The 72,089-nt window shown below is 43.3% G+C and overlaps 3 long non-coding RNA genes across 4 annotated transcripts in view; 2 read left to right on the top strand and 1 right to left on the bottom strand.

The window, feature by feature from the left end:
• The window catches only part of LOC309348162, a 4,996-nt gene extending 1,937 nt beyond the window's left edge, over positions 1–3,059 (bottom strand). The window contains exons 1-2 of one of the 2 annotated variants that reach the window (XR_014159251.1): positions 2,788–3,059; positions 577–670 (exon numbers count right to left, since the gene is read on the bottom strand). This is a non-coding gene — a long non-coding RNA (uncharacterized lncRNA). The remainder of the gene's footprint in view (positions 1–576; positions 671–2,787) is intronic. The other variant, XR_014159252.1, reaches the window with a different exon arrangement.
• A 27,965-nt stretch (positions 3,060–31,024) lies between these two features.
• On the top strand, positions 31,025–49,932 carry LOC309348150. Its single transcript, XR_014159238.1, has 3 exons — positions 31,025–31,149; positions 48,251–49,364; positions 49,698–49,932. It is a non-coding gene; the product is annotated as an uncharacterized lncRNA (long non-coding RNA).
• Positions 49,933–50,105: 173 nt separating this feature from the next.
• On the top strand, positions 50,106–56,889 carry LOC309348108. Its single transcript, XR_014159155.1, has 3 exons — positions 50,106–50,255; positions 55,431–55,632; positions 56,603–56,889. It is a non-coding gene; the product is annotated as an uncharacterized lncRNA (long non-coding RNA).
• Positions 56,890–72,089: the final 15,200 nt, after the last annotated feature.

Genomic DNA, 72,089 nt, shown 5'->3' with positions numbered 1-72,089 from the left:
GAAGTCTAAAAAGATTATATAAGTGATAAGTTTTGTGGTACATTTTATAATTTATATGTTAAAATTAATTTTAAAAATATTTAAAAAAACACTAAATCACAGTTTAGTATTTCATACCCCATGAGTCCAAACTTACATTGGCTAGAATATACAACCACATTCCTTCTAGATTCTCTCCTATATTAATAGCCCCTGTGGTCGCAGTTATCCATCCTCTGGGCGTATCCCATGTGCGCTGCTGCCTAAATCCAGATGACAAACAGGGCAGAGATGGAACCAGGTGTGTTTATATAGTAAAAAGCATCCTTCAAATAGCCATTTAGCCCTATGACCTGCAGGCTGAATTATTCCTGAAAGAGGAATGGCAGTGTTGTTGTTTAAGCACTGGGAAAATATGTTCGCCATTGCCAGTCTCCAGCCTGGCAGGTGCATTTTGTGCTAATGGAAGCCTCCAAGAGGTCTTCAAGGGTAGTCCCACATGCAAGGCATGGCAGCAGTCATCTTAGGAATCACCAGAATGTGAATAAGAAGGCACAGCTGGTCCAACAGTCTTAGCTGCTGAAAGGTATTACATACCACAGACGCCGCTTGGATATCCAGTGAAAATGTTGGCTCTGTCATCACCCGAGACGCTGAACCTGGTCCTTTAGAGGGAGTGATCTACAATAGACTGAACACCATCTCATTGGTCACACAAATCACCTACCAACAGAACCTGTCAATTTATTTAGACAGAGTTTCATTTCATTGACCCTCATCCAGGTCATTACTGACCTCAGACATTGATTTAGTAGCTCCCCTGCCACACATGCTAATAATTAAACCATTTAGGCTTCATCACACTTTGATTGGGTAGAATATTGCCTGCCTATTTTCCTTCTTGGTTACCCTACTGGCAAGCATCTCCTTGTGTTTATACATTTAAAAATCAGCACATTAGAGAATCTGGAGACCCTTTAAAAACAAAACAAAAACCCCCCTTTCTGTCACTATTGAAGGTGTTCTAATCCATCAAATGATGCAGCGAAGACCCTGTGTACCTCCTGTCACAATTCCTGTTACCTTCCATGGGTGAAAGGGATAGCTTCTGAAGTTGAGAGCCTTTTTCACTCATGTAAACTCCCAGTGTGATTTAGACCCCGGGGAATGAAATCATGTGAGGAGTCAACAGAAATACAGTAATGCTACGGATGTTTAGCTGTCAACGCCTGAAGGGTGGCAGGAATGGTGGTGTTGAGGCAACATAAATATTTTATATATATATGCAATATAAATTCAATAAATAAATAAACGAGGGGGTGGAGCCAGAGAACCCTCTCTGCTCCCTCACAGGATGAGGAGAATGATGGAAAGGGCTTTTTGTCGAACTGGAATATGCAGTGTGAAACTTCACCCATGCTGGGATGTGTTATATATAGCTGAAGGTCAGAGCTTAAGTCACCTTTGATTATACAAACACATTGTTATGAGTGGACGCAACTGTGAACAGATTTACAAAGTTGGGAATCTCAAGAGAGAAAATAAAGCAGTCCTGAAAAGGAAATGTTATCTGCACTTGACATGTTGCTTGTTATCGCTGCAGCCTGCAGAAGCTCTCATGAGAGATAAAGTCTCCTGTTAATGTTATCCCTTATGCTATGAAGATGGTTCTGATAAATTTGACAGTGGCAACACGTACATATATAGTAGCTGCTTGAGACATGAAAGGATGTCCACTCTTACCAGAGCAATAAATTTACTTGATTGGCAGCATCCCAAACAATCCAACATTAACAGTTCCTTTTTAAATCATAATTTGAAATAGATCTGTTCTCAGCCTCACCTAAGCTTTAGTGGAAAGGTTATCCCAGTTCTTAATCAAGAAACATTAATCATGTTCCTTCATAATGAGTTTCCTTAAAACAAATTGGACCTTACTTCAGGCTCAGACCTTACTTTCCCATTCATTCATTCATGATGACTTTCCCCTTTTTTTTTCAGTGATGAGTATTTTTTCAGAACTTGACCCAACACATGGCAATCTGATATTTGGCACATCCTGGAGAGCCAATTCATGCATTTCTAAGGTCACAGTTCTTCCATCAAATTGTAGCACTAGCATCCCACTCTTCACACCTGTCCCCACTTCCTCTTCATTCTAACATCTGCTCCCGCTTTCTTCTGCCCCAACACACTGTGAACATTCATGAGTCCCTACTTACAGCAGCATAGTTTTCAATGAAAAATGCACCAGACTAGACTTGAGCGCATAACTGTCACCATAGCAAGATGTGTGACAGAGCTGCCTCCTCTCTGTGAAATCATAGTGACAGGGAATGGGATGGTGGAGACCTCCTTCCCATCCTGACCCTTCCAGGGAGGAGGAAGAGGAAGACAGTATAGATTTACAACAGGGGTTTGAGGGAGGTCGCAGCTCAGAGGCAGATGAGGGGGAAAGTTGGGAAATCATGGGAGAGCCTTCCAAACCCACCATCTCCCAGAACCTGGCAAGCCTTAAAAGTAGGAGAGCAAAGAGCTTGAAGACAGAGGGCACTTAGTGGCACTTGTAGATGAGGTGATGAGGTTGACGAATGAAGAAGTGGGAGAGACAGGTGGTGGAGATTCACTCAGGACAACACCATTATCCAAGAGGCTGGGTTCTATAGCCTCTCTCTGTAAAGTTTTAAATAAAAAAAGACTGTATGAAACTTTTCCTTGCCTTTATACTCTTCTGGGCAACCAGCCAGGAGCCACTGACAGCATCCTGACAGCAGGGAGCAGAGAGCAATAGACATTCAAACTACCTACCTTCCAACCTTTCTTGAGAAAGGAAATGTGATTGTATGAATCCATCCCAAAGTCACACATAAAGTTGATTATTTGATGGATACAGGGCTGTGAATGCATATCTATTGGCCTCAACTTGAAGGGTTACAAACTGGCAAACCAATCTAAAAAATTTCCGAATGGTATAAGTTAACATGTCCCCCAAATAAAACTATTCATCACCTATTATGGAGATCCATCTTGACAGGGCTGAGATGCAGTCTGACTGTTAACTGTCTCTGGCTTTACCAAGACTTAAAGCAGATCCTCTTTGTGACATCACACATGACATCAGAATGCCATGTTTGCATTCAACCTAGACTATCTCCATGCCAACAGCAATGGCCAGTAAACTTCTGGAACCAAGTAACCATCAGCCTGGCTACCCACTTGCTTCGATCTAGACTATTGGATGGGGGTTTTTTGCTCTCATAATCAAAGCCTGAAGAAGAGCTGTGTATAATCTGAAAACCTGCTTCCACTATTAAAGAAAACTAATTGTCAGAGACTGGGCAGAGCAGGAATGGTGGAGACCTCCTTCCCATCCTGACCCTTCCAGGGAGGAGGAAAAGGAAGAAAGTTTAGATTTGCAACAGGAGTTTGAGGGAGGTAGTAGTTCAGAGGCAGATGGGGAGCGGGGACTGGGAAATCACGGGAGAGTCAGAACAACACCCGGCTGACACTAGAAAGCATTCCAGACCCTCCATCTCCCAGAACCCGGCAAGCCTTAAAAGTAGGAGAGCAAAGAGCTCAAAGACAGAGGGCACATAGCAGCATCCATAGAGGAGGTGATGAGAAAGATGAATGAGGTGGAAATTCCCAGATGTCAAAAAACAGTTAATTATGTATGTCGCTACTGCGGCCTGTGTTTTGTTAGCCCCAAAATGGAAAATGAGGAAGGTCCCAACTAAATAAGAATGGCAACTTAAACTGATGGAATGTGCACCGCTTGCAGACCTAACACACAGAATAAGAGAACAAGAAGAGCCTATGTTTAAAGAAGATTGGAAAATGTTTGTTGAATATATGGGGGGGGGTGTATACTTGAAAACGTTGGCAGCACTAAGATAATTTCAACAGCGTAAATAAGTTTTGGTGGATGTAATAATGGGATACTGAATGGTTTAGTTTATATAAAATATACACAATGTTATGCAAAATGAACCAATGAAAGAGAAGAAAGGAAGTTTTTGATATTTTAAGGTTGTTTAGATGAATATTCTAAATTGGAAAACAGAAAATTTAATAAAAAATGAGAGAGAGAGAGAGAGAGAGAGAGAGAGAGAGAGAGAGAGAGAATGACGAATGAGGAAGTGGGAGAGATGGGGGGGGGGGAGATTCACTTGGGACAATGCCATTATCCAAGAGGCTGAGTTCTATACCCTCTCCCTGTAAAGATTGAAATAGAAAAGGACTGTAAGTAACTTTTCCTTGTCTTTATACTTTCCTGGGCAACCAGCTGGGAGCCGCTGAAAGCATCCTGACACATAGACAACTGTGTCCATGATACTGTATTATGTATGTTCATTATGTGTCCTCTGCTCTGAGCATGAGCCTGAACTAGGATTCCGAGCCCTGATTCAATACATGATATCCAAAAACGTAGCATTGTCAGGGTTTGGGCTACTGGCATGGGCTCTTAAGCTCCGGGTTACGATTCGCAGCTTGTGGGTTTAGACAACCAATCATGTTGAGAGTGGGAGTGGCCCTGGTCTTCAGAAATACATATCAGCAGTTGTTGTTCTCTTCCTGATGCCTCGATATAGCCTGTAAACTGATTCCCTGCCTTGGGTATTGCTCAAATCCATATATACTTCATCCTACACACAGAGTTTATGCACATTTATAGATGGCATCTGCATAGGGTCTTTCTGACATTTTACTAAAGGTACATGAAGGTGCAGCTAGGGGATATGATGTTGCTTCCTTGTCTACAAACATTCAGGATACATTCAGCGGTGGAGAATATTGTGCTAGTTTTCCAGATTAGCCTTGTTCTGTGTCTAAGAAACCCTTATGTTTCCCTCATCTTATGGTTTTGGTTACAGATAGGTAGCCGTGTTGGTCTGATAGGTAGCCGTGTTGGTAGCCGTGTTGACAAAGGTGGAGCTGTCGTCATCATGAACAAAACTGACTACATTCAGGAGGCTCACAGACAACTTTCCAATACCACCTTTTACATAAAATTGGACTCAGACCCCACACAAGAATACAAAAAAGAACTGAACATTGTTTTGACTTATGGTTTTGATGAGGCTGCATTTTAAATTGCATTTTAACCTGTATTTTAAATTGGTTTTCCCACCCTATTATGTTTTTACTGTAATTTTACTGTTGTTAGCCACCCTAAGCCCAGCTCTGGCTGGGGAGTGTGGGGTATAAATAATTTATTATTATTATTATTATTATTATTATTATTATTAAGCACAATAAGCCTTTGCACAACGGTGCTGGGGCTCATAGATTGCAGCAAAATACTGGCTATTTTGTCCGTGCGCTGGGCTCATGGGAAAAAGCTGTCTTGGCTAATTGTCAAAACAGGGGGAACAAAAATAAATGTTTGATGTTTCAGCTATTTGCCTGCATATATTTAATAGCTAAGATTGTTGTAGCATGTAAGTAAAAAATGTGTAATGCTCCCTCTATAATAGATTAGTTGTTAAAGTGGATTAGTTATTAAAATCACTCTGGCTTTTACATACCAACAGAGAAACTGCCCTGAAATCTTTTATAGGCCCTTTTAAAACAGAAGCCTTTATGAAAAAGGGAGAGAGAAATCAAGGCATGCAGTTATCCCTTCATTTAAAAATTAAAGCATTTTCCCCCCATAGCAGAATGGTTTTCTGCCAAAGACGTCAGAAAATTGAAAATCGAAGTAGACACCTTACAAATAAATAAAAAACAGAAGGGATGGTGAAGATATTTATGCCACCACACTTTCTTTTTTAAAAAAAAATAATATTTATTAGCCGTTTAAAGATTACAAAAGAAAAAGAAAAAGAATTAAACAAGACAAGACAATACAATACAATACAATACAATACAAAAACAAAACAAAAACACCACACAACCCCAACCCTAAAACATTAAATCAACCAAACAAAACAAAAACAATTAAAAACACATCCAATAATTTCGATATCATAAAGCGTGTTCTCCCTAACAGAGAGCACGTGTTGCGGTTGGGAAATAGGCCACCCTGCAGTGACTAGGCAAATTTGGTAAGGAACCCAAGCATATAAGTGGTTAAATTGGGTTGCTGGGGAGTTTTGATTGTTGCCAATCTGGAGGAGGGGTCAGAGTCTTTATATACAGGGGCCAGACGTTGGCACGTCCTCTTGGCCGTTTTGCACCGGATCACCCGCCCTCCCTCCCTTTTATTAGGGTGGTTTTTTCTTGATCGCTTGACCTTGCTATGCCTGTCATGGGGTCGTTTGCCTTGGAGCGGGGGCCTGGTAGGAATTTTGCCATCTGGCTGATTGGCTGGTGCCATTTGGTTTTTGCCTACTGCGTAGCAAATCGTCACAACTTGTAAGGTTGGCGGTTAGGCATTGGTTAAATTGGTGCTTGGAGGGGTAAGTGCCTACCCCTCCAAATGATGCGGAAAGGGAATTCCGTTAAAGGAATCCAGGGGCTTGCCATTCTTTTCGTCCTTGTCCCCGGAGTCGGACTTGGGCCGTGCAAGCCCCACAGGAACATGAGGGTGAGAAGTGATGGTCTGATGCCCAGCTTCATTTCTCACCCAATACTTGTTTCCCACGCTGGCTTCCGTTGGTGTCTGGAAGGCCAGCTCTGTCCCTGAGGGCAAGGACAGATAGTCATAACCAATGCCTAAGCAACCACTCACATTTTTTGTATTTGAATAAAGTTGTGGCCAAAATTATGCCAAAAACCTTAAACAAAAATTGATGTGTGAAGTGTGAATTTTTTGGGGGTGGCTACTGGGACTCAACACACAACTTTCATTCACTTGTTTCAGCGACCTCCTCACACCTCCCTTTTCGTAGTCCACTTCAATTAGCTGTTTCAGCAATTCCTTTCCATCTTCCTCTGTTTTCTGTCCTGTAATTTATCTTAACATATTCTAACCTTATTTTTTCCCTTTAATACATTTACAATCTGTCTGTACCTAATTCCTTATAACATTTCTGCTAAAGCCATATAACTTCATTCCATCATTTTTCTAACATTCATTAATTTTACAATATTTCTGTAAATAATCTTTAAACTTTTTCCAGTCTTCTTCCACCGACTCTTCTCCCTGGTCTCGGATTCTGCCAGTCATTTCCGCCAGTTCCATATAGTCCATCAACTTCATCTGCCATTCTTCCCGGGTGGGTAAATCTTGTGTCTTCCAATACTTCGCGATGAGTATTCTTGCTGCTGTTGTTGCATACATAAAGAAAGTTCTGTGCCACCACACTTTCAGCAAGTACTGTTTATGGACTTCTAGTAATAGATGAGAGGTTCCAGTATTTTGATATTTCTTTGTCTAAAGAATTCCAAGGGCAGTGCTGGGAAATAATGAAATAGTGATTCATGAATTGCCAGCCTCTTTTATCAAATATGTTTAGACACTTGTTCTGTTAATAAAACCTAAATGTAAAACAGTCCTGCTATTCATATTTCATATTTATTATTGACGATTCCATTACGGCAAGTGATTTATCCCAGTATTCTTCGGTTATTAGTTGCTTTAAGTCTTTTTGCCATTTACTTATTAAATTCTCTTTTTTGGAGAGGTTTCATTTCATTCATAACATTATAAATCCATATATATATATATATATATATATATATATATATAATATCTCACAGCGGGTAGTTAGTTTCTCCTTGCCTCTCATTATTATCTACCAGAGGTTCCCTTTATCACATACATCATTTACAACTTACTGCAGTGAATCCCTGAAGGCAGCGAGACTTGAGAAGAATAAATACTCTGCCAGTTGCTGGACACACAAGCCCTCCAGTCAATTGGGGATCCTGTTTGATCAAGGTTCCTGACTGCATGGAGGTGGGTGAAGGTAGGAATAGAAAACCAGGTGGAAAGATGACTAGAATGGAATCATCTGACTGACTGCTATTGATTCATTTACTGAATTTATATACTGCTCTATACCTGGAGGTCTCAGGGCGGTTCACAGAACAAAATCAGAATATAAAACCACAAAATATACGATCAAAATAAAAATAACAACCCAATAGCCCCTCCTCACAAAAAAATGTATTTTAAAAGCGTATAGGATGTCAATCAGATCAACCAAAGGCCTGGTTAAAAAGGAATGTTTTTGCCTGGGGCCTAAAGGTGCATAATGAAGGCGCCAGGCGAACTTCCCTGGGGAGAGCATTCCATAGATGGGGGGCCACTGCAGAGAAGGCCCATTGTCATGTTGCTACACTATGGACCTCTCGAGGAGGGGGCAAACGAAGGAGGGCCTCAGAAGATGATCTCATGGTCCGGGTAGGTTCATATGGAAATAGGCGGTCCTTGAGGTATTGTGGTACCGAGCCATTTAAGGCATTAAATATCAAAGCCAGCACTTTGAATTGGGCCCAGAAATTAATTGGTAGCTACTAAGCACTCTAAGAGGGACGCGGGTGGCGCTGTGGGTTCAACCACAGAGCCTAGGGCTTGCCAATCAGAAGGTTGGCAGTTCGAATCCCAGCGGCGGGGCAAGCTCCCATTGCTCGGTCTCTGCTCCTGCCAACCTAGCAATTCAAAAGCACGTCAAAGTGCAAGTAGATAAATAGGTAAACTGGCAGGAAGGTAAACGGCATTTCCGTGTGCTGCTCCGGTTCGCCAGAAGCGGCTTAGTAATGCTGGCCACATGACCCGGAAGCTGTACGCCGGTTCCCTCGGCCAGTAAAGCGAGATGAGCGCCGCAACCCCAGAGTCGGCCACAACTGGACCTAACGGTCAGGGATCCCTTTACTTTTACCTTAAGCACACTAAAGAAAAGCACCCATGCTACAATATTTTGCTGCAGTTCTCATACAGTCTGAATTCTTTCTCATAAACCTCTCATGTTAAATCATATAATTGTTAATCTGATTCCCCCCTTACATATAAGTTGCTGTTAGTCAGAAATACAGAGTGTAAATTCTACTAACAAATTTACTGTAATTTACTAATCTCTTTACTGTAACCTGTGAAAGGATTGTTGGTTTGCAAGCCCCCTCCATAGAGGCTGGCCCCTCTCACTGTCCTCGGAGCTTGCTTACCGGTAACCTCCTCTGGCTGATATCCAGACAGACCAGGGAGATTTTGATAGGCGACATTTTCCCAAGTGTGGGTAAAATGCACAACCCCTCCTCCTGCTTCCACAGGGGAAAGAAAAGTAGTCAGAAAACTATTTACATGATGTTTATTTCTGACATTACAGCACTAAAGGAAAACACGTCCTTTCAGTTCAGTTCTTCCAGCACGTCTCACAAACTTCCTGAACATGTGCAAATGGAAGGTTTCAAATTACACTCTTCACAAAGACTTATCCAGCCTGTGAACGTCCTGGGAAATTCTTCTTTCCCACAGATAGGTGCATCATGTGATGTCAACAATCTGGCAGTCTGCAGCAGTGATGTTTCCATATACTGACAAGGATATCTTGGGTCTTTGAAGCTGCATTTTCCTTGTTTTATTAAGTCATTTGCTGTGGCAAAAATTTGTAAGACCTAGTAAATTGTATGTATGAACAGTATTTCTGTATTGTTGGGGGGGGGTTGTAAGGGAAAGGGTTTACAGACTAGAACCCCACGTGGGGAAGGAAATGGCTTTTCATGGAAAAGATTTTTCAGCAACAGTAGTTCACTGAGCTAGTTTATTACATAGAACGCAGCTGATTCCATAGGATCCAACTCCTAGGGACTGAGGAGGCTTCAACCTTCCCAATAAAATATTTGAGGATTCTGCACCCCCCCCCAGTTGATGGACATTGCCATTCAAATGGTGTGCATGGACTGTGTCATGTGATCAATTATGAAGGATGGGGCTTACCTGCCCACCCCCCAAATTTCTTTATTCAAAATGGCACCCCTGGCTGACTCCAATTTTCATTGGCCCCAGCCAGCATGGCCAATTGTCATGGATAATGGGAGTTGCAGTCCAATAGCATATATTTAAGTAAACCAAAAGCAGTGTTTTTTTAAATTTATTTTGACAATAATAAAAAATAAATGAGAATAAAAATGTGCACTCCACCACCGAGACCTTTCCATTGTAACTATCCAACTTTCCAAAATGTCAACACCTATTGTGATGACCTCTTTTCATTTTAACAGTACAAATTCTACAGTATAAACACGCTCCATTTTCCCTCAAAATCATTTCTCTTGCATATTCCCTGTCTTACCCTAATGACACGTGTTAATTTATCATTAATAGCCATATCCCACACCTCTTTATATTATTATTCCATTTTATATTCTGCTTTTCACTTCCTAGCTTTAATAATTTGTGCAGCTGTCAATAAATTTGTGAGCAAGTCCTTCATAGCCTGTGAACCTTCCATCCCATTGTAAATTGATAATTGATAATTAAGCAGATATGCTCATCCATTTAGATGAGATATTCTTTGAGATATTCTTTTGGTTCATGATTATTTTACATGCCATTGTATGCATGGGTAAAGGTCCTGCTTACTGTAGCTCACTTGCAAAAATTAATACACAATAAAAAGCAGAATTATTGCACCCCCTTTTTCTAGCATTGTGCCAAGACCACCATCTCCAGTAAAATCAATTGCTTTTTAATATCTATATGAAACTGCTGGGAGAGATCATCAGGGGGTTTGGGCTGGGTGTTCATCAGTATGCAGATGATACCCACCTCTACCTCTCTTTTAAATCAGAACTAGTGAAGGCAGTGAAGGTCCTGTGTGATTGCCTGGAGGCGGTTGGAGGATGGATGGCGGCTAACAGATTGAGGTTGAATCCTGACAAGACAGAAGTACTGTTTTGGGGGGGGCAGGGGGCAGGCGGGTGTGGGGAACTCCCTGGTCCTGAATGGGGTAACTGTGCCCCTGAAGGACCAGGTGCGCAGCTTGGGAGTCATCTTAGACTCACAGCTGTCCATGGAGGCGCAGGTTAATTCTGTGTCCAGGGCGGCTGTCTACCCGCTTCATCTGGTACCCAGGCTGAGACCCTACCTGCCTGTGGACTGTCTTGCCAGAGTGGTGCATGCTCTAGTTATCTCCTGCTTGGACTACTGAAATGTGCTCTACTTGGGGCTACCTTTGAAGGTGACCCGGAAACTGCAATTAATCCAGAATGCGGCAGTTAGACTGGTGACTGGGAGTGGCCACCAGGACCATATAACACCGGTCTTGAAAGACCTACAATGGCTCCCAGTACGTTTCCGAGCACAATTCCAAGTGTCGGTGCTGACCTTTAAAGCCCTAAACGGCCTCGGTCCTGTATACCTGAAGGAGCGTCTCCACCCCCATCGTTCTGCCTGGATGCTGAGGTCCAGCTCTGAGGGCCTTCTAGCAGTTCCCTCCCTGCGAGAAGCCAAGTTACAGGGAACCAGGCAGAGGGTCTTCTCAGTAGTGGCACCCACCCTGTGAAACGCCCTCCCATCAGATGTCAAAGCAATAAACTGTTACGATATGGATGCAATGCAGCTGCAAAGTGCTAGCTTGAAAAGTAAACATGATGGGACTGCCCGTGGGAATCAGAGGGGCAGTCAATTCACAGTGCGTAGTACCGGAATTAGCTGAGAGTGTAATATGAGCTCTTCCGTTTGTTCCTATCCAGGAAGTGTTTGTCTCTTCACTGCTGGAGTTTGAAGAGAGCAGTCATGTTTTTTGTAACGCTGCAAAGACAGAAATAAAGGCATGTAAATACGTTTCTGTCTATCTCTTTCCCCTGCCCGGGGGGGGGGGGCAGGAAAGAGGGGTGTGTTCTTCTCACATTTGAGAAGAATCGCCGATCGAGACCTTGCCTGCGCCTGCTGGGGAATGCAGCCAGGGAGGTCAACAGGGAATCAAGCTGGGTGCCTAGGATTGTTGCCAGTTCCTCTGATAAAGGGCTTGATATCCCGACATAAACAACTACCAGACTTTTAAAACACATCTGAAGGCAACCCTGTTTAGGGAAGTTTTTAATATTTAATGCTGTACTGTTTTTAACGCTTGATTGGAAGCCGCCCAGAGTGGCTGGGGAAACTCAGCCAGATGGGCGGGGTATAAATAATTTATTATTATTATTATTATTATTATTATTATTATTATTATTATTACTTTGAACCCTTTGTTGTTCACCCCAATTATTTACTCATCCTGTCTCCCAACTCTTCCTCCCAAAGTTCCCCAGAGCCATCTGCCAAGAGCCCTTGCTATCCAACGATACAGCTGACTACTCCTGAATTTTGATATGTCCTGCTAAATCTAAAAGCAAAATTGGGCACTCAAAAGCATTTTACAAGGATTATTATTATTATTATTTTAAACTATAAGGGAGGTGACATGTGGCCAATCTCTCTTTAAAATCAGTGATATTTAGAAATGTTTCACTTTGGCAGAATTGGCTGAGAAGCAAGGTAAAAATAGAAGGAACAGATGGCCAAATCTAAGCCATATAGACCAGCAAAGGTTAATATTAAAAACATGAGCAGCCATGGAGTCACCAAAAGCTGCCTTAATTAATCCAACTTTCAAATCGCCTTCTCTCCATGATGTCTAAATCCAATCCATAATAATCAACTGCACAGTAAACACCTCATATTTCACGTCGTTAACACACAGTACAATGATGTGCATCTTATGTATTGAACAAATAGAGCTGTTAGAGTCATCAATACACATCTCGGAGAAGAAAAATCTGCAGCAGAAATAATGGTGATGGAAAATGAGCAGAGGGTGCCTTTATTGTTAGTGGAACTGATGCAGTAAAATTCTCCCTTCAGACCTTTATGCTCAATCTGGGAAGGACGGAAGTGGAGCCAATGGCATGTGAGGATGCTGAGAGAGTGACTTGTGAGCTTGACCCTGACTCCCCACTTTAAGCCATCTCAGTGTAGGGCTTTATAACTCACAAGGGGGAACTCATCGCTAGAGATCTATGAAGAAGGGACACTTTGCACAAAGAACCAGTTTCAAGAATACCCTACAATCAATCATTATCTTGATCACCCTATTAGTACCAAACACCTTTCCCACTGCAGAAGAGATGTTCAGCAGCGAGAACATCTCTCTTGCACCTCCCATAGGTCTGTGAAGTGTGATGCAATAGGGTTGCCATATTTTAAAAACTGAAAATCCAGATGCAAAGGTTGTTGAGCTTTCTTGGACAAAGTTCTTGAGCTTTGGGGGCAATTATTATTATTATTATTATTATTATTATTATTATTATTATTAATTTTAGTTTCAATACTGTCAATTATCTGAAATTTTAAAAAACGATAAAAAGAAAGATTTGTGAAGGAGACTTCCAGATTTGAATCCAACTTAGTAAACTCTATGGGACGTGGGTGGCACTGTGGGTTAAACCACAGAGCCTAGGACTTGCCGATCAGAAGGTTGGCGGTTCGAATCCCCACGACGGGGTGAGCTCCCATTGCTCGGTTCCTGCTCCTGCCAACCTAGCAGTTCAAAAGCACATGAAAGTGCAAGTAGATAAACAGGTATCCGGCTGGAAGGTAAATGGCATTTCCGTGCACTGGTTCGCCAGAAGCAGCTTAGTCATGCTGGCCACATGACCCGGAAGCTGTACACCGGCTCCCTTGGCCAATAAAGTGAGATGAGCGCCGCAACCCCAGAGTCGGCCACGACTGGACCTAATGGTCAGGGGTCCCTTTATCTTTACCTTTACCTAGTAAACTCTAAGACCAAAACTCTTTCTAAAACATACCAGCTCCTCCTTGACTGGGAAGTCAAGGAGGAGGAGGTTAAATCGGCAATGATAAAATGGGCCCAAGACATCGGCCATAATATAGAGATGAGACAATGGGAACATCTATGGAAAGTCAATTGGAAATTTACAGCATGTGTTACGTTAAAGGAGAACCTTCAAAAGATGCTATACCGATGGTATTTAACCCCAAGCAAACTCTCCAAAATGTATAAAAGTGTTTCTAATATATGCTGGAGATGTGGAGAATCAGATGGAACACTTTTCCATATGTGGTGGGTATGTAAAAAGATTAAAACCTTTTGGAATGATATATATAGAGAGAGAGCTTAAAACAATGTTAAATGTAACTTTCTTGAAAAAAACTAGACTATTTTTATTAGGTATCACAGGTCCAGATGTCATTAAGAAAATAAGAAAAGTATTTTTGTATGCCACCACTGCCACAAGGATACTCATAGCAAAGTATTAGAAGAGTGATAATGTTCCCACCAGATCAGAATGGTTATCAAAGCTGGTAGAATATGCTGAATTAGACAGTCTATCAGAAAGGATTAAGGATAAGTCAAAACAGGAGTTCATTTCAAACTGGGAACCTCTAAGAAAGTATTTAAGGAACAATTGTTGCAATTTGAATATGGTAGTAGCCTTTGAGTAATCTCTGTGAGTAATCTAAATTAAAAAGAAAAAAATAGGAATATATAGGTATGAATATTATATTTGATTAGTAAGATAAAGATAAGTTGAGGCAATAGGTTTATTAGATTGGGAAAGGACGGGAAATCAAATGAATGTGCCAAAGTGTTGCAGGAATACTTATATTCTTTTGTTGTATTTGTGTTTTGGGGGGGAAAGGATCTATGTAAAATAAGAAAGATTTGTTTTTAATGTACAAATGTGTGTATGGACAATAAAGCATTTTTTTAAAAAAATAATAATATTTATTTTGAAATTTTAGAGTTATTTTTAAAGAAAACTGCCAAAAAAGCCCGGCACTGCCAACATGGGTTGCCATACATTTGGATTTTCCCTGACATTTCACCTATTTCTGCCCAGACACTGTTTCTGACGGCTATGTCTGGGAAATTTCTAGACATATGGCAACCCTATGATAGAGTCCAGTCTTGTCCAAGGTATTTCCTAAACAACCAATCTGTACTCTAAATCCATATCAGTGTTATATATTAGTTTAATTGCCATGAGATTCAAAGAATCTCAGAACTGTCATTTGGTGCGGGTGCTAATAATTCATTGTTAGCTATGCCAAGCAGGACTGCTGTGCTGGTCCCAGGGGGTTACTGTGCAGCATGGTCCGAGTCCAGTCCGAGGTCGAGGGTGCAGTAGGGAGGCTGTCCGTCAAGGTTGAAGCAGGGTCCAAGGCAAGGAGTCAGGTGAGGTCAGGAACTCTGGCAGAAGAGCAGAACAGAATGCCAGCAGGAACAGGTTACCAACAATGTTGCTCCCGCAACCTGCGACTGGGGCTGGCTGGCTTTTATCTGCCCCGAGGCATAGGGCAGCCCAGGTCCACAGGTGGCTCGCCTCTCCTGGCCTGGAGGCGAGCACTCCTCTTGCGGGAACTTAGTTCCCTCCGCCTTTCTGCCCTGAGCCTCTGCAGCTCAGGAGAGTCTGGAGGGTTACCAGACCCAGAGGCAACATCCTCTTCCCCTGACGGGGCTGAGAGTGAAGCACCTGCAGGCAATGGGTCCTCCATCACCTCAGGAGCCAGAGCAGACTCAGCTGGTGCCTGCACCTGAGGATCCAGCACAGGTGAGGACCCTTCAGGCTCAGGCCCCTGCCCCGGCTCCGCTGGTCCTGGAGGCGGGGACTCCTGTGCAGGCTGGGATTCCTCAGGTTCAGCCTCTGAATACGATTCCCAGGCCATCACAACTGCATTTCCCAGAGTTCCTTGGCGTGAGGTCATTATTATTAAACCAGTTTGTGGTATGGTCTTCAAATGCTGTCTAAACAAGAGGTCTCAATTCTTTTCTTGTCAGAGGTGCTGCTGCAAATCTGTATTAGCAGAAACTTTTCAAACACAGACAGTGCTTGAGAAATTATTTTAACTGGCATGGTTTCTTCAAACTTTGTTTGTTTTTACTGTTTCTTGCAAGCTTTAGCCTCTTTAATGCTAATTCCCAAGTTGTGGTAAATCAAATAATCTTATGTTTTACTTTCAGCTTGGAGCTTTTACAAGCTCATCTCTTTTTCAGAAGAACATTGTCAAAACCTATTATTGTACAGATTCTTTGGAACCACCTCAGGTGCCCCCCCTTTAGCTACAATATAACCTAAGTATCTATGAGTACCACAAGGAAAGATTTAATTACATTACCGACGTGGTTTGGCCTCAGCTTCTCATTCACTTTACATCTTTCTTAAGGGTCAATTGAGCTGTTAGCATTTTAAATCCTTATTGCCATTTCAGAGCTAGTCTTTCTGTTGACATCAGAGGACTGGAGCAGGGCATAAGGGTGTCATTTTTACATAATTAAAAGTATTACGAACAAACAGTAAGCAACACATTTGGTTGTGAATTATAACAAGGTTCCAATTCAGATTAATCGGATGCCAACGTGTGCAAACTTTTCCATCTACTTTCTTTCCTCATGGAATTTTTCCAAAGTATTGTGCTGGCATTTTGCCTTAACGAAATGTAAACTAATCATGACACAGAATTTGGCAAAGATTAAGTAAGAAATGGGGGTGGGGAAGCCATTGGGAATGTTGTGGAGTGAAAAGGCAAACCTGCTGGTTAAGTAATACATAAATTAATAGTGAAAGCACCAATTAAAATAGCAGTTCAGTGGCAACTGCTTCATTTATATAGAATTAGCATTCTAGCTGAGATATGGAAGGTATAGTTGATCCTAATGTGTCCAGTCAGTTTCTCAGGGAATCATGTAGGGACCTCAATTTAAAAAATAATAATAATTAAAAATTAACTGCTGTATTCTGATATAATTCAACCATGCTGCCTAGAGCATATGGAATTTCACAACCTAGCTACGAACCTTGGATAGACAGCTACGCAGTGTTTTATTTCCGAATATACATCCTCGAACTAATTCTGTTTTCACAGAGGGTAACTCTCAGAACCAGCCATCTCTTTTGTAATGTCAGTTTAGAGGCCTTAGAGAGATGCAATGAGCCTCTAAAGAACTTTTTCATTTGCCAAATCGATGCCTGATTTCATCACGACAGGAGGTCAGTCAAGAAAATATGGTAAGAATTTGTTCCCATTCTTCTTGTTGTTTAACTATACAAAAAATATGTAATTAATTACCTTTATAAACATCATTTTGATGTTTCCTTTACATATAAATGAGCATATTTTATGTATATAGTTAAATAACTTAGATACGTTACGTTAAATAGTGACTAGCGGTACAAATAGTCGAAACAAAATTTAAAAATTCCTTCCAATAGCACCTTAGAGGCCAACTAAGTTTGTTCTTGGTATGAGCTTTTGTGTGCATGCACAACTTCTTCAGATACACTGAAACAGAAGTCACCAGACCAATTGCCGTCATTAACAGTCTTCAACAGGGTGGTGGGAATGGGTGATAGGCTGATAGGTGTGGTAAACGCCAAAGGATAAATGGACATAAATCTGATATCAGGAATCACAAGACAGAGAAACCAGTAGGAGAACACTTCAATCTCCCAGGACATTCTATACAAGATCTCAAAGTAGCTGTCTTATTACAAAAGAATTTCAGAAATAGACTGGAAAGAGAAGTTGCTGAATTGCAACTTATTACCAAACTTAAAACCATGGAGAGACCTGGTCTGAACAGAGACATTGGATTCTTATCTCATTATACATGATAAAACTATTTTTAGCCATCTCACTCCTTGCTTTTTCCTGTAAGACCAATGGCAGTCTTAACAGCCTCATCAGGTTTACCACACCTATCAGCCAATTACCCATTCCCACCACCCTTCTAAGTAATACCCCTCCCCACCCTCTCACTATATATAAGGGTCTGGTGACTTCTGTTTCAGTGTATCTGAAGAAGTGTGCATGCACACGAAAGCTCATACCAAGAACAAACTTAGCTGGTCTCTAAGGTGCTACTGGAAGGATTTTTTTTTATTTTGTTTCGACTGCAGCAGACCAACACAGCTACCTACCTGTAACTGGTACAAATAGTGTTTGGAGTCAAGCAAACTGCAGTAGAATAGAGACACCGCTGACTGTCAACTACAGATTGGAACAGAAATCACGGTCTTGTTACATCCCTAAATTCACCACAGCCTTCATTATGCATCCACGTTTCAAACATCCATAATAACTTGGACCAGAACCATAAGCACGCATCATTGTACCTGTGTGATCTTTTGTCCCATGGTTTGTTGTTGTTGCTGCTGCTGCTGCTGCTGCTGCTGCTGTTGTTTGCAGTGGTGGTACAACATTGCCAATTCTGGTTATGATACTGTGGGACTAATGTGAATGACCCAGTGCATATTTTCTGTGTATGTGCCTGGATTTGTGCATGTACATGTAATAATATCATTCTCAAATATAAATACTACAGTCATACTGAAAATTTGTATGGGCAGGATATTGATAAAGTTACCTGCCTCCTGTCCAGACATGCATAGCAGGTTGACACAGGAAATCGAATGCACGACTCTATTATGGCAAATTGGAATAGAAATCAATTGAATTGGGAGCATGAAAAGGAAATTCAATATTATAATTAAAAACCAATTTAAAGAGCGAAATGTCAATAGAAAGATTGGCTACTATGAAAACATTTACATGAAATTACTGAGGTAATCCCCCACTGTGGAAAAGCCATGATTACAACTAATGAATTCATTCCGAGATCAATTTTATATTAAAAGCAGCTTTTAATTCCTATCTGCTTTGCTGACAGTTCCTAATACTATTCAACATGAGGAAGCAGAGCTTCAAGAGTGGGATGGAGGAGGGAAGGAGAGAAAATTAAAGGGGAAAGTGGTGGTGAAGAGAGGACAGCCCCTGTTGTGCTCTCCCCTCCAAAGGAACCTGCTCTGCATGGTAAAGTAGAGAGCTCTATCCTGACACTGGTTTTCCCCTCTGCCACCATTGCTACTGGAGGCAGCAGCTGGATCGTAGTAGCCAAAAGTTGCAGCAGCCCAGAATGACAGTGGCCTCTCTGTGTCTTTTCCCTAAGATTCATCTGAGGGAATGGCCTTGCAGCGACAAAGTATTCTGAATCAGAAGAATCTTTATTTGCGCCAGCCACTAGCCATAGCAATAAAATAAAATGTACTGAAGATAGAGGTAAAACCTAAACTATACAAAATGCAATTTGGGTGCTTACGTCAATAATCAAATAGTAGATCTAATTCTAATTGCCCCTGCAAAAAATCTTGCAGTTTTTGCTGTCACCTGATCATCTTGATCTGCTAAAAGATAGGACACAGTAGCAATAGTTGAGCGACCAAGTATGGACCAAGTAGAGGGGTAAGAACCTCACTCCTCAAATCTTTATAAAAAGTGCAAGCCAGAAGCACATGAGCCACTGACTCAATACAACCATCTCCAAATGAACACAGCCATTTTTCCAGTGGAATTTTTTGAAATCCAGCACAGCCGAGGGCAGTATATTCCATCTTGCAAAAGTATTTTGGAATTGTGAAATTTTGCAAAGAGGGTGCCCAAGTGTCAAAATGACTAGGTGGGAAATAATAATGCCATGGACAAAATTTCCTTATTGTGGCCAGATGATTCTGTCGCTTGATATCATATAGGCGCTGTCTAATTAAATTATTTGCTTTGTTGAAGCCCAGTGTTAATTAGTGTTGTGGTGATGTGAGAGCGATCTGGCTGCAACATCTGTCACCCCATTGATTGCCAGGGTTGATTTGGCTGATGTGGCTGGCTAAGTGGGTGTCCCCTTTCTCTCTCAGGGCTCCATGTGTGTTCCTCCTGAAGCTGTGCGCTCTGCGGAAGAGGACAACCATCCCAGATAGAAGGAATGTAGCTCAAGGTCCAACAATGTATTTCTTCATGCAGTGAATATTTCAACATAAGATTTGCTACCATGTGTTGCATACCAGTTTGAACAGTTTCAAAAAGAGTGTATGTCTCATTCATGGAGGATAAAGTTAACAACGGATACGGTTGGGGGATAAATTTGGTTTGGCGCATTTCTGAACTGATGCAGAAATGTGCTGAACTCAACTGATGTATGGAAAAATGAAACAAACGAAAACAAAAAACCTTCAAAGCAGACAGATTTGTCCATTCCTAGCAATGACTGCTAGTCATGAAGGCGTTTACAGTGGTACCTCATGTTACGGATGGGATCCGTTCCGGAGGCCCATCTGTAACGTGAAATGCCCGCAAATCGAAGCTCTGTGTCTACGCGGGCGCACGGCGTGATTTGGCGTTTCTGTGCAGGTGCGAAGTGCAATTTAGCACTTCTATGCATGCACAAGCGGTGAAACCCGGAAGTAACCCATTCCAGTACTTTCGGGTTGCCGCGGGACGTAATGCGAAAAGACGCAACATGAAGCGGACGCAACACGAGGTATGGCTGTATGTGTCACAGGCAGAATGTCTCCAAATAACACACAAAGCTTTATTGCGGTCCGCTTCTCGGCCTTTTGGCTAAGATCAAGTGTGTATCTGAATAACAGTTTCTGGGGATCACGGAATATATACAGTGGTGCCTCGGATTAAGTACTTAATTTGTTCCGGAGGTCCGTTCTTAACCTGAAACTGTTCTTAACCTGAAGCACCACTTTAACTAATGGGGCCTCCTGCTGCTGCTGCGCCACTGGAGCACGATTTCTGTTCTCATCCTGAATCAAAATTCTTAACCCGAGCTAATATTTCTGGGTTAGCGGAGTCTGTAACCTAATGCATTTGTAACCTGAAGCGTATGTAACCCGAGGTACTATTGTTGTCCCATTTTGCTTGTGGGCATCCCAAATGCATCTGGTTGTCCACTGTGGGAAAAGGATGTTGGACTATGTTTAGTTTTTCCCCTCAGGCCTGCTCTTATGAGCATCTGGAAGGCTCCCCAAAACTCCTTTAGCATGCTCCCCAGATGCCCAGTTGCGTCCTCCACACCACTCCAATGAGGATTATGGGAATGCTTTGTGTCATAGTGCTTCAAAGTGTTGTCCTCTGAGGCAAACCAACTTTGGAAAGGCTGCACTGAGTTTCTCCTTGCTCCGAGGGAGAGGGAACGAAACAATGCCCCCTTCCCCCACAACTGTCTTTATATTAGCAAACATGCTTCAGTGTTTCTAAAATAATCCCTGTGTAATCTCTTTATAGCTTTCTAATGTTCGTATTCCCTTTTGTTCTCTTGGATACATACATTTTCATGAAGTTTAGTGATCTATTCAGGCCTCAACACAATATGCATTCGAAACTCCCTCTCAATGACAAGGAGAGCTACTAAGGGATTTGTCTGGTGGTGCCATTCCACCGCCGACTTTGTCTACAGTAATTTATTAGCATTAGCAGAATTCAATTACAGATGACACATAACAATAAGCAGACATTAATTAACGCTAAATACCCAAATTACTATGCGATGTTACTTCTATACTAATTTGTCCATTTATTAGTTCTGTGTTGCCTCTTAAGAAATTAAATGGCAGATATATGTGTTACTACATTTCCATATTAATTTGTAGATTGCATTCTAAGATTCATTGTTATGTCCTGCCTTTTATGGTCTTTCTGCTCTATAGTTTTAACGAAAGCCACGTTGCTAGCCCGGCACCAAGATTAGTGGGGGGGAAAGCTGGTTTTGACACGGAATGTCAGCACTAAACCTCCAACAGTGAACTGAACTTGATGCATAGTACATTTAGTTATATGCAGATCCTGCAAATGTTGAGTAGAAGTGAAGCATAGTGATTTAGTGAGGGCTGTAATTTCATATCAGGGATTCACTGTCATTCAACATGCTTTAAGCAAGTCCTTCAAAGAACCTTTCAGCACCTGAATGAACTGCATAGACAACAGAACCAGCCCACAAGCATCTTGTTGAAATATGGAAACTATCTTATACATTCTTCAAACACTACTTTGTGTGTAAATAACGCAGACCTTAGTTTAATAGAATTGAGACTATTGTTGATTTAGGGTATTCAAGCAGTACCAAAAATGCAAATACTGTATGTATTCCACACACACACACACACCCAAGTTATATACAAACTCTCTTCCATGGTGCATTGAGCTCCTGGTTCTACAAAATGAATTTTCTAATTCTAAAAAGCACTTCTAACTCATTGCTTAATATTGGTGCCTAAACTAAGGTTACCAGATTTTTTCAAAGAATACAGGGACGCTTTTTTTTTTTAAAAGAGAAGTCAGTTGACCGGGTGGCCGGGTGCTCTCGCATCAGCTCGATTTGGGTCGTGGTGTGTGAGTGTGTGTCAGAGGTTCCCCCTCAGCAGTGGTGGTGGCAGCAGCCCAGACCCAGCCTGGTAGTGTAGTTGGCTCTGGCTGGCTCCAGGAGCTGTTCGCTGCTGTGGTGTCTGCCATTTTGCCTCGTCGGAGGTCCCCATATGATGTGTCTTGTGCCGTTGAACCAATTACACAACATTCATTCCCTACTAATAAATCTACAACACTTGAAATATAAATCCGGGGACATTAAATGAAATCCGGGGACACTCCAGGGATGGATTTTGTCCAGGGACAGATTTGTAAATCTGGGGACCGTCCCCAGGAAACGGGGACGTCTGGTAACCATAGCCTAAACAGCCTAGTTGAGAGATATACTGAATGACGTCTTTCAAACACAACAAATGGCTACAGTGGGACCTAACTGTGACTAACTTCTCAGGACTGGTGCAAAAGAGCTGGAGAGGAGTAACCAGCAATTTTCCACATCGGGGTGGGCAAAATTTTTGACCCCAACGACTGCAAGCAACAGTGGGTTGGTGGTGGCATGGCAAGAGTGGGTGATGGTCATGTCTGCCAGTGGAAGTTACTTGAGTCAGTGGCAGGCATGGGCATCCACAAGATCATTCATATTCATACCCAAAAATATGCACATTCTTTTCTTTCCTTAGCCTCCTTCTTTAGAAGTAGAATTAGTTTGCATCTTCCTCCTCCTTTTAAAGCTCTGTTTTCCTTCCCCTTCTTAGAAGCAAGATCTGACCAGAGAAATTCAGATGCATTGCTTTCCCATCACAGAGTGCAATAGGTAGATGTCCGTTTCCCTGGTTGGAAACAGAAATAATAATAATAATAATAATAATAATACACCCATCTGACTGGGTTTCCCCAGCCACTCTGGGCAGCTCCCAACAGTACATTAAAAACAAAATAAAACATCAAACATAAAAAACTTCCCTAAACTGGGCTGCCTTCAGAGCGCTGACTCAATTGTCTAGGCCACCAGGATTGTATTTAGCACAAGGCAGCACAATTGGGAAAGGTACAATCTCTGTATCTAAGTACAGTGGTACCTCGGGTTACATATGCTTCAGGTTACAGACTCCACTAACCCAGAAATAGTACCTCGGGTTAAGAACTTTGCTTCAGGATGAGAACAGAAATCGTGCTTTGGCGGCGTGGCAGCAGCAGGAGGCCCCATTAGCTAAAGTGGTGCTTCAGGTTAAGAACAGTTTCAGGTTAAGAACGGACCTCCGGAACGAATTAAGTACTTAACCCGAGGTACCACTGTATATAGGCCAGGTAACACAAGGTGGGCTCTCTGTGGGTTCACCAAAGCTTCCATTTTCACTCCTAAACAATTTTCTTTGCTTGTAAATGAGCAGTACAATTGCAGCCTCGGTGTTGTTGTTGCTGGCTTTCCGCACAACAAGTTTGACGTCAGGTGTGGGGCCAGTGGGTGTGGCTTCCCCCAAATGGCCTGGCAGGCAAAATAGGGAGGCTTGACAGGCCACATTTGGTCTGTGGGCCAAAGGTTTAAACCCACAAACAAGAACATCAATCTTAGGAGAAGGGGCTGCACTGCAACATAATGCTGCAACTTATAGGCCTCACTGTAGCATTCCTGAAGAAAGGCACAGCCTTTAATATTGTGTGGCAGAAAAGCTGAGGAGTTCAGCTTTGCTTCCTTCCTTCCTGTCTTCACAGTGTCAATCACACTTTTTGTTCATCAATCTACTTGTTTTTCTCTAATAATGCTAAATGTATCTACAGCTATCTGGGAGGTTTTGACCAAGTATAAATTAGAAATTATGTCAAATGGTGGGGAGGGGAACCCCCTAAGCTGCAGTGAGCATCAGCAAAGGCTTTCTAATTAAAACAAAAAAGATTAAAATTAAGCTGTTACACAAACATAAATGAGATCTTCCAAGAGGCTGCAGAGGAGAATTTTTTTTCCCAGCCAGAAAAAATAAACCATTTTTGATTCATTAGTTTCTGTGCAGGACCAGCAAGTGTTTGCATTGTTCTGAGTTGTATGGATTGTTTGTTAACCAGAACCCCAATTCTCATATTATCAGTGGTGTAATGCTGTCATTGTGGAGGAAATAATTGCCAAAACCCAGACTGGAATCTTCTTAGCAGGGGTATCTGTGGTATCCCCAGGGCTGGAAACCAGAAACTGAGACATGGGGTTGTTACATTAGTGGTTATTGGGAGATAACCACTAAGCAACTAAGGGGTGAATCCATTTTTCATGTTTTTCCCAAGTAGTGCAACTTTCTGGGTTTTGGTTTCAGGGTTTGCCTGATTGTATACTGACTTCCATTGATCCCAAGCCATGCTGGGGTCTGTTTTTGGTCTTCTTTCTTGTCCTATTCTGGTTCCAGGCATGAGTTGATCCTGACACCCAGTATGTGGAGTAGAGGTAAGCATTTTCCCCATCAGAATACTTTGGTTTTCCCCATAGGACATTGAGACAATCAAGCTAACTTCTATCGCAGAACTAACACCAATATCCTGAGTGCTGTGGAATACAAGAATTTAGTTCGAGAAAAGGAGAGTTGTGAATGTAAAAGATAAGGAAAAAAATATGCAATTGGTGTTTGAAAGGTATGTGAGATCAACTTATTCCATTATAAAAATGATGTTTCCCAGTGGTTTTTTTGGGGGGCAGGGGTACGCATACCCCTAAATATTTTGCGAATCTTTGTACTTTGGTCCATTTGCTGTATTTATTTTCCCCGATTTGAACTATAAAATTGTGGTTCTCTTGAGTTAATGAGAGTATCCCTAAACATTTTTGTTTAGAAAAAAAGCACTGATGATTCCCCCCTTATAATTGTTTATATTTTCCTTAGTAAGTGTTTTTTTTTAAAAAAAATAAAGGAATGTGATAGAACACTGAGAGCTTCTTTAACAACACTATTAGTAGAAATATGCACTGACCACAAGATTTACTTTGGTTCCCAATTTGGTACTTTGGAAAACAGGCCAACACATTCTAAGATGCTTTGCAGACTGCCCACTTCAGATAAAGGTTTGTGTTTGATTAAGTTCTGAGCGGCAGTGCAAAAGTTATCAGGAGTTTGCTGCCCCATAAAGCCTAAGACAGCAACTATTGGCAAACTACTGTGCATGTGCATTTTAAATTTTGAAGTGACAATTTACCAGGACTTCAGCGTTTGCTGAGGCAGCCATCTAGTGGAAGCTACGTACAGTGATTTTCCCATTAGTTATGGCAGTATGGTGTGAAGTAGCTCGATGAGCATTCGCCCACCTTTTTTTGGCCCATAAGCACATATGGAAATCTGAGGAACTGTCATGGAAGACCACACCCCACAGACATTTGACATCCCTCCGGGCAAACCCCACCAAACATGCTGTCCTAGCCTACACTGCAACCCCCTCACCAGCTCATAACACAACGCCACTCCAATACATGCACACCACATACATCCTGACACACACACACAATCCCCCATGCAAGACAACTGCCAGTCCTGTCTGCTTCTGTATTCAGAAATGAGTGGCGCTGTGGTCTAATCCACTGAGCCCCTTGAGCTTGCCGATTGGAAGGTCAGCGGTTCGAATCCCCATGATGGGGTGAGCTCCCATTGCTCTGTCCCAGCTCCTGCCAACCTAGCAGTTCAAAAGCTCACCAGTGTAAGTAGATAAATAGGTACCACCCGGTGGGAAGGTAAACGGCGTTTCCGTGTGCTCCTCTGGTTTTGCCGGAAGCAGCTTAGTCATGCTGGCCACATGACCCATAAAAACTATCTGTGGACAAACACCGGCTCCCTCGGCCAGTAAAGCGAGATGAGCGCTGCAACCCCAGAGTCGTCCACGACTGGACTTAACTGTCAGGGGTCCTTTACCTTTACCTTTTTCTTCTCTGCCTCAGGCAGCAAAATAACCATGGGGAGCATGGAGGATAAATTGTGAGCTAGCAAACTTTGTAACATCGTGCAACATCATTACTGACTCAATTGAGGCATCTACCATAGCTTACATCCCAGCATTGTGGAACTTGAGCCAACATGAGGTAGCCTTAACTCTCACCTTACACTGGCAAGGTTTTTTCGATCATTGAATTGCACTTGGGTATTGCTTGGCTTGCTGAACCCGTGCATGCGAATTAATGCTTGATAAAGATTTTCTGAACTGGGTTAAGGGACCACCGACCTGTAATGTCCCTGTGATTTTTTCCTGTTTTTTATTGGATACTTCTGGTCTTTCATCCATCAATCTACAGAATCTGAGCCTTCATCTACAGATTTGGAATTGCTGTATTTTTGGTAATTTGGACAGAGTCTTCTTCTGGTTTGTCAACAGAGCCCAAAGGAAAGTGGGGCATGGTGGGCAGGGCAAGTGTTGTTGCCCCAGCATGTAGTGAGAACTTGCTCTAGCAAAAGCTAGAGGTAGACTGATGTATTTAGAACTTATGCTTCCAATCTATGGATCATAGGATCCACCCACTTTTTAAGAACCTCAGTCCTTAAAGGGGAAATGCTTGGGACTACAGACCATTAGGCAAACTTGTCAAGGATTTCACTGGTCAACAACAAATTTGTTGTCTGCATTTTTTCAGATGATTTAGGATGAATCTGAAGCGCCAAATCCAAAAATCACATTGGTTTTGCTCAATCAGGTCAAGTTTTTGAGTTATGGCCACATGTCATTTTTTTACATTTTTGTTCACATGTGCGCTTGTGTGGAGCATTTTAGAAGATGTTGGTGGGGGTAAAATGCCATGTCAAATAATTGTTTTGATTGGAAATGATTATTTTAATGGCAAGAAGTATTCAGGTCCGATAGTTCTGGGTGATTATGTCGAAAAGGGATCAGTTTGAAGTCATAAAAGCTCGAAATCTTCCATAAATTGGTGCGGCAAAGCATAAAGTTATTTTGGTATTAAACTTGGTGACCAGGATAAAGCTTGGGCACCACACGAGACTCTACGTGGGTGGACCAATGGCAAGAGGAGTCTGAACTTTGGAATTCCCATGGTTTGGAGGGAGCCAACAAATCATGTCACTGTCTGCTACTTCTGCGCTGTTGATGTGACTGGGATCAACAGAAAGAACCGGAGCAGCCTCAAGTATCCTGATCTTCAATCAGCACATCGTCCTGTAGCTCATTGTGATGAAATTCCAGCACCTATCTTTGGAGAACTTCCTGACATTAGTGACAAAGATGCCTCCAGTATTGAAGGACATGAAGAAGAAGAAGTGGTTCTTGAAAATGATGCTCCACATCCATTTTCCCAAAAGAAGTTGAATGATCTAGTTCGCGACCTCAGCTTGTCAAAGGACTCTGCCGAACTGCTGGCATCCAGATTGAAGGAAAAAACCTCCTCTCTGACAGTGCTCGCATCAGCTTCTTCCGCAACAGGCATCAAGAGTACCTCTGTTTTTTTCTCGGAAGAGAAGGACTTGGTGTACTGTGCAGATATTGCGCAGCTTCTGCTCAAGCTTGGAGTGCCACAGTACGAACCCAAAGATTGGAGACTGTTCATTGACAGCAGCAAGCGATCACTGAAATGTGTTCTGCTACACAACGGCAACCAGTTTGCCTCTATACCCCTGACTCACTTGACTACGCTGAAGGAGAACTATGAAGTGGTGAAATATGTGCTGGAGAAAATTGGTTATGATCAGCATAAGTGGTTTATTTGTGTTGACCTGAAGATGGTGAACTTTTTGTTGGGACAACAGTCTGGCTTCACCAAGTACCCATGTTTTCTGTGCATGTGGAATAGTAGGGACCGTGCTCAGCATTACACGAAGAAGGACTGGCCTATGCGGGAGGAATTGGTGCCTTGCAGAAAAAGGAACATCATCAATGACCCTCTGGTGGACAGAGACAGAATACTTTTCCCACCGCTGCACATCAAGCTCAACTTAATCAAGCAGTTCACCAAGGCTCTGGACAAGGATGGTGACTGCTTCACTTACTTGTGCCAGGCTTTTCCAGGATTGACCATGGAGAAGTTGAAAGCTGGCATCTTTGATGGTCCTCAGATCCGTCAGCTCATCAGAGATCCAGAGTTCGGAAACTCAATGAACGAAGTGGAACTGGAAGCGTGGAAGGCATTTGTTCTGGTAGTGAAGAACTTTCTTGGCAACAATAAGGCCAGAAACTACGCAGAACTTGTCAACAACATGCTGACTGCTTTCAGATACCTGGGCTGCGACATGAGCGTCAAGATACACTACCTATTTTCACATCTGGACCGGTTTCCTGAGAACCTGGGTTCAATGAGTGACGAGCAGGGGGAGAGATTCCATCAGGACATGAAAGAGATGGAGACCAGGTATCAGGGTTGCTGGGACGCAGTCATGATGGCTGACTACTGTTGGACTCTGAAGAGAGACCTCCATGCTGCTGAGCATTCCAGGAGTTCCAAGAAACGGAAGTTCAAGCCCTAAAGTTTGAAAAATGGTGAAGCAACATGCAATTTACTTGTACTTACCTTTATCAATGCCCACCATTCAGTTTACAGTAATCTATGTTTCTATCAGGTAATCAATATATGTTGTTGGAAAAACATTTTTTTCTCTTAAAAACATATTTAGGATATGTGTTGACAAAAATCAGCTGATAATGCCAAAAAAATGTAATCGATTTTGTCACAAGATCTGATTTTTTTTTTCAAATCAACATAGCACAAAAACCTGACCTGATGGAGAGAAACGGATGCCATTTCCTGATTCAGCATCGCAAAAATACCCTAAATCAGTTGTAGAAATCTAGACAACATTCAAAAAGTAAAAAATTGTTGCCCAGTGTTTTCAATACATTCACCAGGAACATACATACATAGACATTTTGTATGCATCTTTTATGTAAAATATGTGTTTTGGTGTGCATTTTTGTGCACTAAAATACATTGCATGCATCCAAAGAAGTACATTATCGGAATGGGAACTGCATTCCAATCTGTAAGCAACTTCAGAAGCAAGATCGGGTTGGTGCATGGCAAAAAGTGGACCAAACAAACTCCTTCCCCACCTTCCCCTGGCACCCTGAGCACGATGATGGCAGTGTTACAGGCACCAGGGATCCTGGAAGCTATAATTTTCCCAGGACACATGTCATTACTATGGATTCCTGGCACCAGGGCAGCATTCATTCTACACACTGAGGGAGGGGAGAGTGAAAAGGGAAACAACTCATTTCTAACCCAACACTCAGAGTGTTTGGGTATCAGATTGCCTGTTCCAAGCCAAACTAAGCCTACAGGAGCTCACCCATCACTAATCAAAACACAGCGTCCTTTTGAAAAATGATAATAAAACTGGAGAACAACAGATATTTCATAAGCTGCACAAGAAGCTCATGTGAATTCTACTGTGGCTCCAGGATACAGAGACTGGGCAGTGCTTGGTGAAAACAAAGAAGAGTCACTTCTGTTAGGGATTTTTCCACCATCTTGCCTTCTGCTCATAACGGGCTAGTGCTATTGCAACGGATCACCAGGATCCTAGTGGGCTCTTACAATTGCATCCAAAGACTTCTTCATAGCAATTGCTTTGTTTTTAGCTATGCATGTATAAGATATATTTTCATCCAGATCTGTATAATCTCTGTTTTGTTATTTCAACCATTGAATAAAGAAATTATTGATTTCCTACCGCCAAGGGCAGAGGATTTCATTACATGGCATCTTGAATGCAGCAATTGCTTCCAGCAGATATTCACTGGGTTGATTCTCAATGCTTTATACAAGGAAATGAAATGTCTTTTCAAAATGGCATTTTAGATGGATTGTCCAGTCTCACTGGCAGCTTTGCTACGTGACTGGCTTGCAGAGATCTCTTGGAGACACTTAAAATGGCATTAACAGAATACAAAGCTTATTTACATAGTAGTGACCATAAAGGTTCCTTTTTAGAAACACCGTGCAACGTGCTTTTGTTCTGAAGGGTTCCTCAGCAAATTGCTATTACTTTTCCTAACACTTTTCAAGAATAGTAATTTTAAATACAAACATCACTGTTCTATTCAAAATTTCCCCATTTATAAAAAATATATTCACAAAGTGATCACGAGGAGAGACTTTTCTGTTTAAGGACTTCAGATTACAAGTGGCAAAGAGATTCATCTGGTATACAAATTTGTGTTAAGCATGACAAAAGTTCCATCCCTACCAATGTTCCTCCATCTCACTCTTATGCTTCTGTGTAGAATGGGACTCATCTAGCAATATCGTTGGCAGGGATGGGGAACCAATTCCCTCCAGATTTTGTTGGAATCTAACTGCCATCAACCCCAGCTAGCATGATGATGGGATAATGGGAGCTCTAGGGACGCAGGTGGCGCTGTGGGTTAAACCACAGAGCCTAGGGCTTGCCGATCAGAAGGTCGGTGGTTCAAATCCCTGCGATGGGGTGAGCTCCTGTTGCTCAGTCCCTGCTCCTGCCAACCTAGCAGTTTGAAAGGATGTCAATTGCAAGTTGATACCTTTCTCTGGCGGGAAGGTAAATGGCATTTCCGTGCTCTGCTCTGGTATAACAAGAAGCGGCTTAGTCATCCTGGCCACATGACCTGGAAGCTGTACGCTGGCTCCCTCAGCCAATAAAGCGAGATGAGCGCCGCAACCCCAGAGTCTGCCACAACTGGACCTAATGGTCAGGGGTCCCTTTACCTTTACCTAGTCAAACAACATCTGAAGAACCACAGGTTCTTCATCCCTAGCCTATTTGATATAGGGGCCCCTCATTCTGCCAATCCACTAATGAGGAAAGGAGCCTCTGGCCGGCGCTCATGTTCCCATTTTCCCACTTTCTTTCCTACCTTACAGCTATTTGAGGCCCGAGCTCTTCTGCCACCTTCTTCTCTCTATTGCAGATGTTAATAATGTGCAGCTTAAAGTGACTGGATGCATAAAAACTGGTTCGTTTTGGGAAATAAAACATTGCCAAAGCCCATAAGTTTAATTAAAGCTTTACTTTCTCCAAAACAGAACATAAAACAGTGAATCCAAAATATCCAGAAGATCATGTGCAAGTCCAGTAATGACTCAGCTGAGTATGACATATGAAATACTCCAAACATATCTAAAATCAAAGGTCTGTCTCTCCTTACTGTCTCCATTTTGCCTGTATTCACTCACTGGAGATGGTCATTTACATGTCTTTACTTCCACGGAGCCTGGGAACAAAGAATTAAGGCAACTTTCTTTCAAAATGGAGATTTGCAACCAAATACCTTTGTCACCTGATTTAAGGTTAAACACTCACGTTAGCTAGCAGAAAAAAACCAGTAGTTAATAATCAACCCATCAAGGAGTTCAGAGACCACTTAGTATACTCCAGTGGCATTTTCTGATGTTAAACTTTCTCAGCAATACACACAGCCATTCACTATTTCAGTGTCAATTAAACAATGATACTAAACACTTCCTTGGTCTTCAGGCTTAGCACCTTAATTCAGTACTTGCCACAGCACAACCCTAATACACTACCCACACTAATATACTCCAAAGGAGGAATCCTGCACAGACCAGCCAACCCACAGTTCCAACAATCCATTAGGTTTTGAATGTGCAAAACAGCCGGCCTTGCTTTAACATTTATTATATTCTGGTTGCACCTATAAATAATTCCAGCACTTTTTTGTCTGATGATAAAAACTATCTCAAAATACTTCTTGTAGTTGACAGGCATGTACAATAATTACTGTTCAGCAAGACCTCTATTAGAGTACTGGGAGCTACAGCCTGAGACAGTAATCCTAACTAAATTAGCTGTAGCTGCAGCTCTTGCAGTCAATTATTTCAGCTAATAACAATGCACAGTCTGTTCCACTGGATATATGCTGGTGAATACAGCCAGGAGTGTGTCTCTGGTTTCAGAAAGCGTTAAGTAAACTTCAGCCAGCCTCTCCAACTTCTCCTGCACTCGTGTTCCAATAAGACCTCCAACGCCTAACAATACTGACTCTTGGGTGTGATTGTTCAGCTTAGCAGTTTATCCATCACCTGTCCATCTGCTGACCTTTAAGGCAGCCAGCTCCTGTTGAGAAGGAAGGGTGCATCTGGTGGGGCAAGTTTTACAGCAATACTTTTTGTTCTGCACAAGCAAAACACAGAGACAGAAGCATATGGTATTGAAACCTTGGCCTGGAACGGCAATCCCCTATTTTATGCTTTTCCTCCTTGTTTCCGTTTTTTTCACGCTGTGCTGTCTCCTGCCAAGGGTGTTTCTCGAGGTCATCCTTTGCCAGTTCATGCTGCATCTTTGGATAGCCCGTGATATGGTGTGTCCTTATCCTTCCTGCCGCAACCTACGTTTTAAGATAACAGGGATGAGCCAAGCGCACGGCAATTATTGTTAACAGGGGCTGGAAATCTCTCAGACAATTGTGGTAAAGGCAGCCCTTGTGATCTTTTCACCCCGGTTTTCTCCTTTCTATATAAGCAGGAAAACATGACTCTACCAGGACTTTTGTCAGTCTTCCAGTGCCCCCCCCCTTCCTCCTTACTCATCAAACCTCTTTATTCTTCGGTGCAGTGCTAATGCATTCCGCTTGGTCATCAGAATCACTATACTAAACTGTTCTCTGTCTTCAGTTTCCAGGTTGAGTTGCAGCTCTATTTAACATTCCATTTTGGATTGCTTTGCTGCTGAGTCAACATTTGAGCAGGCGTGGATTGGGTAATATGGTACCTTCAGCAAGTACAGCATTTGGCACCCCCACTAACTTTGATTAGGTACCCATATAAATAATACCGTATTTTTCGCTCTATAAGATGCACTTTTTCCTCCTAAAAAGTAATGGGAAATGTGTGTGCGTCTTATGGAGCGAATGCAGGCTGCGCAGCTATCCCAGAAGCCAGAACAGTGAGAGGGATCACTGTCCAGCACTCCCTCTTGCTGTTCTAGCTTCTGGCTTAGCTTCTCTGTCCCTTCCCCCACCTCCCAGAAAAGCCCACAAGAGCTGCGCAGAGCATGTGGGGGGCTTTTCCCCAAGGAGGGAGAAGGGCAATCCGTCTGTGATGGGCTGCCCTTCTCCCTCCGTGGGGAAAAGCCTGCAAGCGCCGCGCACACGTTCCACGCGGCTCGTGGAAGGGAGCGCTGAGCAGAGCCTGGGATGCATACAGGCTCTGCTCAGTGTTCCCTTTAAATATTTTTTTTCTTGCATTCCTCTTCTAAAATCTAGGTGTGTCTTATGGTCAGGTGTGTCTTATGGAGCGAAAAATTCGGTAGATGATGAAGATGCACCCCTTCAGCTTTGTGCTCTGTGCCCACACCATCCTAAATCTGAATCATTTGAGCTTTATTCCTATGAGCTTCCAGCTTTGGCTATCCAATGAATTCTGTGCATCCTGAACTTCTTCCAAGCCATGCCATAACTCCCACTTTGCCTTACTTTGTCCTGCTTGGGTAACAAATACCAAAACTACAGAGAGACCTGTTGGAATGTAAAAGTGCTATCTAAAGTGTGTAAAATATTACTGGAATGGGAGACAAAGGATGAGCAAGTAAAATCCTCATTGATACACTGGGCAATAGATATTGGTCATAATATAGATAAGAAGCATGGGAACAATTGTGGAATATTGCTATAAAATTTACAGCATGTTATGGTCTAAGAGAAAATTATATGAAAATGATATATCGATGGTATCAAACACTGAGTAAATTGGCAAAAATGTATAAATCTAAATCAAATAAGTTTGGAAATGTCAAGAAAAAGAAGGTTCTTTTTATCATATGTGGTGGTCTTGTAGTAAGGTTAAAGCTTACTGGGAAATGATATATAATAAATTGAAAAAGATGTTTAAAGTAATGTTTGTAAAAAACAACAACACAACAACCCAGAAGCTTTCCTTTGGGAAATTATAGGGACAGAACTACCCAAATTGTTGTACAGAAACTTCTTCATCTATGCTACTATAGTAGCAAGAATGGTACTTGCCAAAACTCATGGAATGTGAAGAAATGGCAAAACTTACCAGAAAAATAAGAAATCAAGATAACAAACTTTTTATAAAGGAATGGAAATGGGTTATTGAATATTTACAGACAAATTGTAAACAGATAAGAACATTGGCTGGATTATTGTAATAACCTGCAGTTTCACAAGAGTATGTATTTAAAGTAGATGAATAAATGAACAAATTAAGTTAATTTGGATATGCAGAAGATGTTAAAATTAAATTCAAAGAACTGCAGAAAGAGGGGGAAGGAAGTCAAGTTTTGAAATGTTAAAATGACTGTAAAATTATTGAAATGTATAAACCTGAAAATCAATTTTTTTAAAAAATTGCCCTGCTTTGCCTTGTTAAAACCTGGAATCTGCCCTACTTAGCCTCACTTGAATCTGCTTTGCTAGAGCTCGAATGGTTGCAGAGAACTCTTGCTGGAATCTTCACACTGCTCCGACCATTGCTTTCAACAGAAAAGAAAATAAGACAAGGGATGAAATTAAACTTCAAATATGAAGCTTTCACATCCTATCACTGTAATCACATCCATTGTTATTTCACATTAATTAGTGAGAGGCTTTATTCAGCTGGAACTCACTGGAACTCAGTTCCGGCACCACTCAGGTGGGCGCCATTGCCCTTATAAGAGAACAAGGGAGGCATTCATGGTGAGTTCCAGCACATCTTTTTCTAGAAACATTTGTTGTTGTCTAGTCGTTTAGTCGTGTCCGACTCTTCGTGACCCCCTGGACCAGAGCACGCCAGGCACTCCTGTCTTCCACTGCCTCCCACAGTTTGGTCAAACTCATGCTGGTAGCTTCGAGAACACTATCCAACCATCTCGTCCTCTGTCATCCCCTTGTCCTTGTGCCCTCCATCTTTTCCAACATCAGGGTCTTTTCCAGGGAGTCTTCTCTTCTCATAAGGTGGCCAAAGTATCGGACCATCAACTTCATGATCTGACCTTCCAGTGAGCACTCAGGGCTGATTTCCTTCAGAATGGAGAGGTTTGATCTTCTTGCGGTCCATGGGACTCTCAAGAGTCTCCTCCAGCACCATAATTCAAAAGCATCAATTCTTCGGCAATCAGCCTTCTTTATGGTCCATCTCTCACTTCCATACATCACTACTGGGAAAACCATAGCTTTAACTATACAGACCTTTGCTGGCAAGGTGATGTCTCTGCTTTTTAAGATGTTATCTAGGTTTGTCATTGCTTTTCTCCCAAGAAGCAGGCGTCTTTTTATTTTGTGGCTGCTGTCACCATCTGCAGTGATCATGGAGCCCAAGAAGGTAAAATCTCTCACTGCCTCCATTTCTTCCCCTTCTATTTGCCAGGAGGTGATGGGACCAGTGGCCATGATCTTCGTTTTTTTGATGTTGAGCTTCAAACCATATTTTGCACTTTCTTCTTTCACCTCTTTAATTCCTCCTCACTTTCTGCCATCAGTGTTGTGTCATCTGCATATCTGAGGTTGTTGATATTTCTTCCGGCAATCTTAATTCCGGCTAGGGATTCATCCAGCCCTCTTCATGGATCACTGCCTTGCTGTGGCGAAGGGGCTTAAATAACTCAGAGAAGCTATGAACTATGCCGAGCAGGGCACCCAAGATGGAGAGGTCATAGTGGAGAGTTTTGACCAAACGTGATCCACCTGGAGCAGGAACCGGCAAGCCACTCCAGTATCCCTGCCAAGAAAACTCTGGAAACATAGCACTGGGTAAATCTCATTAGTTTCAGCAACCTTGGAGGTCCGTTCCCTACTGTTAGCTTTCACCCCTCTAAAAAGCTCAGATTTTATAACCAGGTTATCATATAAGTCTTGTCTTGTTAAAAACTCTTCAGTGCAACTGATCTTAATCACTTAGAACTTAACCTTCATTTGGATGCTATAGAGCACTTAAACATTTAATTGAATAAGAAAATCAGGATTACAGTCTCCATTCAGACACATAAATCATCTTTTATAAAAGTCTGGGTGCATGGTTGTTCAATTGCCACTGACTTTAATTAGATATGTGCCATTGTGAGGATAGTTCTACCGGGGGTTTGATGGGGAGGAAATCACAGTAGGAAGAAGTGAAAGCAGTTGTACGACCTTGCATAACCTTGGCTTTCTTGGCACTGCTACCATTTCCCTTTTGTGGTATTTCAAAAATGCCTACTACCAAAGGCTGCAAACTGGCACACATTTAGTTTGCCTGAATCCAGCTGAAGTCAATAGAACTGAAGTGTGCTGGTCCCGAGGGTTAACCATGCGGCAAGGTCTGAGTCCAGTCCGAGGTCGAGGGTGCGGTATGGAGGCTGTCCATCAAGGCTGAAGCTGGGTCCAAGGCAGGGAGTCGGGTGAGGTCAGGAACTCTCGCAGAAGAGCAGGACAGGGTGCAGGCAGGAACAGGCTACCACCAATGTTGCTCCCGCAACCTGGGACTGGCTGGTTTTTATCTGCCCCGAGGCATAGGGCAGCCTGGGTCCACAGGTGACTTGCATCTCCTGGCCTGGAGGCGAGCACTCCTTCTGCAGGAACTTAGTTCCCTCCGCCTATCTACCCTGAGCCTCTGCAGCTCAGGAGAGGCTGGAGGGTTACCGGACCCAGAGGCAACCTCAGCTTCCCCTGACGGGGCTGAGAGTGGAGCACCTGCAGGCAATGGGTCCTCCACCCCTTCAGGAGCCAGAGCAGACTCAGCTGGTGCCTGCACCTGAGGATTCAGGTCAGGTGAGGACCCTTCAGTCTCAAGCCCCAGCCCCGGCTCAGCTGGTTCTGGAGGCGGGGACTCCTGTGCAGGCTGGGATTCCTCAGGTTCAGCCTCCTAGTCCGAATCCCAAGCCATCACATGAAGTAGCTTACATGCAGTTTTCCATACCCATTGCTAAAGGGGAATTAACATGTAGTTTAGCAAAACTGCCCGGCTCCAGTGAAACTAGGGTTCTGTATTTTTGAATGTTGCATTCAATACCAAAACAGTGAACAATTTTTAGGAAGCACTGAGGGTACCACACTGCCTTAAACTTTTTATAATGGTCTCCTTAGATACCATTTTAATATGGCTACAGAGTAGGGAAAGAAATGGCATAATCTGGAGTCAGTAAGGTGATGAAGCTGTTGGGTTTCACTAAGGGCCCTCCTGTCTTCCTCACAGCTCCCAACCCAATAATTCAAGCACTGATCCAGACCTTTAGGGCAACTCACAGTTATTAAAAACAAAAAAAATTAATTATGTTGCTGACATTGTTTAAAATACGTCTGTTTCATCTTTCCATAAAAGTGTTCAGGGCAACTTAGTAAATATGGCAGATCTTCTTGCCCCTTTTCGCAGTTGCCTGCAGATGGAAAGGGTTGGTTCGGATGTACACAACTGAGCTTGGATGAATAAAGTAAAGACACTTGTACATTTCATTGCCTCTCCTTTCAAAATGGCAGCAACATAGTAGGATCTGGGCAGGTAGTGCAAAATAGTGGTGTCAAAAGCAAGTTAGATGGATCCCTGACTGGTATCTCACTTCCTTTTTGACAGCAACAGCTTCAGAACACCAGTTGTGGGAGACCTTCTCAGCTGGTGCTAGGTGCAATACTGAAAAATGGGTGCTAGGTTCAGCCCCTCCCAATTTTTTTACCATGAGAGCTTCAGGATGGCAGCTATGTGCTCATAAAGTACAGGCCAACTACTTGGCTGGAGTTCTGTCCAGCAAACAAATAAGAATGAATACTGAATAAATAGCTGGCATCATGTAACCTCCCAGCAAACTTTGTGCAAACAAACCAGGATGAATGCTCAATAAACAGGTCATCTGGAAATGGCCATGGGGTCTCACATTCTTGGAATGGTTTTACTACAATGGAAGGATTGGTTGCATGTGTACAAAAGGATGCTTGGGTGGAGTTGCTTCTCCGATCTTCGATTTTGATTCAGTGATGTGTACAAGACACATTTAACACAGGCATTGCAACTTGCCAGTATAGCATATATAAACATGAAAAAAGGTAAAGGACCCCTGATGTTAAGTCCAGTCGTGAACGACTCTGGGATTGTGGCGCTCACCTCGCTTTACTGGCCGAGGGAGCCGATGTTAGTCCGCAGACACTGTTTCTGGATCATGTGGCCAGCATGACTAAGCCGCTTCTGGTGAAACCAGAGCAGCACACGGAAACGCCATTTACCTTCCCTCTGGAGTGGTACCTATTTATCTACTTGCACTTTGATGTGCTTTCGAACTGCTAGGTTGGCAGGAGCTGGGACTGAACAACGGGAGCTCACCCTGTTGTGGGGATTCGAACCTCTGACCTTCCGATCAGCAAGCCCTAGGCTCAGTAGTTTAGACCACAGCACCACATAAACATTATCCAGCTCCTAACAGTTTTTACTGAAGGCTTTGGAGTTGTGATGAAACCTTTGGAGTTACATGATCAATTTTGTTAAGCTGTTTATTATAGTAAGCATTTTTATTTTTTTTAAAAAAGGAAAGATTGTCACGTTATACAGTAGTTGACACTTACAGCCCCATCCCTATAATTACTATTTTGGAAATTTCATTATAATATATATTATAGATGCACCATCTCATTAGTAAGAGAAGTCTTGCTATTATGCTCCCCTTTGCTCAAAGACTCTTGCTCAGCTAAGTAGATCACATTTGCTTCATTTATTCCCATACTCATCTCTAAATGCCTTCTCTTGGGGCCTTTGTTGTCTATCAAATGATCTTCTGTAATCCCAACTTATGCTTTTTATTTTGTACATTTGTTCATAGGTGGATGCACTTGAGTTCTAGGACAACAAAATCTCCCATGCAGGCACACACATACTTCCTTTCCTTTGCAGAATATTACCATGCAATTGACAGTCAAGAAGGCTATCAGTCAAGAAAGGTGGGAAAACATAAATGATGCATTACACCACTTTGCAAACTTATGCGCAAAGTCAGACAGGGCGCTGGAAAATGAAAACATCACTGAATGAATAACAGGTTGTTGTGCAAGGATGCAGAGTGATTCAGCTTCATGAATTCATAAGAGAGGGAAATTGTTCTCTAAACAAAACAAAAATAGGAAGGCAAACTTACAGTTCTGTAATTAGCACTCTGTGTAATGAACAGCCCCTTCACTTAGGCAATGCTCTCCTCATTGTGTTGTTTTGGGTCTTTCCCTGGAAATCCACACCCACCCAAACCCACACTGTCAAGATTTCCAACTTTTGACTTCCAAATTTTGCCCAGCCCCCAGTGGAACCAGGCATAACAAAGGGGGCAAGGAATGGGACCTAGAAAAATGTGAGCCAACCTAGGGAAAACACACAGAGGGTTTTAGCAGTCCTCATATCCCATTATTACCTGACTGACAGAACAGTGTTTACTTGTTGAAGCTGTGAACAAAATACTGGTTGGTAGGCAGTCTTTGCGTCTGTGCCTAGGCAGCTTTTTGATGATTCCAGTAGAATTATTAATGATAAAAAGATGAAGGAATAATTTGCCCTTTGTGCCAGTTCTTGGATGCAAGTTCCAGCCCCTACGCTGATGGGACCAGTTCCTCTGCTTGGGCCAGGAATATCATACAGTTACACAATGCAGGAGTAATTGCATCACTCTCTTGGGAGAGAATGGCAAGATTTATGTGGGGGTTTTTACCTTACAGGGTGCCACACAAGATCACTGCACTGCAAAAAGTGCTTTTTCCAGGACAGTGATCTTGCATGGCACCCCAAAACGTGTGTTATGGGGCACCATGCCAGACAAAGTGCATTCCAAAATTGTGTGAGATGGTTGCGACCATTTTGGCCACTGCCCTCTCGTGAGAAAAAACAGGGTGTCCCATTTTTCCCAGGGCAGTGGACAGGTTATTTGTCCTGATTTTAACATAGTTTATATAAAACTTGTACACTGGAACCTCGGGTTGCAAACGTGATCCATGCGGGAGGCACGTTTGCAACCCGCAGCATTCGCAACCCGCTTCTGCACACGCACAGCTCATGATTCAGCACGCCTGCGTATGCACAAAACACAATTTAGCAGTTCTGCACATGCGTGAGTGCCGAAACCCAGAAGTAACCCGTTCTGGTACTTTCGGGTGCGGTGCGGTGCGGTGCACAACCTGAAATTGCGTAACCTGAAGCATGTGTAACCAGAGGTACCACTGTACTTGAAACTCTTCACTTGACTTAAAGTGAAGTATCAGCTATTGCCAGCCTCAGTCTCTGCCTACACGAGGCTTAGGCAGAAAGACTTTAAAATGAAAAAGTAACAAATAATTTTCTTGTTTGTTTGTTTGTTTGTTTTTAATGACCATTTTGCTTGCTACAGGAGTTCTGTTTACAAGTCGTGACCATAACTGCATCTTTGAAGTCGCTCTCATAAATGGAAGTGTCACTGTTTTCAAGTCTGATCTACACCCAGGAGAACAGAAGTGTGTTTGCAATGTGTTCTTATTCACTAGCTTGCATCTCTTCAGAGGTTACTGAAGGACTGCCTGTTCAAAGGCCTGTTAGCTTCAATAAAGTGAGGGGTTTGTGGGACTGGTTTAAAAATTTGGATTCACCCAAACTTCATTCCTTAAAAAAAGAAGAGAGTTATTGTGGCAGTTTAGAGACTTAATAGATTTACTGTAGAACTCAGCTCCAACAAAGTTTATGCTATAATAAATCTATTTGTCTTCAGGGCATCACAAGGCACTGTTATTTTTGTTGCAGCAGATTGGTGTACCTACTAACACTTTGCAAAGCTCGGCCATTGTTACATTTAAAGTTTAAGCTGCATTTTAATATATTTAAAATTACCATTCTCCTGTTATTGACAAAGCTGGTTTTCAAATTGACTTCTTTTTTATATTGAGTACAAATATCAAACATATATAGTGTGCAAAGGCAGTCCTGTGTAGGAAGCCTAGGCTGTTTCTTGTCAGAAGGTTGGAAGACCAGAACAGAATATAGGGAGTTGTTCTCTACCTAATCTACACATTTTGCTGTGTATTCACATTTTCTGTGAATAATACATGTACGCCAAAGGATCTTTTAATCTGCCGATCCAATTGGAGAAAATCCATAGTATTGTTACTAACCATTGCTAGTATTCTGGCTATCTTGTTTATTCAAAAACAGCACTACCTTTTCCATGTTCTATTTATTAGTGCTTAATGAATAAGCAAGGCAGCATAACAATGCTTTATATTCATATAAGATGGGCTTACTGGAGGGGGAGAGAGACATGCCTTGCCCGGTAGGAATTTTGTCCATCTGGCTGATTGGCTGGGGCCATTTGGTTTTTTCCTACTGCATAGCAAATTGTCACAACTTGTAAGGTTGCGGTTAGGCACTGGTTTATGGTTTGGTTGGTTGAGGGGGATGGATTGGCTGTGCCTGCCCCTCTAATGCTGCTGCTGCAAGGGATTCCGTTAAAGGAATACAGGGGCTAACTATTGCTTGTCCACCCTGTCAAGGGGGCTCAGGCCACTGCAAGAGCTCCTGGCTGCATTTGGGGAGGGCTGAGGGCAGGTTCCCTGCTCCGTCGCTACCCCCAAGTGTATCCCCCTTTTCTGACTTTCACAGGTGTACGGAATGTCAGTCTGTCCCCCATGGGGGAGCAGTTATTTGCAACCAATGCCTAAGCAACCACTCACATTTTTGTATTTTAATAAAGTTGTGGCCAAAATTATGCCAAAAACCTTAAACAAAAATTTCTGTGTGAGTTATTGGGGTGGCCCTGGGGACCTCAACATGCAACTGCTTTGGGTGCTTCAGATATGAGGCTAAGATCAGTTTTGTTTGGGACTGGTTCCTAGTGCAAAAGCAAAGCCTATATTACTCCTACTGTACATCTAGTTTCCCTTCTGAATTTTTCAGGAATCTGAAGAGCCATTCTCTTTGATCATGACTTCTTTAATAATGTGCCGACATCTTTCTCTGCACGAAGTCTGTGGCACTATCATTCCTAAGATTATTTTTGAAAAAAACATAAACATTATCATCCCTAAGATGGAAGAAGGGCGTTTCAAAGTGGTCTACAGCAAAGACCAGAGAACAGTACGTATTATGCCAATTGCTGTGGCAGGTTTGATTAATTAAATAAATTCCTTTCTAAAGATTGAAGGCATTTTCTTTTCCTGGATTCCTGATTTTTTTCGGAGACAATTTACAAATGTAGATTTGTTCCATTACCTGCAAGCACAGCGTATCAGCCACGTTTTGTTGTTGTTTTTAAATACCCCATGCATTTTTCATGCCTCTAATGATCCAGCTGTCAAGCTGGCTTACCAAATCATTTTTAAAAAAAAAAAAAAAAAACCACCCAGGCATTTCATTTCAATTGTTGGAAAAAAATAGTTCTTCATAGCATGATCTCGGTGGTAGCAGTCAGCCCGTCACCAGGTACTGAGTCAGGTACTAATGATGAAAAATAAAAGGAAGGAGAGCTACATGCAGCAAATCAATGCCCTACTGCGCAACACACATTGACCCTCAACATGAGGAATCATGGCTGGGGAGAAGATGAATTAGACAGCCTTGCTTTGGCTCTCTGCCTAACTAAGGAAGAAAGAAAAAGTGTCCATGAGGGGGGAGGAATAGAACCCCTTTCTGTCCACATTATGAAAGAGAGAAGGAGCGTGTGTTTAATGCATTTAGGGAGAATGAAAAAAATTGCATGCTCAATCCAGGAAAAGCAGAGTTTTCAGTAAAAAAAAAAAGTATACGCAACAACAACAAAAAGCCAAGGTTGTGAGGCAGCCTTAACTGGAAGAGCTGTGTAGCCCTCGGAGGAAGAAGTCTAATTCAGTTTGCAATTAAAGGAGAACTTACCTAGATGTCAGGGACGCAGGTGGCACTGTGGGTTAAACTACAGAGCCTAGGACTTGCCGATCAGAAGGTCGTGGTTCGAATCCCCGCAACGGGGTGAGCTCCCGTTGCTCAGTCCCTGCTCCTGCCAACCTAGCAGTTCAAAAGCACATCAAAGTGCAAGTAGATAAATAGGTACTGCTCTGGCGGGAAGGTAAACGGCATTTCCGTGCACTGCTCTGGTTCGCCAGAAGTGGCTTAGTCATGCTGGCCACATGACCCGGAAGCTGTATGCTGGCTCCCTCGGCCAATAAAGCGAGATGAGCGCTGCAACCCCAGAGTCGGCCACAATTGGACCTAATTGTCAGGGGTCACTTTACCTTTACCTAGATGTCAGGGACTGATCAGATGAGGAGGAGTGTTGGAGATCTCCACCCCAAGAGGCTCCCAGGCAGGAGGAAGATGAAGATAGTTTGGACCCAGGTTCATGGTGGTGATGAACGGGACACACCCCAGAAGCAGCAAAGATCTGGGAAATAATGGATGAGGAACAGCTAACAGATGCTCTAATTCTGAACAGAGACAGGACTCAGAAGTGGCAGAAGCAGTACTGAAGACAGTTGACACCATGTCACTTGAAAGCTTGGTAGAGCCTCCTCCTTTTCCTAGAACCAGACACTTTCTTTGTCTCTCAGAACATAAAGCCAAACAGAGACAGAAAGATTCATTTGCCTGCCACTGTAGGCAGCAGGAAGAGTTTGGAAGCTAGGAAGCACCCCAAAGGGGTGTGTGTGTGGAGTGAGCACTCTTGAGACTGAGAGAGCATAATTCATGGTCTCTCTGTGTATCCTGATGATTTAAATAAAAGAATGGGAAGAAGCTCTCTTCATCTCTGATTTCACTAGGCAGTTAGCCTGTGAGTCGTGACACTAATTCACAGCTTCCAGAGCAGTGTGTGAACCAAAATCCAGCCATCTTTTGAAATTCTCGCTTCTCTGAATTTTTGCAAGCTGGTTCTGCTTTTATAGACATGTAATGTGTACAAAAACATGTATTAGTAAGGTGTACAATAAATGTGTGTATTTGTGAAAATAAGAAACAAAAATGGTGAAATTGCTGTGGAGAAAAATGTGTTTATTAGAAGTTTCCACTAAAATGTTGATGAATTTTCATGGATTTATTTTGTTTTTAATTTTTTTTTTAAATGCACAAACTGAAATGGAAATGTGGAGAACTGAATACTGGAAAAATGAGAAACTGAGAGAAACAAATTTGACAGATTTGGCCATCGCTAGTATTCCCTGTATGAAACATAAAATGGTTATTATAGAGCCAGTCTCACTTTGCCTATGTGACTGTGGGTGGGATCTGGGGCAGTGGCTACTGATGATCACATGAGTTGCAAGATGTGTTTAAATGGGATTATATATAGCAGGAATGGGGGAATGGCTGGATTACAACTCCCATCATCCCTGATCACTGGCCACATTGCTTGGGGCTGATGGGAGGTGTAGTTCTACAACAGCTGCAGAGCCACAGGTTCCTCATCCCTGATATAAAGAGAATCCTGGTTCAGTTCTTGTCACTAGAGCCAGAGAGCTACTGTAAGCTGACCATTGGCAATGCCAGCTGGTGCAGATAGGAGTTGTATTCCAAAATATCTGGAGGGCACCAGGTTGGAAAAGGCAGCCTTAGACACTGCTGGTACGTCTTATAACAAGAGTAGGCTATTATAAGTTATTAAATATGAATTCCTTGCAGATGACCGTAGTGCCTGGAGACTGGCAATCATGTCATGTATTCATAGCAGTGACCAGAGGAGGAAGGACCATCAGGAGGAGCACAGAGAGAGGAAACACCATAGTGTACCTGCAGCAGCAAAACTGGACGCCTTCTTCTGCCCCAGCTGCAACAAAACATGTATCTCCCATATCATTCTCTACAGCCACAGCAGGCGCTGTAACCTGCCAGCAGTTTGTCTTCACCCCCAAAAGGTGCACTCCTCCATTGTCTCTTGAGACACAGGGATGCCAACCATAGCAATTTTACAATTAGAATAAAGAACAAATAGTTTTGAATTTGCTGGCTGTCTAGAACATGTATTGTATTGTATTGTATTGTATTGTATTGTATTGTATTGTATTGTATTGTATTGTATTGCAAGATTGTTTGGGAATATTATTCCAATCCTTGTCCAATCATTGGCTGCCAATTAGTTTCCAGGCCAATTCAAAGTGCTGGTTTTGACCTATACAGTGGTACCTCAGGTTAAGAACTTAATTCGTTTTGGAGGTCCATTCTTAACCTGAAACTGTTCTTAACCTGAAGCACCACTTTAGCTAATGGGGCCTCCTGCTGCTGCTACGCCGCTGGAGCATGATTTCTGTTCTCATCCTGAAGCAAAGTTCTTAACCCGAGGTACTATTTTTGGGTTAGCAGAGTCTGTAACCTGAAGCATAAGTAAACTGAAGCGTATGTAACCATAGCTGTCAACTTACAGATTTGAAAATAAGGGACCAGCAGCCTTGAAAATAAGGGACCAGCAGCCAAAATAAGGGACCTGCAGCCTCACCTGTTCCAGGCACTCCAGTCTTCCTGTCCTCCTGCAGTCTGGTCAAACTCATGCTGGTAGCTTCGAGAACACTGTCGAACCAACTTTGTAACCAGAGGTTCAACTGAATAGAATCTGAATCACATGCACCACAAGGCCTATGCAGTCTCAACTTAAGATGGCTCCCCGGCCTGGCTTTGCACTACAAAGTTTGCAGCAGCACGTGCAACAAAATGGTGTCCAGCATTCAAAAAAACCCTCAGCTTTCATTAACTAGCCACACACAAGGCATGCAAGCTCCACCCCCCAGTCGTTCTTAGACTTCTTATTGGGTGAGCAACACAGCCAAGCAACACAGTTGGAGCCTCCCTCCTCCCTGGCCAGCAGGAAGGGAGGGAGGGAGAGAAGCTGCTTCCTTTGAAATTTAAGGGACATCATTTAAATGACATTTAAGGGACATCTATCAATAAGGGACAGCAGCGGGACATGGCGCTGGAATAAGGGACTGTCCCTTCAAATAATAATAATAATATAATAATAATAATTTATTATTTATACCCCGCCCATCTGGCTGAGTTTCCCCAGCCACTCTGGGCGGCTCCCAATCAGTATTAAAAACAATACAGCATTACATATTAAAAACATCCCTGAACAGGGCTGCCTTAAGATGTCTTCTGAACGTCAGGTAATTCTTTATCTCTTTGACATCTGATGGGAGGGCGTTCCACAGGGCGGGCGCCACTACCGAGAAGGCCCTCTGTCTGGTTCCCTGTAGCCTCACTTCTCGCAATGAGGGAACCGCCAGAAGGCCCTCGGCGCTGGATCTCAGTGTCCGGGCTGAACGATGGGGGTGGAGACGCTCCTTCAGGTATACAGGACCGAGGCCGTTTAGGGCTTTAAAGGTCAGCACCAACACTTTGAATTGTGCTCGGAAACGTACTGGGAGCCAATGCAGATCTCTCAGAACCGGTGTTATGTGGTCCCGGCGGCCACTCCCAGTCACCAGTCTAGCTGCCGCATTCTGGATTAATTGCAGTTTCCGGGTCACCTTCAAAGGTAGCCCCACGTAGAGCGCATTGCAGTAGTCCAAGCGTGAGATAACTAGAGCATGCACCACTCTGGCGAGACAGTCCGCGGGGAGGTAGGGTCTTAGCCTGCGTACCAGGTGGAGCTGGTAGACAGCTGCCCTGGACACAGAGTTAATCTGCGCCTCCATGGACAGCTGTGAGTCCAAAATGACTCCCAGGCTGCGCACCTGGTCCTTCAGGGGCACAGTTACCCCATTCAGGACCAGGGAATCCTCCACACCTGCCCGCCTCCTGTCCCCCAAAAACAGTACTTCTGTCTTGTCAGGATTCAACCTCAATCTGTTAGCCGCCATCCAACCTCCAACCGCCTCCAGGCACTCACACAGGACCTTCACCGCCTTCACTGGTTCTGATTTAAAGGAGAGGTAGAGCTGGGTGTCATCTGCATACTGATGAACACCCAGTCCAAACCCCCTGATGATCTCTCCCAGCGGCTTTATATAGATATTAAAAAGCATGGGGGAGAGGACAGAACCCTGAGGCACCCCACAAGTGAGAGCCCAGGGGTCTGAACACTCACCCCCCACCACCACCTTCTGGACACGGCCCAGGAGGAAGGAGCGGAACCACTGTATAACAGTGCCCCCAGCTCCCAGCCCCTCTAGACGGTCCAGAAGGATGTTATGGTCGATGGTGTCAAAGGCCGCTGAGAGATCCAGCAGAACTAGGAAACAGCTCTCACCTTTGTCCCTAGCCCGCCGGAGATCATCAACCAGCGCGACCAAGGCAGTTTCAGTCCCATGGTGAGGCCTGAATCCCGATTGGAAGGGATCCAAATGGTCCGTTTCCTCCAGGCGTGCTTGGAGTTGTTCAGCAACCACCCGCTCAATCACCTTGCCCAAGAATGGCAGATTTGAGACTGGGCGATAGTTGGCCAAATTGGCCGGGTCTAAAGATGTTTTTTTAAGAAGCGGTTTAATGACCGCCTCTTTCAGCGGGTCTGGGAAGGCTCCCTCACAGAGGGAAGCATTCACCACCCCGCAGATCCCATCGCCCAGCCCTTCCCGGCTCGCTTTTATCAGCCAGGATGGGCAAGGATCAAAGAGACAGGTGGTCGGTTTCACTCGTCCAAGCAGCCTGTCCACATCCTCGGAGGTAACAGATTGGAATTGATCCCATGTAACAGGACCAGACAGAACTCTAGCACTCTCCCGCCCTGGCCCTGCTCCCACGGTGGAGTCTACCTCCTTCTGAATCTGAGCGATTTTATCTGCAAAAAACTTTGCAAAAGCATTGCAGGAGATCTTGGGGTCCCTACCAGGCCCCGGTGGTACAGGTGGTTCTGATAGATTGCGAACCACCTGAAAAAGTCTCCTGCTGCTGTTTTCTGCAGATGCAATGGAGGCGGTGAAGAAGGCCCTCTTCGCCGTCGCCATTGCCACTTGGTAGGCTCGACGTTGAGCTCTAACCCGTGTCCGGTCTGATTCAGAATGAGTTTTCCGCCACCGGCGCTCTAGCCGTCTCAACGATTGTTTCATCACCCTCAGCTCCGGGGAAAACCACGGGGCTGTCCGGGCTCCATGCAATCGGAGAGGGCGCTTCGGAGCCAGACAGTCAATAGCCCTGGTTAACTCCGCATTCCAGCGGGCCACCAGGGAATCAGCTGAAAGGCCATCAACTTGGGATAAAGCATCCCCTACCACTCTCTGGAAGCCAATTGGATCCATTAAGTGGCGGGGGCGGACCATCCGAATCGGTCCCACCTCCCTGCGGAGGGGAAGGGTTGCGGAGAAGTCCAGTTGCACCAGGAAGGGACACTTGACAGCTATGATATAACCCGAGGTACCACTGTAATGCCTTAAACAGCTCAGGACCACAATACCTCAAGGTCCTTTTATAAATAAATATTGTTTAATTATAAAACACCTTATTTAATAGGCACTGTACAACATGATATCACTGAGCTCTCATCTGTTCCATTATCTTACCCTGATGTATTTCTTCCCCTTTTGGTGGTGCTTGTTACTCAACTGCCCTGTCTCCCACCAGTGAGAATCTTGTGCTCCACTTCACATTCTATCTGGTCTTACATCTCTGCACCTTTCCAAGTCTGATCTCCCACTGTAACTTCACCTCCGGCTCCCTGCATTCTGGCTGCCACACTCCACTGCTTGGCAAGGAACAACTAACAAGAAAGGTGACTCGAAGTGACAGGTTTGTAATAAGTACAGCACCCGATCATGGCTGCTCTCCTCATTTTAACCCTGTTCTCAAATTTCTCTGCGCTCGCTTCTGTGCCTCCTGATCCTATAACTAAACGCTCTCGAGCCACAACAACGGTGGAAATAAAATGATTTATAATGATAAGCGTTGGCTTAGCTGACCTGTAATACTGGAGGAATGCAAGTAATCACAGATGCTCTTGTTTTTCAGCGTTTTGTCTTTAGAAATGATAGAGGTCTGCTGAAGTGGAGCCTTTCAAAACTGCCAGAGCATCACACTGTATAATACAGATGAAAATTCCAACTTACTCTGACCCAGCCTTTGTATCCATTAATACAGATAAGCCCTCAGTTGTGATACAAGACTGAGTCATACAAATCCCCCATTCCAAATGTACCTGCCGAGTGGCACTGTCACAGCCATCTAATGGTCCACCATCAAGGTGGCATTTTAAGCTTCTGCTCCTTCTGACATTGTCCCTCAAATGAACAACCAACAATCTCTACATATGACAGAAGGAGACCGGATGCCACTCATTGTTCTTGACAGAGCCGTGGACTGCAGGCATGCTGCTTTTGATATCTCAACCAAGGGATAGGTCTTTTATAACGTTTAAACAGAACAGAGCTGATCAAGCGATGATATGTAGTCCAGGTCAAAAAATTGGCCTCTCAGCTTTTGCCAGTGTTGCCAGGGAAGATTAAAGGAGGGATAGAATCCAGCTTCTCACTATAGCAGATTGGTGTATTATTTTGACTGTGTCAATTTACATCAGCACCTAGCAGCTAGTTTACGGAAGCAACCAGTGAGGAACTCATAGGTGGAAGCTTACATCTGCCTACAAATGCCCATTAGGTAAAGGTAAAGGGACCCCTGACCATTAGGTCCAGTTGTGGCCAAGCTCATCTCGCTTTATTGGCTGAGGGAGTCTGCGTACAGCTTCCGGGTCATGTGGCCAGCATGACTAAGCCACTTCTGGTGAACCAGAGCAGTGCACGGAAATGCCGTTTACCTTCCTGCCGGAGTGATACCTATTTATCTACTTGCAATTTGACGTGCTTTCGAACTGCTAGGTTGGCAGGAGCAGGGACCGAGCAACAGGAGCTCACCCATGGCAGGGATTCGAACCGCTGACCTTCTGATTGGCAAGTCCTAGGCTCTGTGGTTTAACCCACAGCGCTACATTAGCTGAGTGTTTAAAGATTCTGTAAGTGCATATAAGTCTGTTCTATCAAAATCAGTGAGGACTAACTAAAGCAGTTGAATCTGCACTGGTCTGCCACCTTTCTCAGAGACTTTTCCCTTTTAAAACAGTGATTTCTGTGCCCCTTGGGCAGCCCACTGACTTGGCCCCAGCTGAGTCAGGTAAAATACCACAGGTGACGCTTTCCTGTCAGTTTGGGAAATAATGTATAGCAATACTGACCCACCTTTGAAAGCTCAGAGAAAAGTGTTTTACAAGTGCCAAATGTTATCAACATCGCTGCATGTTGTTAAAAACTGTAGCTGTTGATTTTCCTCCTCTCTGCTAGGAAACCATGAACAGCATCATAATAGGTAACCCAGTGCTGTTATTACATCACAGGATTGCACTGTGAATGGTCTTAGATGCTTGATGAAGCCTCCAGGTAGGGTGGGAATGGAAAGAGTGCCCTGAACTGGAAGTTAACAACTGGCCAGCATTAACTCTTGAGGTCCATATACACCTTGACAAGATGTGACAAATGGTCCAGCTATTATTGCCAGGTATGTGGGCTGCCCAGGCAGGGCCTACTGTACTCCAAAATTGTTTAAAATATGGCAGTCCCCCCAAAAACCTTGGGGAAGTCTCTGGTTTATGAATTCACTGGGAATGTGCAACTGCAGCTTGCATAGCCTGGTGCCCTCCATATGTACTACATGGGAGCCAGTGTGGTGTAGTGGTTAAGAGCGGTAGTCTCGTAATCTGGGGAACCGGGTTCTTGTCTCCGCTCCTCCACCTGCAGCTGCTGGGTGACCTTGGGCTAGTCACACTTCTCTGAAGTCTCTCAGCCCCACTTACCCCACAGAGTGTTTGTTGTGGGGGAGGAAGGGAAAAGAGAATGTTAGTCCAGTGTTTCCCAACCTTGGGTCTCCAGCTGCTTTCGGACTACAACTCCCATCATCCCTAGCTAGCAGTACCAGTGGTCAGGGATGATGGGAAATGTAGCCCGAAAACAGCTAGAGACCAAAGGTTGGGAAACACTGTGTTAGTCACTTTGAGACTCCTTCGGGTAGTGATAAAGCGGAATATCAAATGCAAACTCTTCTTCTTCTCCTCTTCTTCTCTTCTTCTCTTCTCCCCTCATCCCTGACCATTGGCCATGTTGGTGGGATTTGTAAGAGAGAACCAGGCTGGGGAAAGCTGAGCTACTGCATGGGATGTTGTTTTTAAAATGGGGGGGGGGGGCATCTGGACCGTTTAGCAAGACTTCACCTTGCCTTCTCCAAAGACTTGGGGTGCTGTTCAGCTAAGTTCTCCTCAGAGCAGACCATGGCTTGCCCCACACCACACAGAGAAGCACACAACATAGGGACCTAGGGCAGCTTTGGGGCAGATCTACACTCATGGTTTTTAACATTAAGGAAGGGTTTAGGAATGGTTTTCATAACCTAGATGGACACATGGTGTCCTACTTTTTACATTAATAATGCGTTATTACCTTGTCTTATTTATCGCTTGATTTTTAACCATTTTATGCTGCTATATCGGTGAAGCACTGTTCATGTGTCCCTATGTAGCATTTTACCTTTCTTCACTGCTTTCAAACGCTGACCCCCACCCCCTCCGATGGTATCCGAGGGGCGGTGTTCAATTTCATTTAAATTGAAAGGCTGACATGCGGAGATAACAAAGGACATGGAAGGAAGGAAGGAAGGAAGGCTTACATTTGACGGGAAAAACAAGGTAAAATATATTTTAACTAACAAGTATGCCCTGTGATGTTTTAGAACGACATATTTAATATCGTTCTAATGGGGGAAATAACGTTGAACAGGTCAATGTAGATCCAGCCCTTGTGGCCCTCAGTAACACTGAGAGCCACATGTTCCCCACCAGACAATACAGGGTCATGTTGCTTCTATGTATAGCAAATGTTTTAACAGCATATTAAGTCAGGATGGGGTTTCATAGCTAGAACAAACCATGTTCTGAGTCTGGAATCCAATGTTCACATCTTTTATTCATCGATTTCCTTCAACGTACCCAACAACACCCCCCTTTTGGAATCCTGATTATGGAAACATGTTTTGTGTGCTGCAAAACAGACATGAAAACTAAATTCAAGACACAGCCTTCACGACAAGGTAGCTTTCAGGCACAGCTTCTGCGCCTTTGTAATAAATTCTGTTTGCTGATGTGGTGACGGTGGGGGGAACATAATGCATTGTAATTGGATATTCTGGAACTCCTGTGCACAAACACGAAATTGGCATAATTAGGCTTTCTGTCAGAAATAGCTCATTCATGTGTGGTTGCCTAAGAAAAGCCCTACTTTGGGAAAAACAAAATCCCTTCTTCGCCTCCTATCAAAGAATTCCTATGCTGATAGATGACAGCAAACACTGTTGGGACGTAACCCAGTAAGTTGCTATAAGAGTGTGGTTTTATTAAAAGGACTTCAGTAGAAATAAGTATTTAGAGTCAGGCCTACCAGATTCTTTCATGGCTGCCTGAGGCAATCTGCCTTGTGGAGGGAGGAGAGAGAGAGAATTCATCAGTGAAACCTGGGATTGAAAGTACCCCAGTTTCTGAATTAATTTCTTAGAACCGCCAGAACAAACATGGAGCTGATTTCTAAATATTGTAGTAACCTAGGCTGCATGTGCTCAGACCTAAGAGTCAGAGAACCGCTTAAGCACCAAAGCAAATAGGGTGGTGTAGTAGTGGCCCCTGCAGTTGGCAGAAAATATGAAGCCTCTGGCTTGAAAGGCTTTGTATAAAATACTAAGAGTCCTGGCTTTGCCTGTGCCTGGTCAACAGAGCAGTACTGATATCTGATGCTGCATTGATTTCAGGCTTCAGCCCTCATGCCTTCAAGGCATGGACTTCAAGGACCTTGAGTTACAAAGTAGGTCTAGATTTGAGGACTGCCACCTGCAGCCCTGGATCTGCCAAACCGTTATTCTTCCTCTTTGCTCTTCTGTCAAGAGACGCTCTGTTTTTCTGGCTAGAGTGAAGAAATTGTGATTGTATCCCAACAAGACAGAAGTATTGTTTCTGGAGGACAGGGGGTGGGCAGGTGTGGGGGACTCTCAGGTCCTGAATGGAGTAACTGTGCCCCTGAAGGACCAGGTGTGCAGCCTGGAAGTCATTTTGGACTCACAGCTGTCCATGGAGGCACAGGTTAATTCTGTGTCCAAGGCAGCTCCATCTGGTAGACGGACGGGACCATGAGGTCAGGGGCTCTCTGCAACAATTCCATCCTCAGTAGCATCAGAGACAGACAGAGGCAAATATTAATCAGGGAAATGAAGGTTTGGATTATAATAAATCACATCTGGACCTTGAACGAGAAGGCCAAGCTGTGGGGAGCCTCACTGTGACAAGCCACTCATGTCTTATCTAGTGCATGCCCAGCTTATACCTAAACACAGGAGATTGACTACATAATCACAATTGCTTTTTAGTTTCATTTCAACCCACCCAGATCTTTGTTCCTCCCCCCACATAGCCGATACATGATAACAACCTGTCTGAAACCAGGTAATGAAACTATAATTTCAAATTCAAACACTGTAAGGTCATTCAGACAGACACAAACCTTTAAAGAAGAAGATAAAAACAAGGCATTTCACTCAGTTTTAACCTTTAAATAAAAGATATGCTCCTCCCTGCATCTAGTTCCCCTCCCCCCCCCAACTCTACATCTATTTGCTCCTTTCGGAGGGCCTAGATACTGAATGGCAAACAGAAAGAAATGAGCCAGTTTTATATACACAAATCAAACTCTAATTCAGCTGTTTGGTGCAACAAGGAAACCATCTATAGTGTGTATTCCATGGAATATTTGGAACATAATGGGGTGGGACGTTGTATGCATTTAGGTTTCTAGACCAACTATAATCAAGCAAAGCATTTAAATGTATATCGCCCTAAGGTTCAAGGCTGCAGGACTTGTGATTCTCAAGTCATTGCTGGACTGCCTATTCCCATCAGTTCCAAGCTGGATGGCCAATGGTCAGAGCTGAGTCATAGAATCACAGAACTATAGAGTTGGAAGGGATTCTGACCCTCTGCAATGTAGGAATCCCACCCTGGGTGGGCTCAACCACCAACCTTCTGGTTAAAAGCCAGACACACTGACCCATTGCGCCACCTGATACATAGTCCAGCAACATCTTGAGAGCCACAGACTCGTTGCCTCTGAATCAGGTATTACAGCTGACACAGCATTGCTGGGGGGGGGGGGGACACCCAGCACCCCCATGTCAAGTTCTCCAACCTTCCATAATAAGGTAAAGGGACCCCTGACCATTAGGTCCAGTCGTGACCGACTCTGGGGTTGCAGCGCTCATCTCGCTTTATTGGCCGAGGGAGCCGGCGTACAGCTTCCGGGTCATGTGGCCAGCATGACTAAGCCACTTCTGGCGAACCAGAGCAGTGCACAGAAATGCCGTTTGCCTTCCCGCCAGAGTGGTACCTATTTATCTACTTGCACTTTGACGTGCCTTCGAACTGCTAGGTTGGCAGGAGCAGGGACCAAGCAACGGGAGCTCACCCCGTCGCGGGAATTCGAACCACCGACCTTCTGATCGGCAAGTCCTAGGCTCTGTGGTTTAACCCACAGCGCCACCTCCCATAATACCTACATCTTATAGTGCATTCACTTATCTGCATTCCATTCCATTGGCAGCTGCTGGGATCGGGGAAACCCAAAGTATCACAAAACAGGTAATCTGCCTACATCCTAAGAGGAATGAGAGGTGAACTTGACAGGGGCTGCTATATTTGCATATCAAATGCCCTTTTCTTCCCAGCCTGAGCCCATGCATACAATATTTGGCTATGGCAAATTCCTCTGACATCTTCAGGATGAAATCCAGTTCTGCTTCCTCTGTCCATATGTGATGAGCCATCTGCCTTTTCTCGAATACTGGAACCTGTCCACTCACTCTCTTGCATTCAGCCAAGGCAATCCATCTCTGGAAGACTCTGTCCACAGCAACGAGAAATTAAGGGGAGCGCTTGGGAAAGAGGAGGAGAAAGAGAGTCTGGTGCATTTCCCTGTGCAGATATACATAACAACAATGTAGAACACTCTACTGTTGGATGGGAGACAGATTTTTCACTGCCAACATGTGTAGCAATTTCCTGTCCCCTCTGTGAATGAACAGCAACCATTTAACTGAATGCTCATCTTTACACACTCATTAAAATGATTATCAAGGGAAATCTGAGGTCTTCCCCAGTGCCCCAAAATCCTCTGAGCTCTCTCTCTCCCCCCCCAACTCATCTCCCCTCAGTCATGAAATGGTGAGGGTGGTTACAGTTTTCTATCTTGAAGAGTACAGAGAGCTGAAGGACAAAGTTGGAAGAGTAACCCTCTTTCCCACTTCATCTTTCAGCTCTATGTGCTTCTCAAGGCTCAGTTCAATTCTTGTTTTTAGTCACAGCCCTTGGAAAAGTTAAGTGTGTGTCTCTCTTTATGTCTTTTGGGTGGAGGCTGATCTTGTGAAGAGTTCAGAGGAATCCCTAACCTGTGTCTTGTGTAGAAATAAGTAAGCTTTCCACTCTGATAATGAGTTTCAAAGCTTTACTGTTGAAAGGTCTTAAATCTAGTTACAATAATTTACAAGAACAAAATAACAAAGTAACACGTTGCAATCAAACAATGCAGTTCAGTCCTGTAAGTCCTTTATTCAGTTCAATTCAGTAAACTTTCCTCTCTCTGGTCCCAGAGAGAGATCCTCAGCTTCTTCATCACTGCAGTGCTTCTCTGCTACTGCTACTACTAGCCATCTCTGATTTATCAGATTTCTCCTTCTGCTGTGAGAGTTGCAGCTCAGTTTTCCGGATAACGAGTCATTCGTTGGTTTAATTCACTGAGGTGGAAAAACACCAGCCTTCCGCTTTCAACCAGAGTGGAACCTCTTTTTTAAGGTAAACTTCTCTTTACAGCATTCCAAATACAATGCTTTCAAACACAGCATTTTATGTACATTAAATTGTACAACTTTAACAAGCGACTATGGCATTCACTCAAAAATAAAAATGTATCAAGGGCCTAAAAAGATTGTCAAGCCCTGATATATATAGTGCTCAAAGAAGAAGAAAAGGGGGGAGGGAATGAGGGCTCTTTTGAAGGAAGTGGGATGGTTTCAATGGCTGGAGTTGGCAGAATTAGGAAGGTTGGGCCAGATTAAAAAATGTTCCCCTGAAAAGAATTAGGTGGTCATTGGCCTGCCTGATAAAAGTGATCAACAGAACAATGCAAATCCTTCCACAATAATATTGACCCAAACAATGTTGATGAAATTGTTAAAGGAAAGTAGTGTTGTCACCAACGCGATCAGCATTGAGAGTTCACAGAACAGCCTCTCCTTTCCCTTTTAGGCTCAACTCTCATTTGTTTTGCAACTTCCATGACACATTTGTGTCCAAAATGAATAATCTTGGAACTTAATAAATATTGTGGTGCACTGGGGGGGGGGGGGTTCCTGTTTCTCCAGCTACCGCTGGAGGAGAGAACTCTGGGTTTCAATCATCTGAGATCTAATAAATATTTTATCGGGTTTGCCAATTCCAAGAATATACCTAAAATAATATTACACTTCCACGACTGAAGAATGAATGACATTCTAAATCTAACAGCTTTGCACACAGGAGAAAATAGAAAATCCATCAGCGGAATAAACAAATGAGTTATTTCTTTTCCAAAAATCTTCAGCTTCGATCTATTTTTCTTCACTTCTTATTAGTTTGTAGCAATGGATGGAAACCCTTGCACCCCCTCAGATAGATATATAGATATATCATTCTAGATTGTTTTCAGGCTAGATTTCTGCATGTACAGCTGAACATATCAGTTGGAAGTTATTACTTCCTTTTCATTCTGTGTATTTCTTTTTAGGGCAGGATATAAAAACAGCAGGATGCTTAGAGTGCAGTCCCCACAGAAAGGAGAGAGTGAGAGGTTCCTAATACTCTGAAACCACCATATACAGGTACAAGCTCACAGAAAATCATCCCAGGGGCCTTGGTGCTACCCATTAGGACATCCAGCAATGCAGGCTCCGTGTATGCAGTTATCTATCCCCAAACAATTGGAGGAGATGGGGAAGAATGAGAAACAGGTCAGTCACTTCCTTCTCTCCCATAACCTGCCACATGGTGAGATGCCACCCATTGCCCTCTGCAGAGAAACTAGGGTTTAAGGATCTAAACTAGGGTTACCAGCTGTCCCCGTTTCCTGGGGACAGTCCCCGGATTTGCAAATAAGTCCCTGGACAAATTCCATCCCCGGAATGTCCCCGGATTTAATCTAATGTCCCCGGTGAATGCAGCAGTAGCAGCCTGGAGCAGCTGGCTTTGGCTGGCTTCAGGAGCTGCTCGGAGGTCCCCATATGCTGGTGGTGCAGGGGCTCTAAGATGCAGCTTCCGGGCTGCCTCCACCTTCCCTGACTCTAGCAACTAAGCTGTGAAGGGAGGCTTCATGCTGCCTATCGGAGCAGCCTCCCAACTCCTACTTGTGTGCAAGCATGATCGGGGCGGGGATCTCTCAGCTGCGAAGGGAGGCTTCACGCTGCCTATCAGAGCTTGCGTGCAAGCAGGAGGGGGCAGGGATCTCTCAGGTAGGCGACGGGAAGCCTCCCTTCTCAGCTGAGGGATCCCTGCCCCCTCCTGTTTGTACGCCAGTAGGAGTGGGTTTGGGGCTGCTTCGATGGGAAGGGAGGCATTGCGCTGCCCGAGCCTCGCCGCTGCCGCCACTCTCGACCCTCCGTCTTTGCCTTCCATACCTGACCCACAAAGCACCGTTTCCTCACCACCACCAAAGAACCAACAACTCAGGGACTGCCCGGGCTCATGGAGAAAGGAGATAGAAGCCTCAGAGGAAGGGGAAACGTGGCAGCTGAGGTCAAGGTGGTGGCTGCCCCTCTGCCACCGCCATTGCTGCAGCATCAACACCCAGAACATGCAGTATGTATGTATGTATGTATGTATGTATGTATGTATGTATTTCAAGTGCCCCCAGATTCATTGAAAAAAATCCGGTAACAATCTAAACCCAGCAACATTATCTTATATTAGAATAATAGAATTTCAGAGTTGGAAGGGACAACAAAGGTCATCTAGGCCAGCCCCCTGGAATGCCGGAATCTTTTCCCCAATGTGAGGCTCAAACCCAGTCAGGGATTTTCAGGCGGGTGTTTTTCCATCTTGATGAAAAATGACAATGACTGTTTCAGGCACTTACATGTGAAAGCAGAAGCATTTTCTGCATGTTAACTTGGGTCCCAGCATCATTGTGCATTAGTCCCAATTTAATTCCCCCCCCCCAAAAAAAAATTATTGGTTTTCACAATATTATAAACAAACAAACAAACAAACAAACACACACACACACAAGACAAAAAAAGTAACAAACATAAATCATAGCCTTATTGAAAATTACAGTTATTAACTTTGTTAAGTGACTTCCTCGCTTCCCCTTGGTTGAATTTCATTGCATGTCCTTTTAACGGTTTTCCAAATCCCAATTTTTATGAAATTTAACTTAAACATTAACATCCTTAAATCTTCACCTTATATAATTAAACATATTAATTCATCACTTAACATAAATAAAATCCTAAGCCTATTAAGTATCTGCAAGCTATTTCCGGTTAATTTAACTTAACAAATTTAACTAAATAATCATTAAATTCTTTCCATTCTTCCTGATATTCCTCCTCCTTCTGGTTGCGGACTCTTCCGGTTAGGTCGGCTAGCTCCATAAAATCCATCATCTTCATCTGCCATTCTTCTACTGTTGGTCATTCTTGGGTTTTCCACTTTTTAGCTAACAAAATACAAGCAGCAGTTGTGGCATACAAAAATAATTTAACATCTTTCTTGGGCAATTCCAAACCTGTTATTCCAAGAAGAAAGGCCTCTGGTTTCTTTATAAATGTATATTTCAACATTTTTTTCAATTCATTATAAATCTTTTCCCAGAGGTCTTTCACCTTGGGACAGGTCCACCACATATGGTAAAAGGTTCCTTCCTTTTCTTTACATTTCCAATATATATTGTCACAATTATGATATATCTTTGCTAATTTTAGAGGAGTCAAATACCATCTATACATCATTTTCATTATATTTTCCTTTAGCAAAGTACATGCAGTGAATTTGACCCCTTTCTTCCACAATCTTTCCCAGTCCTCAAACATTATATTATGTCCTACATCTCTTGCCCAATCTATCATCACAGATTTAACTTGTTCAGTGTTTCTCAACCTGTGGGTCCCCAGATGTTGTTGGACTACAACTCCCATCATTCCTAGATAGCATGACCAGTGGTCAGGGATGATGGGAGTTGTAGTCCATCAACATCTGGAGACCCACAGGTTGAGAACTGCTGCGAGTCTAGTTATTGTATATCCACCCCCATTCTGTACAATTGGTTTAATAGCACTGGTGGAAGAAGAGGAGTGCGGGGGGAGTCCACCACCCCTGGCAGCACGATCCTGGTGGGGTGCCATCGTGGCTGCCCCCCCCTTCCCGTGCTGGGCACCATGCCCCCGCAGGCAGCGTCCACACCCCCAGTACGCGTGCCATGCCCGCCACGCCTGCTCTCCACCCCCTGGTGCCGGAGCATGAAGCTCCACCACTGCTTAATAGTGCATCATATTGCGCACCACTGAAAATTTCCCTCAAGCGCTGAAAAGCAGACTAGACTTCCCAACATGGAAAGGACAACAAAAGGGGTAGTGTTATCATGGGGCTTATTATTCCAGAACATTGTAAACAACAGGTTTATTGGCTTGAATTCTTGAGTAACTCCCTGAAAAAGTAAAGCTCATTCAAGTCACATCCAGTTTGACCCAGGCCCTATCTGCAAGATATATTTAAAGCACTGTGATACTACTTTAAACAGTCATGGCTCCCCCCAAAGAACTCTGGGGGCTGCAGTTTGTTAAGGGTACTGAGAGCTGTTAGGAGGCCCCTGTTCCCCTCACTGAATGAAATTTTTCCAAGTGGTTTAACAATCAATCCCACTGATACGGAAGGGGGGGGCATGTCTTCTTCACCTTCTTCTTCGCTACAATATATCCATTTATTTCCAATTGTCAATGTCAACAGGAACTAAAATCTATAAAATTCATAGAAAATCAACGTGCCAATTTGCTCAATTTCTCTAGGACTCCATGACACCTCCCCTGTCCTCCATAATCCCTCAAGCAAGGTGTCAAGACCCTAATCCTGTCAAATCACTCTGCCAACCTTTCCTCCGAGCAATACCAGGTGCCAGACTTTACATATTTGGACTATTGTCCTCTCATCGCCGATACTCAGGAAGCGCTTATCCGCGCATATCTCCAGCTCTGCATATTCCCCCTCCCTCCTTGGTATGTTAATCTCTGTAACCCAACCTCTCTTTAATGTATTCATGATGTAATCTGTGTAACCCAACCTCTCTTTAATGTATTCATGATGTAATCTGTGTAACCCAACCTCTCTTTAATGTATTCATGATGTAATCTGTGTAACCCAACCTCTCTTTAATGTATTCATGATGTAACTATGATGTATTTTGCACTGTATTCTGGGACATGGAGGGAAGTTTCAAAAACTCATGTCACCCCTTTCTCGCTGTTCAATCTCGCCTTGAACCTGTTGCGCAATAAACTTGGATCTTCTGCTGCTTGCTCCTATCTCCGGCTGAGCTCATTTTCCTCCGCCGGGACCCATGGACTTAGTCTGACGAGCTGGGTGGCAGAGCAGCCTCGCACCCAGATTTTACCATAACACCTCTTTGCAGCGGGATCTGGGAATTGTAGCTCTGAGGGAGGAGTCAGGACCTCCAACAACTCTCAGCAGCTTAACAAGCTCCAGTTCAGTTCCCAGGATTCCGTGACAGTTAAAAGTGGTATCATAGGGTTTTAAATGTATAGCGCAAATGTGACGTCAGTCAGTGCTGACATTAAAGTCATGTTCTAAGGTAAAGGTAAAGGTACCCCTGCCCGTACGGGCCAGTCTTGACAGACTCTGGGGTTGTGCACCCATCTCACTCAAGAGGCCGGGGGCCAGCGCTGTCCGGAGACACTTCCGGGTCACGTGGCCAGCGTGACAAAGCTGCATCTGGCGAGCCAGAGCCGCACACGGAAACGCCATTTACCTTCCCACTAGTAAGCGGTCCCTATTTATCTACTTGCACCCAGGGGTGCTTTCGAACTGCTAGGTTGGCAGGCGCTGGGACCGAACGACGGGAGCGCACCCCGCTGCGGGGATTCGAACCGCCAACCTTTCGATCGGCAAGCCCTAGGCGCTGAGGCCTTTACCCACAGCGCCACCCGCGTCCCTAAAGTCATGTTCTACAATAGAATTATTATTATTATTATTTATTTATGCCCTGCCCATCTGGCTGGGTTTCCCCAGCCACTCTGGGCGTCTTCCAACAAAATATTAATATGCAATACAGTGGTACCTTGGGTTACATACGCTTCAGGTTACATACGCTTCAGGTTACAGACTCCACTAACGCAGAAATAGTGCTTCAGGTTAAGAACTTTGCTTCAGGATGAGAACAGAAATTGTGCTCTGGCGGCGCAGCGGCAGCAGGAGGCCCCATTAGCTAAAGTGGTGCTTCAGGTTAAGAACAGTTTCTGGTTAGGAACGGACCTCCGGAACGAATTAAGTACTTAACCTAAGGTAACACTGTAGTCTATTAAACATTCCCTAAACACAGGAAATCCACAATACCTGCCTGAAAACCTATGATACAACTTATTTTCTACCTAGAGTAGACCAACTAGAATTAATAAAAGTAAAGGTAAAGGTACCCCTGACCGTAAGGTCCAGTCACGGATGACTCTGGGGAAGCGGTGCTCATCTCGCTCTACAGGCCGAGGGAGCTGGTGTTTGTCTGCAGACAGCTTCTGGGTCATGTGGCCAGCATGACTAAGCCACTTTTGGCGAACCAGAGCAGCGCTCGAAACGCAATTTACCTTCCTGCCGGAGCGGTGCCTATTTATCTACTTGCACTTTGACATGCTTTCAAACTGCTAGGTGGGCAGGAGCAGGGACCGAGCAACGGGAGCTCACCCTGTCGCGGGGATTCGAACCACCAACCTTCTGATTGGCAAGCCCTAGGCTCTGTGGTTTAGCACCTGAAAAACATATGATTCTATCCAACTAATTTCTACCTAGAGTAGACCCACTAGAATTAATGCATATGACTAATTAAGGTTTTCAGTCAGCCTATTCTGACTCTTATCCACAGTATCCCACCATTCCTTATGAAATCCTCAACCAACTTTGATTCAAACTAAGAAAAAGAACCACCTAGCTGGGGTTTTGCTTCATTCAATAAAAATCACAAATGATTGCTGCATTTTGGAGTTATCTTTTACCGAATGACCTCTCCAACAGCTGCTCATATTCTAAAATCAGCCTTCCTTGGTCTTCACCATCTGCACTGCAGATAGAGGGGAAAGCTGGTCAGGCTAATCAAGCTAATCAAAAAAATTCTTGTTATTATCTAAACCCTTTTGTTTTCCTTTGACATTCCTCTGAAGTGTCTCCTGAAGGGGAACCCCCAATTCACTTCTAATTTTACATTGGGCAAATGTTTTAGTGGTGACTCATTGGCCCAGTCCTTCAGGCATGAATGCTGAACAATCTTCACTCACTTTCAGAATGTTCTAGCAAGTATACCATTAAAACTGAAGGCTGTTGCAACAGTGTATCGTGGATTTTACTGGCTGGCTTATTTAGAAAGGCATTAATGCTACTCAAAGAGAGAGACAGAGAAATTCAGATTCCATTTTAATCTTTGTGCTAAACCCTTAATTTTTGTGTTTTCCTCAGCACCCTGTTTTGGGAAGGAGATAGCTGTGCCTACAAATCAATTAATTCTATATGCATGTTACGACATGAAAAGGGAGATTTATTTTTCTGTTATTTGTATGCAAAGAGAATTTAATCCGCACACACAAGCAGCTTAACATCCACATTCATGAACCACACAGACATCAAACCAATTCCCATGTCTTGCGAGATAAACAATCTACGAGAAAATGGAAAAAGGAACTTTGGCTTGACGGGATAAAAAAACTTTATAATTGGCCAAGAAGGCTACTTAAAATTCTGTGATGCAGAAACATGGGAGCTAGGCATTTATGTGCATATAAAGATCATGAACTTTCTAGAAATAAAGCCTGAAATTATCTCTTTCCTGTACACCAGGCATCATCTTATATACCAACAGCAAGCTGAATTCTCTGGGTATCAGTCCTTATGCAGGCACAATGGCACCCTCTAATCCAGAGGAGACCATTACTGTTCCCTAAGAACTCTCATTATGTAAGTATGGTCTATCAAGATTCTTCTCACTCAGTGGGTGCTTCAGCTAGCTGAAGGTAAGTCCATAATTTCCCTTCAGTCAACAAAAGACCCAGACCCAGTTCCCATGCTTTGCCTCTCTTACTGGGGGACACCCCCCCCCCCGGTGGAATAAAAGAAATAAGCTTGCAGAACCCGAGTTGAGGGTGTGTGTGTGGATTTTAGAAGGTTTGGGAAACTTGTATCCCTAGGAAGAAGGGACATAGGTGGTGCTGTGGGTTAAACCACAGAGCCTAGGATTTGCCAATCAGAAGGTTGGCGGTTCGAATCCCCACCACTGGATGAGCTCCCGTTGCTCGGTTCCTGCTCCTGCCAACCTAGCAGTTTGAAAGCACGTCAAAGTGCAAGTAGATAAATAGGTACCGCTCCAGCGGGAAGGTAAACAGCATTTCCGTGTGCTGCTCTGGTTCGCCAGAAGCGGCTTAGTCATGCTGGCCACATGACCCGGAAGCTGTACGCCGGCTCCCTCAGCCAATAAAGTGAGACGAGCGCCGCAACCTCAGAGTCAGCCACGACTGGACCTAATGGTCAGGGGTCCCTTTACCTTGTCCCTAGGAAGAGAGTGCTTTTGTGCCCAGGTTCTGCATGTGGGCTTCCCATAGGCATCTGTTGGCCACTGTGGAAAATAAAATGATAGCCTCCAATCCAGAAGAGGTGATCTAAACAACAACACACATTGCTGAAGACTGCCATATGTGATGTTCATTGACTGCAGCTTAGCTTGTAATTGAAGGCACTCATTCAAGGCTTAGTCAGAATACATACTAGCCAGAAATCTAGGCAGGAATTTTATTGTCTTTCTTAAAGGTAAGGGTAAAGGGACCCCTAACCATTAGGTCCAGTCACAGACGACTCTGGGGTTGCGGTGCTCATCTCGCTTTACTGGCTGAGGGAGCCAGCGTTTGTCTGCAGAGAGCTTCCGGGTCATGTGGCCAGCACATGACTAAGCCGCTTCTGGAGAACCAGAGCAGCGCTTGGAAATGCTGTTTACCTTCCCGCCAGAGGGGTACCTATTTATCTACTTGCACTTTGACCTGCTTTCGAACTCCTAGGTTAGCAGGAGCTGGGACCGAACGGGAGCTCACCCTATTGCAGGGATTCGAACCGCCGACCTTCTGACCGGTAAGGCCTAGGCTCTGTGGTTTAACCCACAGCACCACCCGCATCCCATTGTCTTTCTTAGACCAGAGCAAAACAGACCCAGGAAACTCCTGACTTCATCCATATACAATTAATTCCCATGCCACCTGTTTTATATATAAATTTGGATGCTATGCAATATCCAGACTCTTTATATTCAAAAGAACTTTGCTTTCATAAACATATAACCGAGAAGAACATACCTACAATCTCAAGCGAATTCACTTTGTTCCTTATAGAGAGCATAGGTTTCTCCTTACTGACATTAAGGGATCTTACTCTGTCTTCTTCGTCCCAGACAGATCACACTAACTCACAGTGTTCTCAGCAGCATCCAGAGAAACCTCTCTCAGCAGCCATTCCACCCCATCACACACAGAGAGAACAGAAAGCAGTTAAAAACGACAGTTACTTGAATAACAGTCACAACAAAAGGGATTGCCTCTCTCATGTGACTCACAGTCATCCAATCACATGAGAGAGCTTCTGCCAAAGGGGGGGGGGGGGAACCATGCTAAAAACGCACAGCAATTCAACATAAGCAACATTCCCATTTCAGGAAATTAAACCATTATCCTTAACATCCTTTCTTTTCATTTACCTGAAATGAACAAAATATTTAGTTTACATAAGACATGAGTCTCCTGACTTCACCTATATACATTTAAGTCCCATGTCACCCGGTGCCTAAATGGTATAATGACAATATCCACACAATGACCATAGTGTATTTTCTTTTTCTTTTCTTTTGTATGGTCTTTCAATTATTTTTAATATTTTCTGCATATTCAAATTAACTTAATTTCCTCGTTTATTCATCTATTATAAATATATATTCCTATAAAACTACAGGTTATTACAATAATCCTGCCAACCTTCTTATCTGTTTACAATTTATTTGTAAATATTCAATAAAGCATTTCCATTCTTTTATAAAAAGTTCATTATCTTGATTTCTTATTTCTTTCCGGTAAGTTTTGCCATTTCTGCATATGAGAGAAGTTTTTGTATCAATTCTTCTTTTGCTGGGACTTCTGCTTCTTTCCATTTTGGGGGCAAGTAGCATTCTTTCATCTGTAGTCGCATACATGAATAAATTTTTGTACATTTATTCTCTTGACAGGCAGTTATGTGGGATGACGTAGCAGTGAATCTAGTGCATTTTGTGTTCATATTAAGTATATTTGGTATGTTCTTGTTTTTAAAACAAAAATCCAAAATCTCCCCCGAAAGCCAAATAGGGGCGATGAGTATCTGAACATGCGAAAAGAATATTCAGGGTGAAAAGGGGACAATAAAATGTCATGTATATTCACCTTGACTACCTCACAAATGGACATTAATGCCTCCTTTTCCCAGTACCCAAATGTAAAATGAGCATGGCAAAATATACTAATTTCTGGCTCTGTTTCCTGTTCTGAACAGCAATGTTTTCTGGCACCGAGAAAACAAAATAAGACCTACAAAGCTCCATCTCTGTCACATAACTCCCAAATTCAGCAGAGTAACTCCAGAGATGTGTTTGTCTAAAACTCTAAATTTGAGTTATACCTTTCCAGATCTTGAGAGGTAACGGGGTGGAGACGGCGAAAACTAAATGAGTACTTAGGCTCTGCACCATATTCACAGTTGATTTACCTTGTATGCAATGTTGATTCCAAGCTACTGCTATAATGAATTCAGCCTGGGAGAAACTACTAATAAATGTTACATTTGGTCAGGCCTTATTTATTACCAAATATAAATGATTAAATAAGAGAATCCATTGGATAAGCAGTCCGAGGCCTTAGGTCATCGAAAGACCTGGAGCACAAGGAGTTCCTGGAATTCATTCAGGCATGTAATTAAATAAGAAGAGTGTTAGCAAACCTGAAGCTTTTTACCTGCACCCAGTGAAGTTTGCTTCCACCTGGGGGATAGGGAATCACAATTCCTAACTTTTATTCTCGCTTCTCTGTGTGAGAAGTCGTTCGTGGAAACAAACAGACAAAGGACTTCAATATAAGGTTAACCCTTTTATTAGTCGCGTTTGCAAAGGCGGACCCTCCGTACCCGTAGATACGAAGAGCCTCGATCAGGCGTAAGCGCAGCAGTTTTATCCCTACAGCTGCCGCCCCTCTCTCAGAGGCTTGGCTTACAATCTACTTATCAGAGTTCAACACATTTCTAATACATTGTCCACTCTACACTAACCACTTCATCTATTATCAGATATGGGCCTACGCCCCTTGGATTTCTTTATCCTGTGTACGCAGTTCATGGGGACTTTCCAGACTGAGTTTGAGGCACACCCTTGCTTGTAATTTTTCTTTATTTCTTAATCTCACATCTGGGATCTTGGATTAGGCTCCAAAGCCCCATATAGGGAAGCAGCAAATAAAAGCTGTGTATTTATAACTTGACCGATATGCTTTTTGTTTCACTGCAAACTCCCAAAGTGTCCTTTTTTCCCCAGGGACACTCCCAGATTTACAGAAGCTGTCCCGGTTTCTGATTTGATCCTGGAATGTCCCCCTTTTGCTTAGGATGTCCCTATTTTCATCGGAGAAATGTTGGAGGATATCGAGTTATGCAACCCCTGAGCCAAGGAGACAAGCAGCTCTACAACCTTTGCAAGAAATCTGAAGGCAACCCTGTATAGGGAAGTTTTTTAATTAGTTTTAATGTTTTTCAATATGTTGGAAGCTGCCCAGAGGGGTGGGGAAGCCCAGTCAGATGAGTGGAGTATTAATAATAAAACTATTATTGTTGTTATTATGGAAGAGGACGTCCCTATTTCCATTGGAGGAATGATGGAGGGTATGTCACTGATTAGACAGCATCTTAAAAAGCAAAGACACCACTTTGCCAACAAAGGTCCGTATACTAAAAGCTATGGTTTTCCCAGTAGTGACATATGGAAGTGAGAGCTGGACCATAAAGAAGGCTGATCGCCGAAGAATTGATACCTTTGAATTATGGTGTTGGAGGAGACTCTTGAGAGTCCCATGGACTGCAAGAAGATCAAACCTCTCCAATCTTAACGAAATCAGCCCTGAGTGCTCACTGGAAGGACAGATCGTGATGCTGAGGCTCCAATACTTTGGCCACCTCATGAGAAGAGAAGACTCCCTGGAAAAGACCCTGATGTTGGGAAAGGTGGAGGGCACAAGGAGAAGGGGACGGCAGAGGACAAGATGGTTGGACAGTGTTCTCGAAGCTACCAGCATGAGTCTGACCAAACTGCGGGATGCAGTGGAAGACAGGAGTGCCTGGCATGCTCTGGTCCATGGGGTCACGAAGAGTCGGACACGACTAAATGACTAAACCACCACAACAACATTTTCATCGGAGAAATGTTGGAGGATACAAAGTTGTGCAACCCCCGAGATAAGGAGACAAGCAGCTCTGCAGCCTTTGCAAGAAGTCTGAAGGCAACCCTGTATAGGGAAGTTTTAAAATTAGTTTTAATGTTTTTCAATATGTTGGAAGCTGCCCAGAGTGGCAGGGAAGCCCAGTCAGATGAGCGGGGTATTAATAATAAAAATATTATTGTTGTTATTATGGAATAGGACGTCCCTATTTCCATTGGAGGAATGTTGGAGGATATGTCACTGATGTCACTTCCAGATGACCTGTTTAGAGTGGTACCTCGGGTTAAGTACTTAATTCGTTCCGGAGGTCCATACTTAACCTGAAACTGTTCTTAACCTGAAGCACCACTTTAGCTAATGGGGCCTCCTGCTGCTGCCGCACCGCCAGAGCACAATTTCTGTTCTCATCCTGAAGCAAAGTTCTTAACCTGAAGCACTATTTCTGGGTCTGAAGCATATGTAACCCAAGCTACCACTGTATTTAGTATTGGTTCTGACTGGTTTTCAGGGAGATTCAACAACACCAACTATTTATTGAGTGTTCATCCTGATTTGTCTGTTGGAAGGTTAGATAGCATTGCGTCAAGCAAATGTTATTCCCACACTTCCAAGTACATCTCCTCATCACTTTCCTTATTGCAAAAGGTCTGATTTGGGGTGTTCATGTGTGAAAGAGCTCAAAATCAATGTTAACTGTGCAACCTACATTTGCTGAAATTTGCCCTTGGATGTTGCAATTGAACAGACTTCCAAGGATATGTCCACATGGTCCCAGATCCAGTAAATTGTAAATTGAGACTAAGGTCCACTGAAACCATCAAATCTGGTTAGCTGCAATCCTGCCCACACTTACCCGGGAGTAAGCTTCCTTTAAGTAATTAAATAAAGGTTTACATCTTACATTGCTAGGAATGTGCTACCAGATTCAAACTATATGTTTCATATAAATATGTGGAACGGTAAACCAAAAAACCAGTCAGGTGCCATAAGGGCTTGCCGTTCAGTTCCATGCTATAGTTTTTGTACTACAGCTTAAGGGAGGAGTTTGAAGAACAAAACAGAAAAGCAGCCAAAATTCCAGCTGCTGGTTAACTTATTCTGTGTGGCAAGATGACTGGGCTCTCTTCCCATTCTATGCTGCAGTTTATGTTTTCAAAAGAAAAAGTATGTGTTTCAGCTGTATTTTTCTTTTATATTAAGCAGCATGGTTTTAATGAGGATGCAAAGGAATATATTAGAAGAAGAGCTTATTAGGAACAGAACAGTCACTTTTTTGCTGATTTTAATAGTTCTGTAGGGAATATACAAAGCCAGTTTGCTTTATTGTTTATAGAAATTAATGAATCTACTCAACTGCTCTAAGATATGGAGGACAATCAAGGGGAAGATGAACAACAGGAAGGGAAAGGAATTATTATTACTGACTGTAGGTCTCCTTGATGTCTAGCTTCAAACCTAACAGACTTCATCATATGTCATCTGCTCCTGATTTAATCCTGGAATGTTGTTGTTGTTGTTGTTGTTTAGTTGTTTAGTCATGTCCAACTCTTCGTGACCCCATGGACCAGAGCACGCCAGGCACTCCTGTCTTCCACTGCCTCCCGCAGTTTGGTCAGACTCATGCTGGTAGCTTCGAGAACACTGTCCAACCATCTCGTCCTCTGTCGTCCCCTTCTCCTTGTGCCCTCCATCTTTCCCAACATCAGGGTCTTTTCCAGGGAGTCTTCTCTTCTCATGAGGTGGCAAAGAATGCTGGAATAGAGACATATATTACTAATTTTGCATACCCCCAAGTGTCCTGATTTAATTGAGACATCCCAGATTGATGGAGCGGCTTCTGATTCCAATCCCAGATGTCCCATTTGGGCTCCCGTGCTCTGACCATGCCAAAAATTTCCTCCCAAAATAGGGTGTGTGTGTTAGGATGTTGTCTTTAATTTTGCCTGTGTCACTGCCAAAGTGGGGAATCACAGCAACTGTGCCACAGGAATAGGGTATCCTCCTTTCAAATCAAAATCCAGGCATATTTCAGAAGCATTATGATAATAAAAAAGCTTTGGTTTGCATCCCAAGTGATGCTGAGGAATGGGTCCAATCAGTACAAGCATCACTTCCAAAATGAGACTTCTCCCACCCACCACCCACCCCTGCACTCCTCTCCCCACACAACCTCTGACTCTATTCTAGGAGTCCTAGGGGATGTGTTACCTTTCTGTGCGTGTTGGATTTTGAGGAACCTGGGAGCTGGTTTATCCATATTCATGTGCAACATGGGAAATTCTGTCACCTGATTACAGTCAAATGTCTGAGTTTTCTCCATTGAAAGGCACTGTGATTGAACTGGCATGGAGCAATAGGAAAGTACTGTTATGGGTAAAGGGAAAGGACTCCTGGATAGTTAAGTCCAGTCAAAGGCGACTATGGGATTGTGGTGCTCATCTCACTTTCAGGCCAAGGGAGCCGGCGTTTGTCCACAGACAGCTATCCAGGTCATGTGGCCAGCATGATTAAACTGCTTTTGGTGCAATGGAACACCGTAACAGAAACCAGAGTGCACGGAAACGCCATTTACCTTCCTGCTGCAGTGATACTTATTTATCTACTTGCACTGGCGTGCTTTCGAACTGCTAGGTTGGCAGGAGCTGGGACAGAGCAATGGGAGCTCACCCTGTTTCGGGGATTCGAACTGCCGACCTTCTGATCAACAAGCCCAAGAGGCTCAGTGTTTAGACCACAGCCCCACCCGTGTCCTGCACTGTTATGGAACATTCATTCCCAGACATAAGTCAATGAGAAAGTTATTAACATGTAAGTGTGAGTAAGTTAACCCAGGGATAAGTTAGTGGAAGGTTTACAGTGCAATTCTATGCATGTTTACTCAGAAGTGTGCCCTGTTGAGTTTAATGGGGCTTCCTCCAAAATAAGTGGGAATAAGATTACAGACTTTGCTGCCTTGACTAGTATCATTCCAATTATTTCACAACATTGTATATTGAGCGAGATTCAGTCTTTGCTGTTTAACCTGCTACTACCTGCTCAGAAGCACTGAGATGCACCAGACTGACAAAATACTGTAGTAGGATCACATTTCTTGGAGACTTAACAGTTTGCTATCTTCTGATGAGCAACATTTAGAAAAAGAATGCTAAATGATTAGTTTAAAAAAAAAAATCTAAAAGATTTTATAACGTGACAATATCCATGTCAATTCTAGGATGGCTACACTTACAGATAATCCCATTTCATTGCAGTTATATCCAGCTGGCCTGCTTTATAAAGTCCTTTGAAAGAATTATGTGGACCCTCTGAAAATAAGTCAGTGTTCAGCTGCTTTTTAAAAAATATATATATCAGTAACTATTCTTTTGTAGTCTAAATTAGACGAAAGCACCTTAAACCGCAAACATTCAATCCTGTTTGCCTTGCTCAAGCGAATAATCCATTTTCCTTCAATAGGGTGATTTGCATCCATCTTTTAAATATCATCTCTTATTTTGAAGCCCTGATGTCTTGCTTCTATAATACACACTTGATTTCATTCATTAGTTTTTAAATTTGCCGCATTTGTCAGGCAGAATGTGGCTGCAGTCCCCAGGCTGCTTACAATTAACTCCAGTGAGACGTTGAGAATGCAGCTGAACTGTAGACATCAAGCCTGAGAAACCACCAATTTCCATCTATAAAGGAGAGTAAGATACTTATAGCCTAACCTATGACATACAAGCATGTAATTCCTGAGGATGAGGCACAAGAATATACAGTATATGCCACTTACAGGACCAAGTTAAGCTATTAGTATTATGGTATGATTGTGGGGCAGTAGACCTACATAAGTGTTTAGCACTGGGGCATTAATAGGACTTTTTGTGGGAAATTGCATTCAAATATAATTAGCAAGCATAGGGCTGGTTAATACCACAGGATTGTATTCCTAGACTCAGCTAGGTCACACCCCTCACCTGGAAGGAAGCAAGTTAAGTTTCCTCCTGTGTTCATTCTTATTCAAATGTGAACTCATTGAGATAGAATGTGCTACAAGCTCAAACCATGTGCTTTTAAAGCGATTTCACTGTATTTTTTTAATCCCAAGATTTCTGCCTGCGTTTACTTGCTGCTACATGGATAGACACCTGAATCTGACCTTTGAAGAGTTTGTAATTAAATCATTTAAAATTACTAAATGGTGTTGTTTGTCCTTTGTGAGAGGGGTAGAAATGGGGAAGCCCTGGTGGAGGACTAAACAGGAAATTAAAAGGGGTTTTACAGCATTTGTTCCCACGCTACAGTGCTGCTTGCTTTTCTGACATTTTAAACTCTGCTGGGGGCTCTCTCTTGCTGGATAGTATGCTTAGCCCTCTGCTTTGGATCTAGACAAGTCTTTCATTAATTAACTCCCACGGGTTATCTATATCTATTTTCCCCAATTTTGAAGCCATAACCTGCAAACCAGGTGCACTGGTATATTTGGATTTAAGTCCAGTCCAGTGGCTTTCATGAAGACTTAAGTACCAAGTATCC

This window comes from Podarcis erhardii, assembly GCF_964252035.2.
Source record: "Podarcis erhardii genome assembly, chromosome: 8".
Lineage (NCBI taxonomy): Eukaryota > Metazoa > Chordata > Lepidosauria > Squamata > Lacertidae > Podarcis > Podarcis erhardii.
This window is presented reverse-complemented; position numbering and strand designations above follow the sequence as displayed.